The 64,201-nt window shown below is 46.4% G+C and overlaps 1 protein-coding gene across 2 annotated transcripts; it reads left to right on the forward strand.

The window, feature by feature from the left end:
- The first annotated feature begins 4,666 nt into the window (after positions 1–4,666).
- LOC311125241 (asc-type amino acid transporter 1-like) lies at positions 4,667–33,857 on the forward strand. 2 transcript variants are annotated; one of them, XM_084199294.1, is made up of 8 exons: positions 4,667–4,897; positions 15,471–15,624; positions 18,385–18,508; positions 24,492–24,595; positions 24,944–25,040; positions 27,035–27,184; positions 28,925–29,073; positions 29,360–29,438. In XM_084199294.1, the coding sequence occupies exons 1-8, from the start codon at positions 4,870–4,872 to the stop codon at positions 29,361–29,363; spliced, it is 810 nt and encodes a 269-aa protein (XP_084055420.1). In that variant the 5' UTR covers positions 4,667–4,869; the 3' UTR covers positions 29,364–29,438. The 2 variants fall into 2 exon arrangements, with proteins under 2 accessions (XP_084055420.1, XP_084055419.1); XM_084199293.1 differs by lacking the exon at positions 28,925–29,073 and adding an exon at positions 29,740–33,857 and having other exon boundaries at positions 4,669–4,897; positions 29,360–29,537.
- The last annotated feature ends 30,344 nt before the right edge of the window (positions 33,858–64,201 follow it).

Below are 64,201 nucleotides of genomic sequence, written 5' to 3' on the forward strand. Positions count from 1 at the left end.
GAGAGAGAGAGAGAGAGAGAGAGAGAGAGAGAGAGAGAGAGAGAGAGGAGAGAGAGGAGAGGAGAGGAGAGGAGAGGAGAGGAGAGGAGAGGAGAGGAGAGAGAGAGAGAGAGAGAGAGAGAGAGAGAGAGAGAGAGAGAGAGAGAGAGAGGAGAGAAGGAAGGCTCAGTTCACTGTGGCTCTAACTAATTATAATGATCTCCCTCAGGCTTGGATTTAAAACCCAGTCTGAGCTAATCAGTAGTAAAGACTAGTACTGTAGACTACTTTATCACTGACCTCAACCCAGAGTCTCTCAGAGCATTCACAGTCAGCCCACTGACACCCCTATCAGAAAACAGCAAAATCACAGTCTACTTGAACAGAGCAATACTCAATCATGAGGCATCAAAGCCAAAGGAACTGAATAATATTAAGTGTCGAAACCTACCAAAAAACAATTAGGCAACAACAAATTCAATCCCTTTTAGAAAACTTCCTGGGCAAAATGTTCCACTGTAATAGTGAAGGTGTAAACTTGGCAGTAGAAAACCTAAACAGTATATTTTACCTCTCAGCTTTCCTATCAAATCTAAAAAATCTCAAACAGAAAACCGAAGAAAAGTAACAACAATGACAAATGGTTTGATGAAGAATGCAAAAACCTAAGAAAGAAATTGAGAAACCTGTCCAACCAAAAACATTGAGACCCAGAAAACCTGAGCCTACGCCTTCACTATGGTGAATCACTAAAACAATACAGAAATACACCATGGAAAAAGAAGGAACAGCACATCAGAAATCAGCTCAATGTAATTGAACAATTCATAGACTCTAACCACTTCTGGGAAAATTGGAAAACACTAAACAAACAACAACACGAAGAGCTATCTATCCAAAACGGAGATGTATGGGTAAACCACTTCTCCAATCTTTTTGGCCCTATAACAAAGAACAAACAGCAAGAAAATATACATGATTAAATGCAAATCTTAGAATCAACTATTAAAGACTACCAGAACCCACTGGATTCTCCAATTACATTGAATGAACTACAGGACAAAATACAAACCTTCCAACCCAAAAAAGGATGTTGATGGTATCGTCAATGAAATGATAAAATATACAGACCACAAATTCCAATTGGCAATGGTTAAACATCATCCTTAGCTCTGGCATCTTTCCCAATATTTGGAACCAAGAACTGATCACCCCAATCCACAAAAGTGAAGACAAATTTGACCCCAAAAACCAGCGTGGGATATGCGTCAACAGCAACCTTGGGAAAATCCTCTGCATTATCATTAACAGCAGACTAGTTCATTTCCTCAGTGAAAACAATGTACTGAGCAAATATCAAATTGGCTTTTTACCAAATTACCGTACAACAGACCACGTATTCACCCTGCACACCCTAATTGACAAACAAACAAACCAAAACAAAGGCAAAGTCTTCTCATGCTTTGTTGATTTCAAAAAAGCTTTTGACTCAATTTGGCATGAGGGTCTGCTATACAAATTGATGGAAAGTGGTGTTGGGGGAAAAACATACAACATTATAAAATCCATGTACACAAACAACAAGTGTGCAGTTAAAATTCGCAAAAAACACACACATTTCTTTCCACAGGGATGTGGGGTGAGACAGGGATGCATTTTAAGCACCTACCTCTTCAACATTTATATCAATGAATTGGCGAGGGCACTAGAACAGTCTGCAGCACCCAGCCTCACCCTACTAGAATCTGAAGTCAAATGTCTACTGTTTGCTGATGATCTGGTGCTTCTGTCACCAACCAAGGAGGGCCTACAGCAGCACCTAGATCTTCTGCACAGATTTTGTCAGACCTGGGCCCTGACAGTAAATCTCAGTAAGACAAAAATAATGGTGTTAAAAAAAAAGGTCCAGTTGCCAGGACCACAAATACAAATTCCATCTAGAAACCGTTGCCCTAGAGCACACAAAAAACTATACATACCTCGGCCTAAACATCAGCGCCACAGGTAACTTCCACAAAGCTGTGAACGATCTGCGAGACAAGGCAAGAAGGGCCTTCTACGCCATCAAAAGGAACTTAAACTTTGACATACCAATTAGGATCTGGCTAAATATACTTGAATCAGTTATAGAACCCATTGCCCTTTATGGTTGTGAGGTCTGGGGTCCGCTCACCAACCAATAATTCACAAAATGGGACAAACACCAAATTGAGACTCTGCATGCAGAATTCTGCAAAAATATAATCCGTGTACAACGTTAAACACCAAATAATGCATGCAGAGCAGAATTAGGCCAATACCCGCTAATTATCAAAATCCAGAAAAGAGCCGTTAAATTCTATAACCACTTAAAAGGAAGTGATTCCCAAACCTTCCATAGCAAAGCCATCACCTACAGAGAGATGAACTTGGAGAAGAGTCCCCTAAGTAAGCTGGTCCTGGGGCTCTGTTCACAAACGCAAACAGACCCCACAGAGCCCCAGGACAACAACAACAACACAATTAGACCCAACCAAATCATGAGAAAACAAAAAGAGAATTACTTGACACATTGGAAAGAACAAACAAAAAAACAGAGCAAACTAGAATGCTATTTGGCCCTAAACAGAGAGTACACAGTGGCAGAATACCTGACCACTGTGACTGACCCAAACTTAAGGAAAGCTTTGACTATGTACAGACTCAGTGAGCATAGCCTTGCTATTGAGAAAGGCCGCCGTAGGCAGACCTGGCTCTCAAGAGAAGACAGGCTATGTGCACACTGCCCACAAAATGAGGTGGAAACTGAGCTGCACTTCCTAACCTCATGCCAAATGTATGACCATATTAGAGACACATATTTCCCTCAGATTACAGAGATCCAAAAAGAATTCGGAAACAAACCCAATTTTGATAAACTCCCTTATCTACTGGGTGAAATACCACAGTGTGCCATCACAGCAGCAAGATTTATGACCAGTTGCCACAAGAAAAGGGCAACCAGTGAAGAACAAACACCATTGGAAATACAACCCATATTTATGTTTATTTATTTTCCCATTTGTACATTTGAACTATTTGCACATCGTTACAACACTGTACATAGCCATAATATGTACAGTGTGCAGTGTAGCTCAGTTGGTAGAGCATGGCGCTTGCAACGCGTGGGTTCGTTTCCCACGGGGGGCCAGTATGAAAAATGTATGCGTCCACTGCTGTCTGCTCGCTTCTCAGTGTTGTCCAGTGCTGTCTGCTCGCTTCTCAGTGTTGTCCAGTCGGCCACTCATCTCTGCATTGGCAAAGAAATTGTGTTCTCGTTGAACCACATCGCATTTTGGAGCTGTACCACCCGTTTTTTCAAGTCCATTTGCTCATTTGTCATGACTCTGACGTGCGGTAATGATAAAGTGGTGTAATAGCCTACAGTTTTCTTGACATTTAGTTTGAATTATTGTGATAGGCTCATGTTTTATAATAATAATATGCCATTTAGCAGACGCTTTTATCCAAAGCGACTTACAGTCGTGCGTGCATAAATGTTTTGTGTATGGGTGGTCCCGGGGATCGAACCCACTACCTTGGCGTTACAAGCGCCGTGCTCTACCAGCTGAGCTACAGAGGACCACAGTTTTCTCGGTGCGGTGTACCCTCACTATTTATTTTGCCGGGACTCCGTACCAGACCGTACAGCCTTACTTTCACCCCTGGTTTTCACCTACTTGTAACATTCTGTCAGAAAGAGCACATGTTCAACTTCATAAAAAAACATGTTTTCCTATCTCATGAGGTTCAAAACAAATATGACTATAGTAAGTGCCTATTAAATGCCAAATAAAGTATCAGGGTTGACTGTAACAGGGTTGACTTTAACAGTATTGACTGGTTGACTGTAACAGGGTTGACTTTAATCAGGATTGACTGTAACAGGGTTGCCTGTTACAGGGTTGACTGTAACAGGGTTGACTGTAACAGGGTTGACTTTAACAGGCTTGACGATTTTATCTTAAATCAACCATAAATACCCTTGACAGGTGGAATTGAAGCTTGTTGCGTGCAACAGGGAGAGACAAATTAATGAATGCAATTTTCACACACATTTTTTTATTGTTAAAAAATGTCTAGTCTGTCTGTCTATGGGTAACGGGGGTTGACGTGTTATGTTCGACCCGCTCAATTTTCCACAACAAAACACCTGAACATGGCCAGAAAGAGTAGAACCAGTTCACCTGCTTTTACACTATGATTTGACCATGATTTGATATGATTTGACCCAAAAACGTGTAGCTCTGTTGGTAGAGCATGGCGCTTGCAACGCCAGGGTTGTGGGTTCGATTCCCACGGGGGGCCAGTATGAAAAAACGTATGCACTCACTAACTGTAAGTTGCTCTGGATAAGAGCATTTGCTAAATGACTAAAAAATGTAATTTGACTACGAGATGTTTGTTTTGAATAAAATCTTTTAAAAGAAATAGTTTGACCATATTAAAACGAGAGTTCAGTTCACGTAACAGGGTTGACCTTACAATGAGGGACAGACGTAAATGAATCACTACGAAATCATTAATAATCTTCAGAAATTACTTTGTAAAAGCAACAAAATAACTAAGGCTTTACAATGATGGTGAAACTTGGATAATTTTTTTTTGGGGGGGGTAAGTTGGTTAGAATCTTCATAGAATTCACAGAGGGTGCATGGAGGGTCGCAATGCTGCATTTTGGGCACTTTAGCAAGTCTTTCTTCATATGAAAAAGTGATTTAGGGTTAGAGTGTGCATGTGGACGCTCATCTCTCCCTCTCTCTCTCTGACCCAGTGTTCCTGACGTGGGTGAACTGTTCCAGTGTTCGCTGGGCCACTAGGATCCAGGATGTGTTCACAGTGGGGAAGCTGCTGGCCCTGGGACTCATCATAATGGTGGGACTGGTGCAGATCTGCAGAGGTGAGGAGGGCACACACACGCACGTACACATGCACACGCACACACACGTACACATGCACACACACACGCACGTACACATGCACACGCACACACACACACGCACGTACACACGCACACACACACACACACACGTACACATGCACACACACACGTACACATGCACACACACACACACACACGTACACATGCAAACACACGTACACATGCACACACACACACACGTACACATGCACACACACACACGTACACATGCACACACACACACACGTACACATGCACGCACACACACACACACATACACATGCACACACACACAGGCACACTCGCAGGCAGGCAAACAGTACGCACACGTACACATGCAAGGTAAGGTGCAGACACATCATTCATGCACACAGTTCTGTTGCCATATCACTCACAGTTCCGTTGCCATATCACTCACAGTTCCGTTGCCATATCACTCACAGTTCCGTTGCCATATCACTCACAGTTCCGTTGCCATATCACTCACAGTTCTGTTGCCATATCACTCACAGTTCCGTTGCCATATCACTCACAGTTCCGTTGCCATATCACTCACAGTTCCGTTGCCATATCACTCACATATATGAAGTCATCAGTTATGTTAAACCAGCGTTTCCCCAAACTTTGTCCTGGGGAACCCAAGGGGGGCACGTTTTGGTTTCTGCCCCTAGCACTACACAGCTGATTCAAATGATCAAAGCTTGATGATGAGTTGATTAGTTGAATCAGCTGTGTAGTGTTAGGGGCAAAAAACCAAAACGTGCACCCCTTGGGGTCCCCAGGACCGAGTTTGGGGGAAACTATGTCACCCTCCACTTGCTAAACTCTCACCCTCAATACATTACCTCCCTCTACTCTCACCCTCAATACATTACCTCCCTCTACTCTCACCCTCAATACATTACCTCCCTCTACTCTCACCCTCAATACATTACCTCCCTCTACTCTCACCCTCAATACATTACCTCCCTCTACTCTCACCCTCAATACATTACCTCCCTCTACTCTCACCCTCAATACATTACCTCCCTCTACTCTCACCCTCAATACATTACCTCCCTCTACTCTCACCCTCAATACATTACCTCCCTCTACTCTCACCCTCAATACATTACCTCCCTCTACTCTCACCCTCAATACATTACCTCCCTCTGCTCTCACCCTCAATACATTACCTCCCTCTACTCTCACCCTCAATACATTACCTCCCTCTGCTCTCACCCTCAATACATTACCTCCCTCTGCTCTCACCCAGCTTTAACTCTGAAACCTGAAACCAATACATTACCTCCCTCTGCTCTCACCCTCAATACATTACCTCCCTCTACTCTCACCCTCAATACATTACCTCCCTCTACTCTCACCCTCAATACATTACCTCCCTCTACTCTCACCCTCAATACATTACCTCCCTCTACTCTCACCCTCAATACATTACCTCCCTCTACTCTCACCCTCAATACATTACCTCCCTCTACTCTCACCCTCAATACATTACCTCCCTCTACTCTCACCCTCAATACATTACCTCCCTCTACTCTCACCCTCAATACATTACCTCCCTCTACTCTCACCCTCAATACATTACCTCCCTCTACTCTCACCCTCAATACATTACCTCCCTCTGCTCTCACCCTCAATACATTACCTCCCTCTACTCTCACCCTCAATACATTACCTCCCTCTGCTCTCACCCTCAATACATTACCTCCCTCTGCTCTCACCCAGCTGTAACTCTGAAACCTGAAACCAATACATTACCTCCCTCTACTCTCACACAGCTGTAACTCTGAAACCTGAAACCAATTCATTTCCAATCACTCCTTTAACCTGTCTGACCACCTCAAACAGCCAGTGTCCGACTGTAACCCCTTCCCTATGAGCAAAATACGTTGAAAATACGTATTTTGGGTTGAAAAGGCATGCAAAAGTCATGGAAAATAAGTGTTTTGGGTTGAAAGGTCTTTTGAACGTCTTGTTCTCACTGGATGGGAGGTTTTGTCTGTCCAGCCTGAGGGTTGACAGCCATAAAGAAACTCAGTCACCTTGTGAAGTCAGTCGGTTCACATGGCTGGAGCCAGAGAGAGTAAACAGCTAAAAGCCCTCTTGGAGAGGTCAGAAGACCAGGTCCCGCATCCACAAAGCCTGATCTAGGATCAGGACCCCCACCTGTCCATAGAATCAGAGTAGGAGTGCTGATCTAGGATCAGGACCCCACCTGTCCATAGAATCAGAGTAGTAGTGCTGATCTAGGATCAGGACCCCACCTGTCCATAGAATCAGAGTAGGCTGATCTAGGATCAGGACCCCCACCTGTCCATAGAATCAGAGTAGGCTGATCTAGGATCAGGACCCCACCTGTCCATAGAATCAGAGTAGGCTGATCTAGGATCAGGACCCCACCTGTCCATAGAATCAGAGTAGGCTGATCTAGGATCAGGACCCCACCTGTCCATAGAATCAGAGTAGTAGTGCTGATCTAGGATCAGGACCCCACCTGTCCATAGAATCAGAGTAGTAGTGCTGATCTAGGATCAGGACCCCACCTGTCCATAGAATCAGAGTAGGCTGATCTAGGATCAGGACCCCACCTGTCCATAGAATCAGAGTAGGCTGATCTAGGATCAGGACCCCACCTGTCCATAGAATCAGAGTAGGCTGATCTAGGATCAGGACCCCACCTGTCCATAGAATCAGAGTAGTAGTGCTGATCTAGGATCAGGACCCCACCTGTCCATAGAATCAGAGTAGGAGTGCTGATCTAGGATCAGGACCCCACCTGTCCATAGAATCAGAGTAGGCTGATCTAGGATCAGGACCCCACCTGTCCATAGAATCAGAGTAGGCTGATCTAGGATCAGGACCCCACCTGTCCATAGAATCAGAGTAGGAGTCTTGATCTAGGATCAGGACCCCACCTGTCCATAGAATCAGAGTAGGCTGATCTAGGATCAGGACCCCCACCTGTCCATAGAATCAGAGTAGGCTGATCTAGGATCAGGACCCCACCTGTCCATAGAATCAGAGTAGGCTGATCTAGGATCAGGACCCCCACCTGTCCATAGAATCAGAGTAGGCTGATCTAGGATCAGGACCCCACCTGTCCATAGAATCAGAGTAGTGCTGATCTAGGATCAGGACCCCACCTGTCCATAGAATCAGAGTAGTAGTGCTGATCTAGGATCAGGACCCCACCTGTCCATAGAATCAGAGTAGGAGTCTTGATCTAGGATCAGGACCCCACCTGTCCATAGAATCAGAGTAGTAGTCTTGATCTAGGATCAGGACCCCCACCTGTCCATAGAATCAGAGTAGTAGTGCTGATCTAGGATCAGGACCCCCACCTGTCCATAGAATCAGAGTAGGCTGATCTAGGATCAGGACCCCCACCTGTCCATAGAATCAGAGTAGGCTGATCTAGGATCAGGACCCCCACCTGTCCATAGAATCAGAGTAGGCTGATCTAGGATCAGGACCCCACCTGTCCATAGAATCAGAGTAGGAGTGCTGATCTAGGATCAGGACCCCACCTGTCCATAGAATCAGAGTAGTAGTGCTGATCTAGGATCAGGACCCCACCTGTCCATAGAATCAGAGTAGGAGTGCTGATCTAGGATCAGGACCCCACCTGTCCATAGAATCAGAGTAGGCTGATCTAGGATCAGGACCCCCACCTGTCCATAGAATCAGAGTAGGAGTGCTGATCTAGGATCAGGACCCCACCTGTCCATAGAATCAGAGTAGGAGTGCTGATCTAGGATCAGGACCCCCACCTGTCCATAGAATCAGAGTAGGAGTCTTGATCTAGGATCAGGACCCCACCTGTCCATAGAATCTTATCCATTATGATCTGAAAAGCCAAATTGATCCTAGATCAGCACTCTGAGATGCTTTGTGGTGTTCTATATTTCTCACCTTAATTGGTTAATGAAGCACCTTGAAATGCATTTGTTGGAAGAAATGTGCTCTATAAAGGAAGTTAGATTTGACACCAGCTCCAGTCAGTCAGAGTGATCAGACTGAAGCATTCTCAGAGCCTAGAGCTAACAGCAAGAAGAGCAGACCTTAAACAGGTCACACTGGAAGCACCTGCAACTATAGGGTGTGTGTGTGTGTGTGTGTTTGTGTTTGTGTTTGTGTTTGTGTTTGTGTTTGTGTTTGTGTGTGTGTGTGTGTGTGTGTGTGTGTGTGTGTGTGTGTGTGTGTGTGTGTGTGTGTGTGTGTGTGTGTGTGTGTGTGTGTGTGTGTGTGTGTGTGTAGACCGGCAGCACCTGAAACATGTCAAGACAACAGGTTGACAACTGCTAGAATAAGATTAAGAATTCTGCTTTATGGACACACAGAGAGGTTGGAGACACATGGACACACAGAGAGGTTGGAGACACATGGACACAGAGAGAGGTTGGAGACACATGGACACACAGAGAGAGGTTGGAGACACATGGACAGAGACACATGGACACACAGAGAGGCTGGAGACACATGGACACACAGAGAGGTTGGAGACACATGGACACACAGAGAGGCTGGAGACACATGGACACACAGAGAGGTTGGAGACACATGGACACACAGAGAGGTTGGAGACACATGGACACACAGACAGGTTGGAGACACATGGACACACAGAGAGGCTGGAGACACATGGACACATAGAGAGGTTGGAGACACATGGACACACAGAGAGGTTGGAGACACATGGACACACAGAGAGGTTGGAGACACATGGACACACAGAGAGGCTGGAGACACATGGACACACAGAGAGGCTGGAGACACATGGACACACAGACAGGTTGGAGACACATGGACACACAGAGAGGCTGGAGACACATGGACACACAGAGAGGCTGGAGACACATGGACACACAGACAGGTTGGAGACACATGGACACACAGAGAGGCTGGAGACGTCAGAGCAAAGAGTAACTAGACAGAAGCTTGTAGCTACAGACGTCAAGACTTAAACAGTGAAAATAGAGTTCAACATTACAGTTAAACATTCTTAAAGCCTTTTAACACCTCTGATAAACCAGAGTTAAACACACAGTTAAACATTCTTAAAGCCTTTTAACCCCTCTGATAAACCAGAGTTAAACACACAGTTGAACATTCTTAAAGCCTTTTAACCCCTCTGATCTGATCAACCAAAGGAATCTCGGGTGTCACAAATACAGTCACTTTTGTTCTCATTTGCCAGCTGTCCCTATAATTGTCTATCTCTGAATCACAGTATGAGGAGGTGTCAACTACTTCTATAGCTGCTCCTCAGTATACTGATTACAGTCATTCACTTCTGGTCACATGACAGGAGTGAGGAAATGAATAGCCTCTGCTTCCACCTGGTGGGCATGTCTAGACACTACCACAGATAGAACAATGAGCCATATATTTCACCGGATGAATAAATGTGAAGCATCCTGTTGGTGTTTCCATTCACTACCAAATATGGTGATGAGAGGAAGCCCATTGGCTGGCAGTGGGAAAAGATGGCTTGAGATGTATTTTGGCCGACGTTCTGCAGATTTTCTCATCGATGAAACATTTGATCTCAATACAGTTTTCTATTTTCCAAAACTCTAATCTATTACGAACAGTGGACTAAGTTTAGTAGACTTTGCCCTTTGCCAAAGTTTTAAAAAATTGTGTTCTTTAGAAAGAGTGCAAGAGCGAATTGAGTTATTTCACACGCGCAGAGTAGGCGTTCCCTAACAGAAATATGCAAATACATGCTAGAATGCGCCAATAGGATCTCGCTAGCTCGTGCTTGGCCCTGCCCACCTCCTTGCTTGTTCTGCCCACTATGATTAATTTGCTCCCGTTGGAAACGACAGGCTGTGGTCTATCTTGGGTTAGTTACAAACATCTTTGACGCTACTGTTACAAATGCCTCAATCACAGAGACTCTTACTAACCCCTTGTGTAGATGAAGGAGAGTACTTACCAGAGTCCAGGGGAGACTCCGTATTGGGCCAGCCCAAGCAGCTCATCAACAGCTGAGACTCCGTATTGGGCCAGCCCAAGCAGCTCATCAACAGCTGAGACTCCGTATTGGGCCAGCCCAAGCAGCTCATCAACAGCTGAGACTCCGTATTGGGCCAGCCCAAGCAGCTTATCAACAGCTGAGACTCCGTATTGGGCCAGCCCAAGCAGCTTATCAACAGCTGAGACTCCGTATTGGGCCAGCCCAAGCAGCTTATCAACAGCTGAGACTCCGTATTGGGCCAGCCCAAGCAGCTTATGAACAGCTGAGACTCCGTATTGGGCCAGCCCAAGCAGCTCATGAACAGCTGAGACTCCGTATTGGGCCAGCCCAAGCAGCTCATCAACAGCTGAGACTCCGTATTGGGCCAGCCCAAGCAGCTCATCAACAGCTGAGACTCCGTATTGGGCCAGCCCAAGCAGCTCATCAATGTTCAGATGGTGACAAAACAGTATTATACAACAGGCAGGTCTGATCCTGTCCAGAAGAAAACAAAAAGACATGCCAAATGAAAATGATTCAAAATGATTCAAAATGATTCAGATATGAACCCTGCTGCGTCAGGAGGCTCCCCTCAATCAGCTTCAGATCACTAATCACCTGTGAGTAATCACTCCCTTATCAACACTTCTTGTGCTCCCTGCTGCTCCTGGCCTGGCGGCTGCTGCCCCCTAGAGGTGGGATATGAAAAGGGGAAATTGACTGTCTAACTGTCTTGCTAACCCTATCCCTAACACTATCATACAGTCACTGGGCCCTGTCCAGTTTGGGGAGGGTTATAGGCAGGCAGAGAGACAGGCAGAGAGGCAGGCAGAGAGGCAGGGAGAGAGGCAGACAGAGAGACAGGGAGAGAGGCAGACAGAGAGGCAGGCAGAGAGGCAGGCGGAGAGGCAGACGGAGAGACAGACGGAGAGGCAGACGGAGAGGCAGACGGAGAGGCAGACGGAGAGGCAGACGGAGAGGCAGACGGAGAGGCAGACGGAGAGGCAGGCGGAGAGGCAGACGGAGAGGCAGACGGAGAGGCAGGCGGAGAGGCAGGCGGAGAGGCAGGCGGAGAGGCAGGCGGAGAGGCAGGCGGAGAGACAGACGGAGAGGCAGACGGAGAGGCAGACGGAGAGGCAGGCGGAGAGGCAGACGGAGAGACAGACGGAGAGGCAGACGGAGAGGCAGACGGAGAGGCAGACGGAGAGGCAGACAGAGAGGCAGACAGAGAGGCAGACGGAGAGGCAGGCGGAGAGGCAGACGGAGAGGCAGACGGAGAGGCAGGCGGAGAGGCAGGCGGAGAGGCAGGCGGAGAGGCAGGCGGAGAGGCAGGCGGAGAGACAGACGGAGAGGCAGACGGAGAGGCAGACGGAGAGGCAGACAGAGAGGCAGACAGAGAGACAGACAGAGAGAGACAGAGAGACAGACAGAGAGGCAGACAGAGAGGCAGACGGAGAGGCAGACAGAGAGGCAGGCAGAGAGGCAGGCGGAGAGGCAGACGGAGAGGCAGACAGAGAGGCAGACAGAGAGGCAGACAGAGAGGCAGACGGCGAGGCAGACGGAGAGGCAGGCAGAGAGGCAGGCAGAGAGGCAGACAGAGAGGCAGGCAGAGAGGCAGACAGAGAGGCAGGCAGAGAGGCAGGCAGAGAGGCAGACAGAGAGGCAGGCAGAGAGGCAGACAGAGAGGCAGACAGAGGCAGTTTTGCCTTGTTCACACAGCAGTTTGAAGTGACTCAAATCTTATTCGTTTGCATATCCAATTCAAATCGTATCTTTTCCCTGCAGTCTGAACAGCCAAAAAGCACATGGAATCAGATTTTTCAAGCCACATTTCAAACCACCTTCATAGTGGTTTGAAATCAGATTCAAATCAGATTCCTGGCCATGCGACTTTTGTCTGAACGGTCAAATCTGGTTTGTTAGCCCTCAAGTGGTTTTTAGTTTTGGCCATATTTTGTCAATTGCTAGTTACTCTGTTGACAGTTTGAACAGAACATGTGGTAGCTAACTAGCTTGTTCATTATTTACGAACAAATGAGTGAATGTGTGCTAGCAAACTAAACAGCTAGCTAGATAGCTAGTTTAATGTTGTGGTTAGCCAAAAGGGACTTGTTTTGAAAGTTGAATCATCTTATCCTTTGAGGCTTTAAAAGTGTTCTTTCACTGTGATTTTGAACATGCAAAGCAACTGGGAAACGTTACGCACACAGACGATCGTTACGCACACAGGCGTAAAACAACAGTAATCACAAAATGCGCACAAAACGTGTGAAAACCCTCTCCAAACACAGAGGAGGAAAAACGAAGCACAGACTAACGACAGTAGGTTCAATCATACACAACACATGACAACCACAACGAGAACTTATAGGACACAATAATGAACACTAAACGATAACAGGTGTACAACAAACAGACAAAACCAAACGAACAACGAAACATACAACGGTGGCAGCTAGTACTCCGGGGACGACGACCGCCGAAGCCTGCCCGAGCAAGGAAGAGAGGCAGCCTCGGCCGAAACCGTGACAGCTACACAACAACTTCTGAGTGACAGGAAGCACCACCACCACCAATCAGCCAACACCACTGCACACACACCCGCCATTACCATGACAACAAGCGTAACCACGTCAGCAAATGACTGTTGTCTGAACACACACAAATCTGATTTGGTCACTTGTAACTTGTTGTTTGGACAGTCAGGATTCCAAAACGGATTTGAAAAACCAAACTGATTTGAGCATTAAGGCCTTAGAGAGGCAGCGTTCATGACCTGAATCAAACATACAGACATTGGAGGAGCACCAGGTTCAAATGACTTAAAGTGGCCCTATCGTACAGTCAGTGGACCTCATCCAGTTTGGGCTGGATTTTAGGCAGCCAGAGATGCAGCGTTCGTGACCTGACTGTGTATCCCAGTAGCAGTACTGTTGTCTGAGCTAATCGTGACCTGACTGTGTATCCCAGTAGCAGGACTGTTGTCTGAGCTAATCGTGACCTGACTGTGGATCCCAGTAGCAGTACTGTTGTCTGAGCTAATCGTGACCTGACTGTGGATCCCAGTAGCAGTACTGTTGTCTGAGCTAATCGTGACCTGACTGTGTATCCCAGTAGCAGTACTGTTGTCTGAGCTAATCGTGACCTGACTGTGTATCCCAGTAGCAGTGCTGTTGTCTGAGCTAATCGTGACCTGACTGTGTATCCCAGTAGCAGGACTGTTGTCTGAGCTAATCGTGACCTGACTGTGTATCCCAGTAGCAGTACTGTTGTCTGAGCTAATCGTGACCTGACTGTGTATCCCAGTAGCAGTACTGTTGTCTGAGCTAATCGTGACCTGACTGTGTATCCCAGTAGCAGTACTGTTGTCTGAGCTAATCGTGACCTGACTGTGTATCCCAGTAGCAGGACTGTTGTCTGAGCTAATCATGACCTGACTGTGTATCCCAGTAGCAGGACTGTTGTCTGAGCTAATCGTGACCTGACTGTGTATCCCAGTAGCAGTGCTGTTGTCTGAGCTAATCGTGACCTGACTGTGGATCCCAGTAGCAGGACTGTTGTCTGAGCTAATCGTGACCTGACTGTGTATCCCAGTAGCAGTGCTGTTGTCTGAGCTAATCGTGACCTGACTGTGTATCCCAGTAGCAGTACTGTTGTCTGAGCTAATCTTGACCTGACTGTGTATCCCAGTAGCAGTGCTGTTGTCTGAGCTAATCGTGACCTGACTGTGTATCCCAGTAGCAGGACTGTTGTCTGAGCTAATCGTGACCTGACGGTGTATCCCAGTAGCAGGACTGTTGTCTGAGCTAATCGTGACCTGACTGTGTATCCCAGTAGCAGTACTGTTGTCTGAGCTAATCGTGACCTGACTGTGTATCCCAGTAGCAGGACTGTTGTCTGAGCTAATCTTCCAGACTGACATAGGAAGGAATCGTAGAAACCAGAGAGAGAGAGAGAGAGAGGCACAGTGTGAGCCGAGCACGGCTCCCTTTTAAATATCACATCAGTCCTACTGTCGGCTCTGTCTCACAACCCATGACCTCTTCAAATGGCAAGGCAGAGTCAGGGAACAGTCTTTTCTGGAATAATGGCTAACGAGCTCCATCCATTACGTGTGTCCAAATCTTCTCAGAGCTGAAGTGATGCTGAATACGTGATACGGCCAGATCTGCCATCAGCCCTACTGTGTGATTTCTCTGTCAGGAACTAGTCTGTCTGGATAAGGAATAATGTCCCAGATTCTAACAAGCAGCACCGTCAGTTACTGGAGGTCTGTTCTCTCGGTCTGGCCACATGTTGAATCACTACTGTAGTAGTTGCTGTCACAACTCTTCCGTCCTGTTGGAATGAGAAGAAGAAGGGGGGAAAAACACTGAGAATGACCAGATTAAACTGTCCTGATGACTGAGGGCTGGTGACAATGGTATGTACGAGTGTGTGTGTGTGTGTGTGTGTGTGTGTGTGTGTGTGTGTGTGTGTGTGTGTGTGTGTGGAGTATCCTGTGCGTGTTATTTCATCAGTAAATTCACAACTCTCCCTCCCTCCCTCCCTCCCTCCCTCCCTCCCTCCCTCCCTCCCTTACACCAGGTCACTATGATGCTCTGAGACCCAGCCGGGCGTTTGAGTTCACACGGGACCCGTCTGTGGGGCAGATAGCTCTGGCTTTCCTCCAGGCCTCCTTTGCCTTCAGCGGCTGGAACTTCCTGAACTACGTCACTGAGGAGGTGGTCGAGCCACGCAAGTAAGGATAGTCCTCTGGACCTCTAGATATAGGCTACGTCCCAATTTAATCAGGGTAGTCCTCTGGACCTCTAGATGTAGGCTACGTCCCAATTTAATCAGGATAGTCCTCTGGACCTCTAGATGTAGGCTACGTCCCAATTTAATCAGGATAGTCCTCTGGACCTCTAGATGTAGGCTACGTCCCAATTTAATCAGGATAGTCCTCTGGACCTCTAGATGTAGGCTACGTCCCAATTTAATCAGGATAGTCCTCTGGACCTCTAGATGTAGGCTACGTCCCAATTTAATCAGGATAGTCCTCTGGACCTCTAGATGTAGGCTACGTCCCAATTTAATCAGGGTAGTCCTCTAGACCTCTAGATGTAGGCTACGTCCCAATTTAATCAGGATAGTCCTCTGGACCTCTAGATGTAGGCTACGTCCCAATTTAATCAGGGTAGTCCTCTAGACCTCTAGATGTAGGCTACGTCCCAATTTAATCAGGATAGACCCATTTTTTACCCTTCTACCAAGGTGTGCACTTGCACACTACCTGTCATGGATTTCAAAGCAAGTGCACACGAACTGTAGATACACAGATGGCCAATAGCACCACCTGGTGGTGGAGAGTGAAAGAGCACCTGGTGTCATACAGTAATATATTGACTTTACGTGTGGTCATGTTGCATCAGTTTCCTTATTGCCTCCAATGCTCAAATTACGTTCAGTAACTTTACTGTGTCACTGCTGTCTGATCTGTGTCACTGCTGTCTGATGAGTTTACTGTGTCACTGCTGTCTGATGGGTTTACTGTGTCACTGCTGTCTGATGGGTTTACTGTGTCACTGCTGTCTGATGAGTTTACTGTGTCACTGCTGTCTGGTGAGTTTACTGTGTCACTGCTGTCTGATGAGTTTACTGTGTCACTGCTGTCTGGTGAGTTTACTGTGTCACTGCTGTCTGATGAGTTTACTGTGTCACTGCTGTCTGATGGGTTTACTGTGTCACTGCTGTCTGATGAGTTTACTGTGTCACTGCTGTCTGATGAGTTTACTGTGTCACTGCTGTCTGATGAGTTTACTGTGTCACTGCTGTCTGATGGGTTTACTGTGTCACTGCTGTCTGATGGGTTTACTGTGTCACTGCTGTCTGATGGGTTTACTGTGTCACTGCTGTCTGATGAGTTTACTGTGTCACTGCTGTCTGATGGGTTTACTGTGTCACTGCTGTCTGATGGGTTTACTGTGTCACTGCTGTCTGATGGGTTTACTGTGTCACTGCTGTCTGATGGGTTTACTGTGTCACTGCTGTCTGATACTGTGTCACTGCTGTCTGATGAGTTTACTGTGTCACTGCTGTCTGATGAGTTTACTGTGTCACTGCTGTCTGATGGGTTTACTGTGTCACTGCTGTCTGATGGGTTTACTGTGTCACTGCTGTCTGATGAGTTTACTGTGTCACTGCTGTCTGATGAGTTTACTGTGTCACTGCTGTCTGATGGGTTTACTGTGTCACTGCTGTCTGATGAGTTTACTGTGTCACTGCTGTCTGATGGGTTTACTGTGTCACTGCTGTCTGATGGGTTTACTGTGTCACTGCTGTCTGATGAGTTTACTGTGTCACTGCTGTCTGGTGAGTTTACTGTGTCACTGCTGTCTGATGAGTTTACTGTGTCACTGCTGTCTGGTGAGTTTACTGTGTCACTGCTGTCTGATGAGTTTACTGTGTCACTGCTGTCTGATGGGTTTACTGTGTCACTGCTGTCTGATGAGTTTACTGTGTCACTGCTGTCTGATGAGTTTACTGTGTCACTGCTGTCTGATGAGTTTACTGTGTCACTGCTGTCTGATGGGTTTACTGTGTCACTGCTGTCTGATGGGTTTACTGTGTCACTGCTGTCTGATGGGTTTACTGTGTCACTGCTGTCTGATGAGTTTACTGTGTCACTGCTGTCTGATGGGTTTACTGTGTCACTGCTGTCTGATGAGTTTACTGTGTCACTGCTGTCTGATGAGTTTACTGTGTCTGATGAGTTTACTGTTACAAGTCATTGCTATTTCCATCAGCATTTTAATATGTGACATGCTACTGTGATATGTTACCTGTGGTCTCTTTAGGAACCTGCCCCCAGCCGTCTACATATTACTGTGATATACTGTTATAGTACGATATTACTGTAATATAATGTACTGTTTCACAGGAACCTGGTATATTACTGTAAAATATGTATCTTATCTCAGGAACCTTCCCCGGGCTATCTACAGTAATAATATATATCTCTATAGGAACCTGCCCTGGGCTATCTACAGTAATAATATCTATCTCTATAGGAACCTGCCCCGGGCTATCTACAGTAATAATATCTATCTCTATAGGAACCTGCCCCGGGCTATCTACAGTAATAATATCTATCTCTATAGGAACCTGCCCCGGGCTATCTACAGTAATAATATCTATCTCTATAGGACCTGCCCCGGGCTATCTACAGTAATAATATCTATCTCTATAGGAACCTGCCCCGGGCTATCTACAGTAATAATATCTATCTCTATAGGAACCTGCCCCGGGCTATCTACAGTAATAATATCTATCTCTACAGGAACCTGCCCCGGGCTATCTACAGTAATAATATCTATCTCTATAGGAACCTGCCCCGGGCTATCTACAGTAATAATATCTATCTCTATAGGAACCTGCCCCGGGCTATCTACAGTAATAATATCTATCTCTATAGGAACCTGCCCCGGGCTATCTACAGTAATAATATCTATCTCTACAGGAACCTGCCCCGGGCTATCTACATATCCATTCCCCTGGTGACGTTAGTCTATACTCTGACCAACATCGCATACTTCTCCTCCATGACCCCCGAAGAGCTGCTGGCATCCAACGCCGTGGCTGTGGTGAGAATGCATGCATCTATAACCCTAACCCTAACTAATGCCGTGGCTGTGGTGAGAATGCATGCATCTATAACCCTAACCCTAACTAATGCTGTGGCTGTAGTGAGAATGCATGCATCTATAACCCTAACCCTAACTAATGCTGTGGCTGTGGTGAGAATGCATGCATCTATAACCCTAACCCTAACTAATGCCGTGGCTGTGGTGAGAATGCATGCATCTATAACCCTAACCCTAACTAATGCCGTGGCTGTGGTGAGAATGCATGCATCTATAACCCTAACCCTAACTAATGCCGTGGCTGTGGTGGGAATGCATGCATCTATAACCCTAACCCTAACTAATGCTGTGGCTGTGGTGAGAATGCATGCATCTATAACCCTAACCCTAACTAATGCCGTGGCTGTGGTGAGAATGCATGCATCTATAACCCTAACCCTAACTAATGCCGTGGCTGTGGTGAGAATGCATGCATCTATAACCCTAACCCTAACTAATGCCGTGGCTGTGGTGAGAATGCATGCATCTATAACCCTAACCCTAACTAATGCCGTGGCTGTGGTGAGAATGCATGCATCTATAACCCTAACCCTAACTAATGCCGTGGCTGTGGTGAGAATGCATGCATCTATAACCCTAACCCTAACTAATGCCGTGGCTGTGGTGAGAATGCATGCATCTATAACCCTAACCCTAACTAATGCTGTGGCTGTGATGAGAATTAATTCATCTATAAATAAAATAAAATACAATGTTATTCGTCACGTGCTTCGTAAACAACAGGTGTAGACTAACAGTGAAATGCTTACTGACGGGCCCTTACCCACAATGCAGAGAGAAAGAGAGAAAAATTATAGAAAAAATAATAACACAAGTAACATATACACAATGAGTAACGATAACTTGGCTATATACACTGGGTACCAGTACTGAGTCGATGTGCAGGGATACGAGGTAATAACATGGCTATATACAGGAGGTACCAGTACTGAGTCAATGATAACATGGCTTTATACAGGAGGTACCAGTACTGAGTCAATGATAACATGGCTTTATACAGGGGGTACCAGTACTGAGTCAATGATAACATGGCTTTATACAGGGGGTACCAGTACTGAGTCAATGACAACATGACTATATACAGGATGTACCAGTACTGAGTCAATGTGCAGGGATATGAGGTAATAACATGGCTTTATACAGGAGGTACCAGTACTGAGTCGATGTGCAGGGATACGAGGTAATAACATGGCTATATACACGAGGTACCAGTACCGAGTTGATGTGCAGGGATACGAGGTAATTGAGGTAGATATGTACATATAACTAGGAATAAAGTGACAAGGCAACAGGATAGATAACAAACAGTAGCAGCAGCGTATGTGATGATGATGCAACCAGTCAGGATGCTCTCGATGGTGCAGCTGTATAACTTTTTGAGGATCTGAGGACCCATGCTAAATCTTTTCAGTCTCCTGAGGGGGAATAGCTTTGTCGTGCCCTCTTCACGACTGTCTTGGTGTGTTTGGACCATGATAGTTTGTTGGTGATGTGGACACCAAGGAACTTCAAGCTCTCAACCTGCTTCACTACAGCCCCGTCGATGTGAATTGGGGCGTGTTCGGCCCTCCTTTTCCTGTAGTCCACGATCAGCTCCTTTGTCTTGATCACGTTGAGGGAGAGGTTGTTGTCCTGGCACCACACAGCCAGGTCTCTGACCTCCTCCCTATAGGCTGTCTCATCGTTGTTGGTGATCAGGCCTACCACCGTTGTGTCGTCGGAAAACTTAATGATGGTGTTGGAGTCGTGCCTGGTCATGCAATCATGGGTGAACAGGGAGTGCAGGAGGATCAGCATGGCAGATGTGTTGTTGCCTACCCTTACCAGCTGGGGGGCGGCCCGTCAGGAAGTCCAGGATCCAGTTGCAGAGGGAGGTGTTTAGTCCCAGGGTCCTTAGCTTAGTGATGAGCTTTGAGGGCGCTATGGTGTTGAACACAGAGCTGTAGTCAATGAACAGCATTCTCACGTAGGTGTTCCTTTTGTCCAGGTGGGAAAGGGCAGTGTGGAGTGCAATAGAGATTGCACCATCTGTGGATCTATTGGGGCGGTATGCAAATTGGAGTGGGTCTAGGGTTTCTGGGATGATGGTGTTGATGTGAGCCATGAACAGCCTTTCAGAGCACTTCATGGCTACAGACGTGAGTGCTAAGGGTCGGTAGTCATTTAGGCAGGTTACCTTGGTGTTCTTGGGCACAGGGACTATGGTGGTCTGCTTGAAACATGTAGGTATTACAGACTCGGCCAGGGACAGGTTGAAAATGTCAGTGAAGACACTTGCCAGGTGGTCAGCGCATGCTCGGAGTACACGTCCTGGTAATCCGTCTGGCCCTGCAGCCTTGTGAATGTTGACCTGCTTAAAAGGCCTTACTCACATCGGCTACGGCATGCGTGATCACACAGTCGTCAGGAACATCTGGTGCTCTCATGCATGCTTCAGTGTTGCTTGCCTCGAAGCGCGCATATAAGTAATTTAGCTCGTCTGGTAGGCTCGTGTCACTGGGCAGATCGCGGCTGGGCTTCCCTTTGTAGTCCGTAATAGTTTGCAAACCCTGCCACATCCGACGAGCGTCGGAGCCGGTGTAGTACTTTTTCAATTTTAGTCCTGTATTGACTCTTTGCCTGTTTGATGGTTCGTCGGAGGGCATTTCTTATAGGCGTCCGGGTTAGAGTCCCGCTCCTTGAAAGGGGCAGCTCTACCCTTTAGCTCAGTGCAGATGTTGCCTGTAATCCATGGCTTCTGGTTGGGGTATGTACGTACGGTCATCATCGATGCACTTATTAATGAAGCCGGTGACTGATGTGGTGTACTCCTCAATGCTATCTGAAGAATCCCGGAACATATTCCAGTCTGTGCTAGCAAAACAGTCCTGTAGTTTAGAGTCTGGTCCTTTAGAGTCTGGTCCTTTAGAGTCTGGTCCTTTAGAGTCTGGTCCTTTAGAGCCTGGTCCTTTAGAGTCTGGTCCTGGTCCTTTAGAGCCTGGTCCTTTAGAGTCTGGTCCTTTAGAGTCTGGTCCTTTAGAGTCTGGTCCTGGTCCTTTAGAGCCTGGTCCTTTAGAGTCTGGTCCTTTAGAGCCTGGTCCTTTAGAGTCTGGTCCTTTAGAGTCTGGTCCTTTAGAGTCTGGTCCTGGTCCTTTAGAGTCTGGTCCTGGTCCTTTAGAGCCTGGTCCTTTAGAGTCTGGTCCTTTAGAGTCTGGTCCTTTAGAGTCTGGTCCTTTAGAGTCTGGTCCTTTAGAGCCTGGTCCTTTAGAGTCTGGTCCTTTAGAGTCTGGTCCTGGTCCTTTAGAGTCTGGTCCTGGTCCTTTAGAGCCTGGTCCTTTAGAGTCTGGTCCTTTAGAGCCTGGTCCTTTAGAGTCTGGTCCTTTAGAGTCTGGTCCTTTAGAGTCTGGTCCTTTAGAGCCTGGTCCTTTAGAGTCTGGTCCTTTAGAGTCTGGTCCTTTAGAGTCTGGTCCTGGTCCTTTAGAGTCTGGTCCTTTAGAGTCTGGTCCTTTAGAGTCTGGTCCTTTAGAGTCTGGTCCTTTAGAGCCTGGTCCTTTAGAGTCTGGTCCTTTAGAGCCTGGTCCTTTAGAGTCTGGTCCTTTAGAGTCTGGTCCGTTAGAGTCTGGTCCGTTAGAGTCTGGTCCTTTAGAGCCTGGTCCTTTAGAGCCTGGTCCTTTAGAGTCTGGTCCTTTAGAGTCTGGTCCGTTAGAGTCTGGTCCTTTAGAGTCTGGTCCTGGTCCTTTAGAGTCTGGTCCTTTAGAGTCTGGTCCTTTAGAGCCTGGTCCTTTAGAGTCTGGTCCTTTAGAGTCTGGTCCTTTAGAGTCTGGTCCTTTAGAGCCTGGTCCTTTAGAGTCTGGTCCTTTAGAGTCTGGTCCTTTAGAGTCTGGTCCTTTAGAGTCTGGTCCTTTAGAGTCTGGTCCTTTAGAGCCTGGTCCTTTAGAGTCTGGTCCTTTAGAGTCTGGTCCTTTAGAGTCTGGTCCTTTAGAGTCTGGTCCTTTAGAGTCTGGTCCTTTAGAGTCTGGTCCTGGTCCTTTAGAGTCTGGTCCTTTAGAGTCTGGTCCTTTAGAGCCTGGTCCTTTAGAGCCTGGTCCTTTAGAGTCTGGTCCTTTAGAGTCTGGTCCTTTAGAGTCTGGTCCTTTAGAGCCTGGTCCTTTAGAGCCTGGTCCGTTAGAGTCTGGTCCTTTAGAGTCTGCTCTAAAGGACTCTATTTGCATTTTGAAAGTCCATGTGCCTTTTACTGTGAGCTGTTCAGCACCCTTTTGCAAAGTGATTCCATTTTCTGCATTTAGTACACTGTTTGCCATTAGCTGGGCAATTATCCTGTTCACCATGCACTTTGTATCCACAATATCCACATGTTTTTGAGTCTGTGTCACTCTGTTTTGGAGTTCTGTCTCTCTCTGTTCTGAAGCGCGATCTCTGAGCACCGGCGGTGTGCTTTAATGTTTGCCTGACTGCGTGCACTGCTTGTTCATGTGATGCGCTCGTGCTGCCACTCAAAATGGTTTTGATGAGCCTGTGCTAGCTGGTGGGATCTGGCCATGTCGATAGCTTAGTACCTAGCTTCCTGTACTTTCTCATGGAATTAGTCAAATCAAATTGTATTTGTCACATGCACCGAATACAACAGGTGTAGACCTTACTGTGAAATGCTTACTGACAAGCCCTTAACCAACAATGCAGTTCAAGAAATAGAGATAAGAAAATATTTACTAAATAAACTAAAGTAAAAAAATCTAATCAAATCAATGTAAATAGTCCGGGTGGCCATTTGATGAATTGTTCAGCAGTCTTATGGCTTGGGGGTAGAAGCTGTTAAGGAGCCTTTTGGTCCTAGACTTGGCGCTCTGGTACCGCTTGCCGTGTGGTAGCAGAGAGAACAGTCTATGACTTGGGTGACTGGAGTCTTTGACCATTTTTTGGGCCTTCCTCTGACACCGCCTAGTATAGCGGTCCTGGATGGCAGGAAGCTTGGCCCCAGTGATGTACTGGGCCGTACGTACTACCCTCTGTAGTGCCTTACGGTCGGAAGCCAAGCATTTGCCATTCCAGGTGGTGATGCAACTGGTCAGGATGCTCTCGATGGTGCAGCTGTATAACTTTTTGAGGATCTGGGGACCAATACAAAATCTTTTCAGTCTCCTGATGGAGAAAATGTGTTGTCGTGCCCTCTTCACAACTGTCTTGGTGTGTTTGGACCATGATAGTTCGTTGGTGATGTGGACACCAAGGAACTTGAAGCTCTCGACCCGCTCCACTACAGCCCCGTCGATGTGAATTGGGGCGTGTTCGGCCCTCCTTTTCCTGTAGTCCACGATCAGCTCCTTTGTCTTGATCACGTTGAGGGAGAGGTTGTTGTCCTGGCACCACACAGCCAGGTCTCTGACCTCCTCCCTATAGGCTGTCTCATCGTTGAGGGAGAGGTTGTTGTCCTGGCACCACACAGCCAGGTCTCTGACCTCCTCCCTATAGGCTGTCTCATCGTTGTCGGTGATGGTGTTGGAGTTGTGTTTGGCCACGCAGTCATGGGTGAACAGGGAGTACAGGAGGGGGCTGAGCACGCACCCCTGAGGGGCCCCCGTGTTGAGGATCAGCGTGGCAGATGTGTTGTTGCCTACCCTTACCACCTGGGGGCGGCCCGTCAGGAAGTCCAGGATCCAGTTGCAGAGGGAGGTGTTTAGTCCCAGGGTCCTTAGCTTAGTGATGAGCTTTGTGGGCACTATGGTGTTGAACGCTTACTTGTTTTGTTTTGTGTATTTTGTGGACCACAGGAAGAGTAGCTGCTGCTTCTGCAAAAGCTTATGGGGATCCTAATAAACAAATAAATGTGGTTATGTGATTTTGTTTCTTTAACAGTTAGCCATCTGTGGTTGTTATTTTTTGTTTTTTTTAAAGGTTGTTTAATGATTGTTGAATGGTTTTCTACACCTGCCCCTCTGTCACCCAGACATTTGGTGAGAAGTTGCTGGGTGTGTTCTCCTGGGTGATGCCTATCTCCGTGGCTCTGTCTACATTCGGAGGAATCAACGGCTATCTCTTCACTTCTTCCAGGTACTAAGAGTCTCAAACCTGTCCTCAGGGACCCCCCCAGACCTTTCATGTTACAGTCCAGTACCAGCAGACCTGATTCACCTGATCAAGGGCTTGATGATTAGTTGAAATCAAGTTCAATCAAGTGCTCTAGTTCTGGAAATAGATGAAATACATGGAGCGGCTGGGGAGGTTTAAGCATCACAGAGACACTGTAACCCCAAAGCAATATTCAGGACAATTAATTCATACAGTATCTGTGGTGTAGCCATGCAGGAATCCAACCCACAACCCTGGTGTTGCTAGCATCATGCTCCAACCAACTGCTCACACACCTAAACACCTGAACTATTCTCCTTTTCTCCACAGGTTGTGTTTCTCTGGAGCCAGAGAGGGTCACCTGCCCCACCTGTTGGCCATGATCCACCTGAAAAACTGCACCCCTATTCCAGCCCTGCTCGTCTGTGTAAGTTACTGTTCCCTGGTGCACCCCTATTCCAGCCCTGCTCGTCTGTGTAAGTTACTGTTCCCTGGTGCACCCCTATTCCAGCCCTGCTCGTCTGTGTAAGTTACTGTTCCCTGGTGCACCCCTATTCCAGCCCTGCTAGTCTGTGTAAATTACTGTTCCCTCGTGCTCCTCATTCCAGCCCTGCATTAGTCTGTGTCAGTTACTGTTCCCTGGTGCACCCCTATTCCAGCCCTGCATTAGTCTGTGTCGGTTACTGTTCCCTGGTGCACCCCTATTCCAGCCCTGTATTAGTCTGTGTCAGTTACTGTTCCCTGGTGCACCCCTATTCCAGCCCTGCTAGTCTGTGTAAATTACTGTTCCCTCGTGCTCCTCATTCCAGCCCTGCATTAGTCTGTGTCAGTTACTGTTCCCTGGTGCACCCCTATTCCAGCCCTGTATTAGTCTGTGTCAGTTACTGTTCCCTGGTGCTCCTCATTCTGGCCTGCATTAGTCTGTGTCAGTTACTGTTCCCTGGTGCTCCTCATTCTGGCCTGCATTAGTCTGTGTCGGTTACTGTTCCCTGGTGCACCCCTATTCCAGCCCTGCATTAGTCTGTGTCAGTTACTGTTCCCTGGTGCTCCTCATTCTGGCCTGTATTAGTCTGTGTCGGTTACTGTTCCCTGGTGCACCCCTATTCCAGCCCTGCATTAGTCTGTGTCGGTTACTGTTCCCTGGTGCTCCTCATTCTGGCCTGCATTAGTCTGTGTCAGTTACTGTTCCCTGGTGCTCCTCATTCTGGCCTGCATTAGTCTGTGTCGGTTACTGTTCCCTGGTGCTCCTCATTCCAGCCCTGCATTAGTCTGTGTCAGTTACTGTTCCCTGGTGCTCCCCTATTCCAGCCCTGCATTAGTCTGTGTCGGTTACTGTTCCCTGGTGCACCCCTATTCCAGCCCTGCATTAGTCTGTGTCGGTTACTGTTCCCTGGTGCACCCCTATTCCAGCCCTGCATTAGTCTGTGTCAGTTACTGTTCCCTGGTGCTCCCCTATTCCAGCCCTGCATTAGTCTGTGTCGGTTACTGTTCCCTGGTGCACCCCTATTCCAGCCCTGCATTAGTCTGTGTCAGTTACTGTTCCCTGGTGCACCCCTATTCCAGCCCTGCATTAGTCTGTGTCAGTTACTGTTCCCTGGTGCACCCCTATTCCAGCCCTGCTTTAGTCTGTGTCGGTTACTGTTCCCTGGTGCACCCCTATTCCAGCCCTGCATTAGTCTGTGTCGGTTACTGTTCCCTGGTGCACCCCTATTCCAGCCCTGCATTAGTCTGTGTCGGTTACTGTTCCCTGGTGCTCCTCATTCTGGCCTGCATTAGTCTGTGTCAGTTACTGTTCCCTGGTGCTCCTCATTCTGGCCTGCATTAGTCTGTGTCAGTTACTGTTCCCTGGTGCTCCTCATTCTGGCCTGTATTAGTCTGTGTCAGTTACTGTTCCCTGGTGCTCCTCATTCTGGCCTGTATTAGTCTGTGTCGGTTACTGTTCCCTGGTGCACCCCTATTCCAGCCCTGCATTAGTCTGTGTCAGTTACTGTTCCCTGGTGCTCCTCATTCTGGCCTGTATTAGTCTGTGTCGGTTACTGTTCCCTGGTGCACCCCTATTCCAGCCCTGCATTAGTCTGTGTCGGTTACTGTTCCCTGGTGCTCCCCTATTCCAGCCCTGCATTAGTCTGTGTCAGTTACTGTTCCCTGGTGCACCCCTATTCCAGCCCTGCATTAGTCTGTGTCAGTTACTGTTCCCTGGTGCTCCTCATTCTGACCCACAGTTCCTACAGCCCCTAACCCCAGGGCTGTGCTATATGGCTTTAGTGTATAATGTTATCTGGCCTGCAGTTCCTACAGCCCCTAACCCCAGGGCTGTGCTATTTGGCTTTACTGTATAATGTTATAGTACGTTACATCCATGTACAGTATATGACAGTTTATTGTGCACTAATTGACCTCTGCTTCCCTCCTCCTCCACAGTGTGGCGCCACCATATTGATCCTGTGTATCGGAGAGACTCACAACCTGATCAACTATGTCTCCTTCATTAACTTCCTGTCCTACGGAGTGACCATCGCCGGCCTGCTGTACTATCGCTGGAAGAGACCCAACCTGCTACGACCCATCAAGGTAGAGCAGACCTATATCTGGTGCTAATATATCTGGGAACTATTCACTAGTGCACACCTTAGCAAACCGTAGCAAATGAACTGTCATTATATTACTGAGTGGGGGAAACCAGGAAATGAACTGTTATTATATTACTGAGTGGGGAACCAGGAAATGAACTGTTATTATATTACTGAGTGGGGGAAACCAGGAAATGAACTGTCATTATATTACTGAGTGGGGGAAACCAGGAAATGAACTGTCATTCTATTACTGAGTGGGGGAAACCAGGAAATGAACTGTCATTATATTACTGAGTGGGGGAAACCAGGAAATGAACTGTCATTCTATTACTGAGTGGGGAAACCAGGAAATGAACTGTCATTATATTACTGAGTGGGGGAAACCAGGAAATGAACTGTCATTATATTACTGAGTGGGGGAAACCAGGAAATGAACTGTCATTCTATTACTGAGTGGGGAAACCAGGAAATGAACTGTCATTCTATTACTGAGTGGGGGAACCAGGAAATGAACTGTCATTCTATTACTGAGTGGGAAACCAGGAAATGAACTGTCATTCTATTACTGAGTGGGGGAAACCAGGAAATGAACTGTCATTCTATTACTGAGTGGGGAACCAGGAAATGAACTGTCATTCTATTACTGAGTGGGGGAACCAGGAAATGAACTGTCATTCTATTACTGAGTGGGGGAAACCAGGAAATGAACTGTCATTCTATTACTGAGTGGGAAACCAGGAAATGAACTGTCATTCTATTACTGAGTGGGAAACCAGGAAATGAACTGTCATTCTATTACTGAGTGGGGGAACCAGGAAATGAACTGTCATTCTATTACTGAGTGGGGGAAACCAGGAAATGAACTGTCATTCTATTACTGAGCGGGAAACCAGGAAATGAACTGTCATTCTATTACTGAGTGGGAAACCAGGAAATGAACTGTCATTCTATTACTGAGTGGGGAAACCAGGAAATGAACTGTCATTCTATTACTGAGTGGGAAACCAGGAAATGAACTGTCATTCTATTACTGAGTGGGGAAACCAGGAAATGAACTGTCATTCTATTACTGAGTGGGTAAACCAGGAAATGAACTGTCATTCTATTACTGAGTGGGAAACCAGGAAATGAACTGTCATTCTATTACTGAGTGGGAAACCAGGAAATGAACTGTCATTCTATTACTGAGTGGGGGAAACCAGGAAATGAACTGTCATTCTATTACTGAGTGGGGGAACCAGGAAATGAACTGTCATTCTATTACTGAGTGGGAAACCAGGAACTGTCATTCTATTACTGAGTGGGAAACCGGACGTTGTGCTATGGCAGGACTGCCCAACCCTGTTCCTGGAGAGCTACCGTCCTGTAGGTTTTTGCTCCAACCCTAATCTAGCACACCTGATTCTAATAATTAGCAGGTTGATAAGATGAATCAGGTTAGTAACACCTGGGGTTGGAGCGTAAACCTACAGGAGGGTGGCTCTCCAGGAACAGGGTTGGGCAGCCCTGTGCTCTGGTGTATTACAATTTCATTTTTATCTCTTCCTCCCCCGTCCTCTCCGGCCCTCCCGTCCCCCTCCCTCTCCCCTCCCCCGTCCCCCTCCCTCTCCCCTCCCCCGCCCTCCCCGCCCCTCCCTCTCCACTCCCCCATCCTCCCCGGACCTCCCCCTTATCCTATCTGTACATATATATTTTTTAACTCAATCAATCTTCCCCCCTCCCCTCCTCCTCTCCCCAGGTGAGTGTGTTGGTCCCTATCAGTTACCTGGTGTTCTGGGCAGGTGCTGCTGGGGTTCAATCAGTACTCGGAGCATCAGTTCTAACTCTGTGTCCCTCTTCCCTCTCTCCCCCCTCCCTCTATCCTCTCCCCCCTCCCCCTCTCCCCAGGTGAGTGTGTTGGTCCCTATCAGTTACCAGGTGTTCTGGGCAGGTGCTGCTGGGGTTCAATCAGTACTCGGAGCATCAGTTCTAACTCTGTGTCCCTCCTCCCTCTCTCCCCCCTCCGTCTATCCTCTCCCCCCTCCCTTCAGGTGAGTGTGTTGGTCCCTATCAGTTACCTGGTGTTCTGGGCAGGTGCTGCTGGGGTTCAATCAGTACTCGGAGCATCAGTTCTAACTCTGTGTCCCTCCTCCCTCTCTCCCCCCTCCGTCTATCCTCTCCCCCCTCCCTTCAGGTGAGTGTGTTGGTCCCTATCAGTTACCTGGTGTTCTGGGCGGTGCTGCTGGGGTTCAGTCTGTACTCGGAGCCCGTGGTGTGTGGCATGGGGATCGTCATCATGCTCACCGGGGTACCCGTCTACTTCGTTGGGGTGCACTGGAAGAAGAAGCCCAGATGTGTCTACAGGGTCGTGGGTGAGTGACTCCTACAGCCCTTGTATTACATTTAGGTCATTTACCCAGACGCTCTTACTCAGAGCAACTTACAGTCAGTGCATTCAACTAAGGTGGGTGAGACAACCACACATGCTGCCATCTCTGTATTGACGCTGATAAGACAGTCAGTGTCTGTCCTGTCTATGTCTCTGACCCCCGCTGCCTGTCTCTTGTGTTCCAGAGTGTGTGACCTACGTGGGTCAGAAGCTGTGTTTCGTGGTGTTCCCCCAAGAAGACCTGTCAGAGATCACCCCCCTCACAGCCTACGATAAACACAACGACTGAACGTGCCCCTCACAGCCTACGATCAACACAACGACTGAACGTGTCCCTCACAGCCTACGATAAACACAACGACTGAACACCTCTCTCCCTCCGTCCATCTAACAGAACGGCCTGATCCTGATCCGGCTGCCTGCCTGCCAGGGACTTTTTAAACCTCTTTCTTGTTCGTTGCCTTCTACTCCCTGGATGCGTCCCAAATGGAACCCTATTCCCTATATAGTGCACTACTTTTTTTGACCAAAGCACCATGGGCCCTGGTCTAAAGTAGTGCACAAAATAGGGAAATGGGTGGCATTTGGGACGCACAGCGTCTCTCCTCAATAGTAAAGAGATGGTTTCCACCCTGGTGCTTCTGAGAGGCTGTCTCAGGCTCTGTTTAGTGGGTTGGGGAGCATCAGGGATCATCCCAGGTTGTGTTGGTCTATACCCTCTCCCCTTCTCCTCACTAGACAGATAACGCCAAGACGCCATACTCAAGGAACTTCTGTTTTCTGAGATATTAGTTTTATTTTTTTTATTAGTATTTGTTTTTGAAATGGGTCTAATCTTTGTCAGCTCTATTGTGCCTTACCATTTAGTTTTTTTTTAATTATATTTTTTATTTGACTCGGCTTATTCCTTTTGTGGTGATAAATACGTTTTAACTGTGTAGTATTCCCTGAGGTACGGTAGTAGTTGCAGTGGTTTTTCTTTGGCTGTAATTCCCACAACTTCCTATGACTTCCGCTGAGCTGTTTGACCTGTGGTAACTTCTACAGTTTGGTGGTGATGGGATACGGGTCTGACCTGTGGTAACTTCTACAGTTTGGTGGTGATGGGATACGGTCCTGACCTGTGGTAACTTCTACAGTTTGGTGGTGATGGGATACGGTCCTGACCTGTGGTAACTTCTACAGTTTGGTGGTGATGGGATACGGTCTGACCTGTGGTAACTTCTACAGTTTGGTGGTGATGGGATACGGTCCTGACCTGTGGTAACTTCTACAGTTTGGTGGTGATGGGATACGGTCCTGACCTGTGGTAACTTCTACAGTTTGGTGGTGATGGGATACGGGTCTGACCTGTGGTAACTTCTACAGTTTGGTGGTGATGGGATACGGGTCTGACCTGTGGTAACTTCTACAGTTTGGTGGTGATGGGATACGGTCTGACCTGTGGTAACTTCTTTCGGGAAATCTCTTCCTAGAAGACGGATGTGCTTCAGTTAAGCCCTAAAGCATTCAGCAGGGAAAGGATCCAAACTAAACCCAGCAGCACTAACTCAACTTGCTTCAAACAACTTGCTTCAACAAGGCAATATAAGATGTAAAGTTAACTATGTGTTTATACCACAAGCCAAGTATACATAGAGAAAATAGTACTTTGTCACTGACTCACAAGTGCAATGTCCACAACGAGTGAAACGCCTGAAAAGACAGACAGAGAGGAGATTGGAAAAACGAGTGAAAACTCTCTGGAACTCATCTTAATCTATGCAAACAGTGTTTGGGATTCCAGACTAGAGGTGCGCCTCAAATGGTCCCCTATTCCCTATGTAGTGCACTACTTTAGACCAGAGAATGGCACCCTATTCCCTATGTAGTGCACTACTTTAGACCCAGGGCCCACACGGCTCAGCTCAAAAGCAGTGCACTACATAGGGAATAGAGGGTACCGTTAGGAACAGAAGTCTAGGAATGTTACTGTTTTGTTTTTTATTGCCTGTTATAGCCTACAACACCAGATAGTGAGGACTTGAGGTTTTGCACTAGAATCTCTCTGCAGGGTTTTTAATGCAGAGGGGTAAGTAACTATGGTAACTATGCCACTAATATCAAGGGAAGCTTCCTGCGCATCCGTCTATAAAGAGCACTGCCAATCATTATGGGATTATGAGTTTATTCACTGTGTCCCAGACAGCACTTTAGAATGGTTTCACTTCCTCATCTCATTTCCCTTCCATGACCATTGAGAGTAGAAAGGAATGTGTGCTTGAATAAGCTTGGAGTTTGCACTTTTAGTATATTCCATTGGTTCCATTGATGGATAGGGTTTCCGCAATTTAACAGACTAGCTGAGTCATCAAGGGAAGGAGATGAGGAAAGGAACTAAGGAAGCTTGTAAAGGCTGTAGGTATACTGACCTTCTCTCTGAGGCTGGGATTCAGTCAGAGACGACTTATCAACAAGAGCATTGATTGCACTACTGACAATGCGCCTTTTAAAGGTCATTTCATTCACGGTAAATGCTGCAGATGTCGGCTCAAGCAGAAACGAGCTTTAAATGTCAAGCGTTTGTCGACAACATGCATTTCATTGAATCCTGGCCTAAAGGTGTTTGACCAATGGAGACTGACTGTTAATAGATCATGATCTTTAACTGAACTGGACTCACACCACATATTACACACACACTCTGGAACATATTACACACACACTCTGGAACATATTACACACACACTCTGGAACATATTACACACACACTCTGGAACATATTACACACACACTCTGGAACATATTACACACACACTCTGGAACATATTACACACACACTCTGGAACATATTACACACACACTCTGGAACATATTACACACACACTCTGGAACATATTACACACACACTCTGGAACATATTACACACACACTCTGGAACATATTACACACACACTCTGGCGAAACCTCTCCAGGCGATGTGACTCGGAACGCACCCACACCCTCAATGCTAATACTGTAAACATGTCTGTGTTTCCTGCAGTTTCCTTCCTCAATGCTAATACTGTAAACATGTCTGTGTTTCCTGCAGTTTCCTTCCTCAATGCTAATACTGTAAACATGTCTGTGTTTCCTGCAGTTTCCTTCCTCAATGCTAATACTGTAAACATGTCTGTGTTTCCTGCAGTTTCCTTCCTCAATGCTAATACTGTAAACATGTCGGTATGTTTCCTGCAGTTTCCTTCCTCAATGCTAATACTGTAAACATGTCTGTGTTTCCTGCAGTTTCCTTCCTCAATGCTAATCCTGTAAACATGTCTGTATGTTTCCTGCAGTTTCCTTCCTCAATGCTAATACTGTAAACATGTCTGTGTTTCCTGCAGTTTCCTTCCTCAATGCTAATACTGTAAACATGTCGGTATGTTTCCTGCAGTTTCCTTCCTCAATGCTAATACTGTAAACATGTCTGTGTTTCCTGCAGTTTCCTTCCTCAATGCTAATCCTGTAAACATGTCTGTATGTTTCCTGCAGTTTCCTTCCTCAATGCTAATACTGTAAACATGTCTGTGTTTTCAGCAGTTTCCTTCCTCAATGCTAATACTGTAAACATGTCGGTATGTTTCCTGCAGTTTCCTTCCTCAATGCTAATACTGTAAACATGTCTGTGTTTCCTGCAGTTTCCTTCCTCAATGCTAATCCTGTAAACATGTCTGTATGTTTCCTGCAGTTTCCTTCCTCAATGCTAATACTGTAAACATGTCTGTGTTTCCTGCAGTTTCCTTCCTCAATGCTAATACTGTAAACATGTCGGTATGTTTCCTGCAGTTTCCTTCCTCAATGCTAATACTGTAAACATGTCTGTGTTTTCAGCAGTTTCCTTCCTCAATGCTAATACTGTAAACATGTCTGTGTTTCCTGCAGTTTCCTTCCTCAATGCTAATACTGTAAACATGTCTGTATGTTTCCTGCAGTTTCCTTCCTCAATGCTAATACTGTAAACATGTCTGTATGTTTCCTGCAGTTTCCTTCCTCAATGCTAATCCTGTAAACATGTCTGTATGTTTCCTGCAGTTTTCTACCAGCCCCCCACAGTGAGGCAAATTGTTAGCTCAACACAACAATGTAAATATTGTGTAAAGTAAAAGTGTCAGGGATTCACGGCAAACATCGCATTCCTCCGACGTATTGTGATACGTGCTATACATACATACTGTACCTGTATCTTCTGTTTTGTGAAATAGTTGTAAAATGTATGAGGATAACAACAATAGCTTATTAAATATAATTCTGAGAAACTAAAGAGACAAATATCTTTTATAAATTATGAGTGTGTGTTTATGTGCGCTTAGAGGTACCTCTACTATCATCAGTGGTACCTCTACTATCATCAGGTAGGTACCTCTACTATCATCAGTGGTACCTCTTCTATCATCAGTGGTAGGTACCTCTACTATCATCAGTGGTACCTCTACTATCATCAGTGGTACCTCTACTATCATCAGTGGTACCTCTACTATCATCAGTGGTACCACTACTATCATCAGGTAGGTACCGCTCAAGGCCCGCTCATTTTCTGAGCTAAACTGGCCAATACGTACCTCCATCAACAACACATAAAACCTCACAGAATTCTGCCCCAAAACAAAGACAATTTCTCTCAACCAGTGGCATATTGGCTTTTCAGGTGAGCGCTGATGCCACTCTGTGATAAGCAGTGTCCACATTGTCAAAGGCAGGGCGCAAAATATTTTGCTTGTCCATATCCCGGCGCGCCTCTCCAGGGTGCTGTTGGAGAGACGCGTCGCTGCCGCGCTCCACCAACGTTCCGTAATTTTTTAAAAATCTAACATAAATCATGTAGCAGATATAGGATACGGTAGAAAGAGTATGTGGGCTTTTCTGTAGCCTACAGGCTGGAGATAAAAATGTATGACAATGTAATGAGACGGACACTTTTGACATCATGCAGGTTTCTCTGATCAAATAGCCTAAGCTAAATGGCGCTCAATCAAACAAAACATGTGCTGTCATGTTAACAAACAACGTATCCTAAAAACAGGACAGGTCAAAGTAAAATGGACAACATGGAATGGGGCAATCAGGCTACTCACAACTGCTGTCGAGGAGTTTCGCCCCGTGAGCTAAGTTGTCATGATCAGTGGTTTCAAGTTTGTATCTGTATATTTTTGACGAGCTGATCATAGCGAAAAAGAAAATACTTCTGCATTTCTCGCTGTGTAAACACATTGCAAATAATAAGCCATTTAGCAGACGCTTTTATCCAAAGCGACTTACAGTCATGCGTGCATACAGTTTTACGTATGGGTGGTCCCGGGGATCGAACCCACTACCCTGGCGTTACAAGCGCCGTGCTCTACCAGCTGAGCTACAGAGGACCAGATAGGTTCAGGATAACTCCTAATAAAGTTGGGTAGCTGATGTTCAGAGCATAAATAGTCAAATTGATTAGTCACAGGAATCAGGATAAACAAAGCCAAAGCAACGGCCTGTTTTACCAACGGTGGGCCTAACACATGGATTGGCATTCATAACATTCCATTGCAGGCCGACACTGTAGGCTGCACCCCAGTAAGCGCGGACCAACGCCGACGTCTTTTGGATGTCTTTTCTTGGTGTAGTCCAGACCGACCTTGATTTCCACATTCACAGACGTTGGTTTTTGGTCCGGTCTGGACCAGCCTTGATTTGGCCCAAACATAGACGTTTATGTTTGGTTCAGATTTGGTCCGGTCTGGACCAGCCTTGATTCGGTTCAAACATAGCCGTCTATAAATGATGTCTTTTCAACTTTCATTCAGAAGTGAAAATTAACCTGATTTCAACATCTGGAAAATGCGTATTTTCAACCTCCAAAAAATACATATTTTCAACTTCCATTCAGAACAGAAAATGAACCTGATTTCAACGTCCAGAAATTAAGGATTTTCACCTTTTATTCAGAACCTAAATTGATTACTGGGACAGTTCTAGATTTTTGGTTTGGTGTGTATTCTAGAATGAGTTAGATAGACAGAGGTGTGTATGTAATGTTTCACTATTGATATATTTATGAAATTCACTGAGGGGGATGGCCCTCCCCTTCCTCCTCTGAGGAGCCTCCACTGAGTGGTATGTATCTCTACTACCATCACTGGTACCTCTACTATCATCAGTGGTAGGTATCTCTACTATCATCAGTGGTACCTCTACTATCATCAGTGGTAGGTATCTCTACTATCATCAGTGGTACCTCTACTATCATCAGTGGTAGGTATCTCTACTATCATCAGTGGTACCTCTACTATTATCAGTGGTACCTCTACTATCATCAGTGGTACCTCTACTATCATCAGTGGTACCTCTACTATCATCCGTGGTACCTCTACTATCATCAGTGGTACCTCTACTATCATCAGTGGTATGTACAGTGGTGTGAAAAAGTGTTTGCCCCTGTCACTAGTGTCAGTGTAATGCGGTGGATCGAAGTCAGGCGCAGGACACAGAACTCTATGAAACGTACTTTACTGAATAAGTAAAGAAATCAATACAAGATACCTCCACACAGGGAGGAACAAACCCGCTCACCAACGACACACAAAATGAAAAAACAAACACGCACAACACATATTGGGAGCCACCGGGTTAAATAGGGAAGGAGTAATCACATAATGGGAAACAGGTGTGAGACAATCAGACAACAACAGGTAGAACATAGAAACATATAACATAGATCGGCAGTAGCTATTACTCCGGTGACGACGAACGCCGAAACCTGCCCGAGCAAGGAGGAGGGGCAGCCTCGGCAGAATCCGTGACAGCCCCCTTCCTGATTTCCTGGTCCTCTGTAGCTCAGCTGGTAGAGCACGGCGCTTGGAACGCCAAGGTAGTGGGTTCGATCACCGGGACCACCCATACACAAAAAAAAAAATTGTATGCACGCATGACTGTAAGTCGCTTTGGATAAAAGCGTCTGCTAAATGGCATATTATTATTATTATTATTTCTTATTTTGTCACACTTAAATGTTTCAGATCAAACAAATGTAAATATTAGTCAAAGATAACACAAGGAAACACAAAATGCAGTTTTGAAATGAAGGTTGTTGTTATTATTAAGGGAAAACAAAATCCAAACCCACTGGCCCTGTGTGAAAAAGTGATTGCCCCCTACAACCTAATAACTGGTTGGGCCACCCTTAGCAGCAACAACTGCAATCAAGCGTTTGCGATAACTTGCAATGAGTCTTTTACAGCGCTGTGGAGGAATTTTTGCCCACTCATCTCTGCCGAATTGTTGTAATTCAGCCACATTGGAGGGTTTTCAAGCATCAACTGCCTTTTTAAGGTCATGCCATAGCATCTCAATAGGATTTAGGTCAGGACTTTGACTAGGCCACTCCAAAGTCTTCATTTTGTTTTTCTTCAGCCATTCAGAGGTGGACTTGCTGGTGTGTTTTGGATTATTGTCCTGCTGCAGAACCCAAGTTCCCTTCAGCTTGAGGTCACGAACAGATGGCCGGACATTCTCCTTCAGGATTTTTTGGTAGACAGCAGAATTCATGCTTCCATTTATCACAGCAAGTCTTCCAGGTCCTGAAGCAGCAAAACAGCCCCAGACCATCACACTACCACCACCATATTTTACTGTTGGTATGATGTTCTTTTTCTGAAATGCGGTGTTACTTTTACGCCAGATGTAATGGGGGACACACCTTCCAAAAAGTTCAACTTTTGTCTCGTCAGTCCACAGAGTATTTTCCCAAAGGTCTTGGGGATCATCAAGATGAGTGGTAGGTACTTCTACTATCATCAGTGGTATGTACCTCTACTATCATCAGTGGTACCTATATTATCGTCAGTGGTAGGTAACTCTACTGTCATCAGTGGTAACTTTACTATAATCAGTGGTAGGTTCCTCTACTATCATCAGTGGTACCTTTACTATCATCAGTGGTAGGTACTTCTATTATCATCAGTGGTATGTACCTCTACTATCATCAGTGGTACCTATATTATCGTCAGTGGTAGGTACTTCTACTATCATCAGTGGTAACTTTACTATAATCAGTGGTAGGTACCTCTATTATCATCAGTGGTATGTACCTCTACTATCATCAGTGGTACCTCTACTATCATCAGTGGCATGTACCTCTACTATCATCAGTGGTAGGTACCTCTACTATCATCAGTGGTAGGTACTTTTACTATCATCAGTGGTAGGTACCTCTACTGTCATCAGTGGTAGGTACTTTTACTATCATCAGTGGTAGGTACCTCTACTACCATCAGTGGTAGGTACCTCTACTGTCATCAGTGGTAGGTACCTCTACTATTATCAGTGGTAGGTAACTCTACTATCAACAGTGGTAGGTACCTCTACTATCGTCAGTGGTGCCTCTACTATCATCAGTGGTAGGAACCTCTACTATCATCAGTGGTGCCTCTACTATCATCAGTGGTAGGTACCTCTACTATCATCAGTGGTACCTCTGCTATCATCAGTGGTAGGTACCTCTACTATCATCAGTGGTACCTCTACTATCATCAGTGGCAGGTACCTCTACTATCATCAGTGGTACCTCTACTATCATCAGTTGTACCTCTACTATCATCAGTGGTACCTCTACTATCATCAGTGGCAGGTACCTCTACTATCATCAGTGGTACCTCTACTATCATCAGTTGTACCTCTACTATCATCACTGGTAGGTACCTCTACTATCATCAGTGGTAGTTACCTCTACTATCATCAGTTGTACCTGTACTATCATCAGTGGTACCTCTACTATCATCAGTGGCAGGTACCTCTACTATTATATGTGGTACCTCTACTATCATCAGTGGTAGGTATCTCTACTATCATCAGTGTTAGAAACCTCTACATTCATCAGTGGTAGTTACCTCTACTATCATCAGTGGTAGTTACCTCTACTATCATCAGTGGTGCCTCTACTATCATCAGTTGTACCTCTACTATCATCAGTGGCAGGTACCTCTACTATTATCGGTGGTACCTCTACTATCATCAGTGGTACCTGTACTGTCATCAGTGGCAGGTACCTCTACTATTATCGGTGGTACCTCTACTATCATCAGTGGTAGGTATCTCTACTATCATCAGTGGTACCTGTACTGTCATCAGTGGTAGGTACCTCTACTATCATCAGTGGTACCTCTACTATTATCGGTGGTACCTCTACTATCATCAGTGGTAGGTATCTCTACTATCATCAGTGGTACCTGTACTGTCATCAGTGGTAGGTACCTCTACTATCATCAGTGGTACCTCTACTATCATCAGTGGTACCTCTACTATCATCAGTGGTAGGTACCTCTACTATCATCAGTGGTAGGTACCTCTACTATCATCAGTGGTAGGTACCTCTACTATCATCAGTGGTAGGTACCTCTACTATCATCAGTGGTAGGTACCTCTACTATCATCAGTGGTACCACTACTATCATCAGGTAGGTACCGCTCAAGGCCCGCTCATTAGGCATTTTCTGAGCTAAACTGGCCAATACGTACCTCCATCAACAACACATAAAACCTCACAGAATTCTGCCCCAAAACAAAGACAATTTCTCTCAACCAGTGGCATATTGGCTTTTCAGGTGAGCGCTGATGCCACTCTGTGATAAGCAGTGTCCACATTGTCAAAGGCAGGGCGCAAAATATTTTGCTTGTCCATATCCCGGCGCGCCTCTCCAGGGTGCTGTTGGAGAGACGCGTCGCTGCCGCGCTCCACCTACGTTCCGTAATTTTTTAAAAATCTAACATAAATCATGTAGCAGATATAGGATACGGTAGAAAGAGTATGTGGGCTTTTTCTGTAGCCTACAGGCTGGAGATAAAAATGTATGACAATGTAATGAGACGGACACTTTTGACATCATGCAGGTTTCTCTGATCAAATAGCCTAAGCTAAATGGCGCTCAATCAAACAAAACATGTGCTGTCATGTTAACAAACAACGTATCCTAAAAACAGGACAGGTCAAAGTAAAATGGACAACATGGAATGGGGCAATCAGGCTACTCACAACTGCTGTCGAGGAGTTTCGCCCCGTGAGCTAAGTTGTCATGATCAGTGGTTTCAAGTTTGTATCTGTATATTTTTGACGAGCTGATCATAGCGAAAAAGAAAATACTTCTGCATTTCTCGCTGTGTAAACACATTGCAAATAATAAGCCATTTAGCAGACGCTTTTATCCAAAGCGACTTACGGTCATGTGTGCATACATTTGTACGTAAGGGTGGTCCCGGGGATCGAACCCACTACCCTGGCGTTACAAACGCCATGCTCTACCAATTGAGCTACAGAGGACCAAATAGGTTCAGGATAACGCCTAATAAAGTTGGGTAGCTGATGTTCAGAGCATAAATAGTCAAATTGATTAGTCACAGGAATCAGGATAAACAAAGCCAAAGCAACGGCCTGTTTTACCAACGGTGGGCCTAACACATGGATTGGCATTCATAACATTCCATTGCAGGCCGACACTGTAGGCTGCACCCCAGTAAGCGCGGACCAACGCCGACGTCTTTTGGATGTCTTTTCTTGGTGTAGTCCAGACCGACCTTGATTTCCACGTTCACAGACGTTGGTTTTTGGTCCTGTCTGGACCAGCCTTGATTTGGCCCAAACATAGACGTTTATGTTTGGTTCAGATTTGGTCCGGTCTGGACCAGCCTTGATTCGGTTCAAACATAGCCGTCTATAAATGATGTCTTTTCAACTTTCATTCAGAAGTGAAAATTTACCTGATTTCAACCCCCGAAAAATACATATTTTCAACTTTCATTCAGAACAGAAAATGAACCTGATTTCAACGTCCGGAAATTAAGGATTTTCACCTTTTATTCATAACCTACATTTATTACTGGGACAATTCTAGATTTTGGGGGGGGGGGGGGGGTATTTTTGGTTTGGTGTGTATTCTAGATTGAGATAGACAGAGGGGTGGTGTGTATTGTAGATTGAGATAGACAGAGGGGTGGTGTGTATTGTAGATTGAGATAGACAGAGGGGTGGTGTGTATTCTAGATTGAGATAGACAGAGGGGTGGTGTGTATTGTAGATTGAGATAGACAGAGGGGTGGTGTGTATTGTAGATTGAGTTAGAGACAGAGGGGTGGTGTGTATTGTAGATTGAGTTAGAGACAGAGGGTTGGTGTGTATTGTAGATTGAGATAGAGACAGAGGGTTGGTGTGTATTGTAGATTGAGATAGACAGAGGGGTGGTGTGTATTGTAGATTGAGTTAGAGACAGAGGGGTGGTGTGTATTGTAGATTGAGATAGACAGAGGGGTGGTGTGTATTGTAGATTGAGATAGACAGAGGGGTGGTGTGTATTGTAGATTGAGATAGAGACAGAGGGGTGGTGTGTATTGTAGATTGAGTTAGAGACAGAGGGGTGGTGTGTATTGTAGATTGAGATAGAGACAGAGGGGTGGTGTGTATTGTAGATTGAGTTAGAGACAGAGGGGTGGTGTGTATTGTAGATTGAGATAGAGACAGAGGGTTGGTGTGTATTGTAGATTGAGTTAGAGACAGAGGGGTGGTGTGTATTGTAGATTGAGATAGAGACAGAGGGGTGGTGTGTATTGTAGATTGAGTTAGAGACAGAGGGGTGGTGTGTATTGTAGATTGAGTTAGAGACAGAGGGGTGTATGTAATGTTTCACTATTGATATATTTATGAAATTCACTGAGGGGGATGGTCCTCCCCTTCCTCCTCTGAGGAGCCTCCACTGAGTGGTATGTATCTCTACTACCATCACTGGTACCTCTACTATCATCAGTGGTAGGTATCTCTACTATCATCACTGGTACCTCTACTATCATCAGTGGTAGGTATCTCTACTATCATCAGTGGTACCTCTACTATCATCAGTGGTACCTCTACTATCATCGGTGGTACCTCTATTATCATCAGTGGTACCTCTACTATCATCAGTGGTACCTCTATTATCATCAGTGATACCTCTACTATCATCAGTGGTACCTCTACTATCATCAGTGGTATCTCTACTATCATCAGTGGTACCCCTACTATCATCAGTGGTACCTCTACTATCATCAGCGGTACCTCTACTATCATCAGTGGTACCTCTACTATCATCAGTGGTACCTCTACTATCATCAGTGGTACCTCTACTATCATCAGTGGTACCTCTACTATCATCAGTGGTACCTCTACTATCATCAGTGGTAGGTACCTCTACTATCATCAGTGGTATGTACAATGATGTGAAAAAGTGTTTGCCCCTGTCACGAAGTCAGGCGCAGGACACAGAACTCTATGAAACGTACTTTACTGAATAAGTAAAGAAATCAATACAAGATACCTCCACACAGGGAGGAACAAACCCGCTCACCAACGACACACAAAAATGAAAAAACAAACACGCACAACACACATTGGGAGCCACCGGGTTAAATAGGGAAGGAGTAATCACATAATGGGAAACAGGTGTGTGACAATCAGACAACAACAGGTAGAACATAGAAACATATAACATAGATCGGCAGTAGCTAGTACTCCGGTGACGACGAACGCCGAAGCCTGCCCGAGCAAGGAGGAGGGGCAGCCTCGGCAGAATCCGTGACAGCCCCCTTCCTGATTTCTTATTTTGTCACACTTAAATGTTTCAGATCAAACAAATGTAAATATTAGTCAAAGATAACACAAGGAAACACAAAATGCAGTTTTGAAATGAAGGTTGTTGTTATTATTAAGGGAAAACTAAATCCAAACCCACATGGCCCTGTGTGAAAAAGTGATTGCCCCCTACAACCTAATAACTGGTTGGGCCATCCTTAGCAGCAACAACTGCAATCAAGCGTTTGCGATAACTTGCAATGAGTCTTTTACAGCGCTGTGGAGGAATTTTTGCCCACTCATCTCTGCCGAATTGTTGTAATTCAGCCACATTGGAGGGTTTTCGAGCATCAACTGCCTTTTTAAGGTCATGCCATAGCATCTCAATAGGATTTAGGTCAGGACTTTGACTAGGCCACTCCAAAGTCTTCATTTTGTTTTTCTTCAGCCATTCAGAGGTGGACTTGCTGGTGTGTTTTGGATCATTGTCCTGGTGCAGAACCCAAGTTCGCTTCAGCTTGAGGTCACGAACAGATGGCCGGACATTCTCCTTCAGGATTTTTTGGTAGACAGCAGAATTCATGGTTCCATTTATCACAGCAAGTCTTCCAGGTCCTGAAGCAGCAAAACAGGCCCAGACCATCACACTACCACCACCATATTTTACTGTTGGTATGATGTTCTTTTTCTGAAATGCGGTGTTACTTTTACGCCAGATGTAATGGGGGACACACCTTCCAAAAAGTTCAACTTTTGTCTCGTCAGTCCACAGAGTATTTTCCCAAAGGTCTTGGGGATCATCAAGATGTTTTTTGGCAAAAATGAGACGAGCCTTAATGTTCTTTTTGCTCAGCAGTGGTTTTCGTCTTGGAACTCTGCCATGCAGGCCATTTTTGCCCAGTCTCTTTCTTATGGTGGAGTCATGAACACTGACCTTAACTGAGCAAAGTGAGGCCTGCAGCTCTTTTGATGTTGTTGTGGGGTCTTTTGTGACCTCTTGGATGAGTCGTCGCTGCGCTCTTGGGGTAATTTTGGTCGGCCGGCCACTCCTGGGAAGATTCACCACTGTTCCATGTTTTCGCCATTTGTGGATAATGGCTCTCACTGTGGTTTGCTGGAGACCCAAAGCTTTAGAAATGGCTTTATAATATTTTCCAGACCTGAATTTCTTTGGATCTCGGCATGATGTCTAGCTTGTGAGGATCTTTTGGTCTACTTCACTTTGTCAGGTCCTATTTAAGTGATTCCTTGATTGAGAACAGGTGTGGCAGTGATCAGGCCTGGGTGTGGCTACCCACACACCACTTTATCTCTACTATCATCAGTGGTACCTCTACTATCATCAGTGGTAGGTACCTCTACTATCATCAGTGGTAGGTACCTCTACTATCATCAGTGATAGGTACCTCTACTGTCATCAATGGTACATTTACTATCATCAGTGGTAGGTACTTCTATTATCATCAGTGGTAGGTACCTCTACTATCATCAGTGGTAGGTACCTCTACTGTCATCAGTGGTACCTCTACTATCATCAGTGGTACCTCTACTATCATCAGTGGTATCTCTACTATCATCAGTGGTTGAACCTCTACTATCATCAGTGGTACCTCTACTATTATCAGTGGTAGGTAACTCTACTATCATCAGTGGTACCTCTACTATCATCAGTGGTACCTCTACTATCATCAGTGGTACCTCTACTATCATCAGTGGTACCTCCACTATCATCAGTGGTATGTATCTCTACTATCATCAGTGGTACCTCTACTATCATCAGTGGTACCTCTACTATCATCAGTGGTACCTCTACTATCATCAGTGGTACCTCTACTATCATCAGTGGTAGGTACCTCTACTATCATCAGTGGTAGGTAGCAGGGTGTAAAAGGCGAGCTGCTACCTGCAGTGGGAGTTTAATATCAGCAACAATGTGAAAGCAGTAGACGTTTTCTGTTGACTAGAGAGACGTTACCACAAGTCTTATCAAAGTCTGTTTTATTAAAGGCAGGCACGAGAAGACACTTGGGCTGCATCTCAAATGGACCCTGGTCAAAAGTAGTGCACTATATAGGGAATAGGGTGACATTTGGGATGCAGCCTTAGAGCCAATCAAAGGCTGTACAGTGTTGCTGTGGCAACAGCTCACCACTAACTGACTGACTGCCTGACTGACTGCAATCTTTCTAACTCTCTCATGGCAACTTTCAAGTCTGGTTTATAGCACAAATATACAAATAGTTTTAAAAAATGAGCTCATTTATACAACATGTACACTCTCTTTCATCAGAGGGGGAAACACATTTTTATATATACTGTATATAAATATACATATTAGTGCTGTCAAAGTTAACATGTTCATGTTGACATGATTATCGGCATACATTTTTTGGACACCATTAATCAATTTCTTTACCGCAAGGAACCTTTTAAGCGCACGTTTCCGCAAGGACCCTTTTAAGGGCAGAACACAACATGGAACACAGCTACAGTCAATGCTTGTGGCTTTACATGAAACTCCTTTACATATCTTTCTGCCATGGATGGGTGAGCCTTTCGCAGGCCGCTTTAAACTACCCGCGAGCAACAATGTTTTGGTTTGATAACAAACTACATTTTTTAGCTAGCTAGTCATGTTACCTAGCTAGCTAGCTAGCTAGCTATCAACCTGATAACTTGACCACTGACTAGGCAACGCACAAATTTGGATGGAACAGGAAGAACTGAAAAGGAATGGGCTAATCAAAGAGACGCGTCAAAGTTAGGCTGCATATGCAAGAGTGGGGTGTGTATGTGAGAGAGGATGTGTGTGAGAGCGGGAGTTTGTTTTGCATGGCCCAGTGCCCCGGTGGTTGGAGATTTCACTTAACCCTTAGCCTACAATTTCCGCAACCCCGCAGAAATTTTATTAACTTAATAACAAAATCCCCATCAAAATCTGCCTGTTTAAGCTAGAGATATCTGTTTTTTTTTGCATGGGCTGCGTCTCAATCAACCGCATCCGCCGATATTACCCTTCCGCATCTGCGGTGAAAGGTGGCAGAGCTAGAGCGGTGTTTGTCAGACCATGAGACGTCACGAAAACGGTTTGGTCTACAATCAATGATGATCCCTCCATTGAAAGACGAGACTCTCACGAACACGATGGTGTTCTCCGTTTTGCTCTACGGCCCCCACATGCCTCACGAGACCCGTCTGAAGTTGGTACAGCCTCTTCTGCCAACGTCTGTCTGTAGCGTCCCACCGGTTGGGGCTACACACTAATATGACCCCTCTGTGGAAAGGTGAGATTCGCACGATGGTGTTCTCCAGGTCCCTGGTATCAGTTTAAAGACATTATGGAAGTACAGTGCATTCGGAAAGTATTCAGACCCCTTGACTTTTTCCACATTTTGTTACGTTACAGCCTTATTCTAAAATGGATTAAATTGTTTGTTTTTTTCATCAATCTACTCACAATAGCCCATAATGACAAAGCAAAAACAGGTTTTTAGATATTGTGGCAAATGTATTAAAAATAAAAAAAACTTAAATATCACATTTATATAAGTATTCAGACCCTTTACTCAGTACTTTGTTGAAGCACCTTTGGCAGCGATTACAACCTCGAGTCTTCTTGGGTATGACGCTACAAGCTCGGCACACCTGTATTTGGGGAGTTTCTCCCATTCTTCTCTGCAGATCCTCTCAAGCTCTGTCAGGCTGGATGGGGAGCGTCGCTGCACAGCTATTTTCAGGTCTCTCCAGAGATGTTCGATCGGGTTCAAGTCTGGGCTCTGGCTGGGCCACTCAAGGACATTCAGAGACTTGTCCCGAAGCCACTCCTGCGTTGTCTTGGCTGTGTGCTTAGAGTTGTTGTTCTGTTGGAAGGTGAACCTTCGCCCCAGTCTGAGGTCCTGAGCGCTCTGGAGCAGGTTTTCATGAAAGATCTCTCTGTACTTTGCTCCGTTCCTCTTTACCTCGATCCTGACTAGTGTCCCAGTGCCTGCAGCTGAAAAACATCCCCACAGCATGATACTGCCACCACCATGCTTCACCTTAGGGATGGTGCCAGGTTTCCTCCAGACGTGACGGTTGGCATTCAGGCCAAAGAGTTCAATCTTGGTTTCATCAGACCAGAGAATCTTGTTTCTTATGGTCTGAGAGTCTTTGGTGCCTTTTGGCAAACTCCAAGTGGGCTGTCATGTGCCTTTTACTGAGGAGTGGCTTCCCTCTGGCCACTCTACCATAAAGGCCTGATTGGTGGAGTGCAGCAGAGATGGTTGTCTTTCTGGAAGGTTCTCCCATCTCTACAGAGGAACTCTGTCAGAGTGACCATCGGGTTCTTGGTCACCTCCCTGACCAAGGCCCTTCTCCCCCGATTGCTCAGTTTGGCCGGGTGGCCAGCTCTAGGAAGAGTCTTGGTGGATCCAAACTTCTTCCATTTAAGAATGATGGAGGCCACTGTGTTCTTGGGGACCTTCAATGCTGCAGAAATGTTTTGGTACCCTTCCCCAGATCTGTGCCTCGACACAATCCTGTCTCGGAGCTCTACGGAAAATTCCTTCGACCTCATGGCTTGGTTTTTGCTCTGACATGCACTGTCAACTGTGGGACCTTATATAGACAGGTGTGTGCCTTTCCAAATCATGTCCAATCAATTGAATTTACCACAGGTGGACTCCAATCAAGTTGTAGAAACATCTCAAGGATGATCAATGGATGCACCTAAGCTCGAGTCTCATAGCAAAGGTTTTGAATACTTATGTAAATATGTTTTTTTTATACATTTGCAAACATTTCTAGAAACTTATTTTCGCTTTGTCATTATGGGGTTTTGTGTGTTAATTGATGAGGGAAAAAAATAATGTAATCAATTTTTGAATGAGGCTGTAACGTAACAAAATGTGGAAAAAAGGAAGGGGTCTGAATACTTTCTGAATGCACTGTATATATTGAGATAGTTTAGTTCCTAAAATAAGGGGATAAATACATGTAGAAAAATACATAATAATAAATATAATAAATATATATAGAATGTTTCCAGATCTTTCTTATATCTCTCAGATATAGGATAGACACTTCAGAACAAACTTCCTTTCTATTTCTGGGGGGACTATCTGTTGTTCCATGTAATAAATATGTTATTCAATGCATTTCTATTGGCTAATAGCAGTAATGCCATATTCAATGTTTCATCAAATAATGTTTTTATTTAAAAAATATATATACCTTAAAGGGTCTTAAAAATCCAAATAAAATAGCTAAATGTTCCTAGTTATGACCATCTTAAAACAATTCCATATGTTAGCTTAGAAAAAGCTTTCTTTGGGGTCAAATTGGAGCAAATTCTAAAATGTATTAACTAACGCTATTAACTCGATAAATTATTTTAATCGTTTGACAGCCCTAATATATAGTGGCTTCAGAAAGAATTCATACCCCTCCACTTATTCCACATTTTGTTGTTGTGTTACAACCTGAATTCAAAATGGATGAAATATATTGTTTTCTCACCCATCTACATACAATACGCCATAGTGACGAAGTGAAAACATTATACGGGTGATATTCTCCTGGCCATAAGGTTCATGAGGTATTAAAACACCTCAACTGGACACAGACCATTCAGCCAGGGAAGAGTCTGATACATTACCAGTACTGATAGTTATTTTCCTGGAGGTTATAATGGGCGTTTCAGTCCCTACACCCAAACGAGGGCACTACGTTCATCCACCTCTGGCCTGCTATGCCCCCCCCCTACCTCTACGGAAGCATAGTTCCCGCTCAGCCCAGTCAAAGCTATTCGCTGCTCTGGCACCCCAATGGTGGAACAAGCTCCCCCACGACGCCAGGACAGCGGAGTCACTCACCACCTTCCGGAGACACTTGAAACCCCACCTCTTTAAGGAATACCTGGAATAGTATAAAGTTATCCTTCTACCCCCTATAAAAAATTTAAAAAAGTGGTTGTCCCACTGGCTATCATAAGTTGAATGCACCAATTTGTAAGTGGCTCTGCTAAATGATGTAAATGTGTAACCATTAGCCTGGTGTGACTGCTAGCCAGCCAGACAGACGGACGGACGGACGGAGTGGAGGGGAGATGGTTCTCTAATGGCACATCATTAAGTCTGTAATACAATTAATTACAATTAAATTAAAGTGGAACTGACAGTGTTTTAACTACTTTGCAGATATGAAACAAACAGACAATCATAATATCAGTCAAAAAATTTATAATTCCCAGTTTACGCTATAAAACCAACTTTATAACGTTCCATGACATACACTAAGGCATTGTTGGCAGAATAGATGGATGCAGTTCAATGCATGACTCATATAATTCACCAATACATTTCTTGGTAGTCCAATAAATATTGCTATCAGGCTGTAAATCACAGCTGGTCTGGTACATTGTTTGCTGCCTCCATTCGGGATGCACTGTTTCAGTTTCAATGACTCAATATTTTGGACAAAAACGGACGAATGTAATTAAGGCTGGGAATGTCAATACAATCAAACTAGCAAGGGCAAAGATCACAAGTCAGTCATAACGTGGCTAATAGGCTAGCGTATCTATTTATGTAGCAAGCTAAAAACACGGAGCCTAACGTTAGCTAGATGGCTAGCTTTTAGGTGGACGTCATGTCATTGGAGGAGTGGGTGAGTGACTGACTTTTTCCCCTCATATCATTTATCGGTGGCTATACAGCTAAGAGATACAGGTGTCATTTGGTTAGCTAGCAAGAAATGTGAATCACTTTGCTAGGTAGCTAGCTATGCTGAACTTGATCGACTGTAATCCAGTTAGCATATTGCAATCTCAGATTTCAGACCACTCTCGTCTGAGTGTGCCAGAGCGCAGAATAACTGATGAATTTACGAACGCGCCAACATCCGCTGAATATGACCGGTGTCAGTAAACGTAGGCAAAAAAGTAATAGTTAGTCACGAATGCTCTAGATAACATGTAAACAGCCTAACCAGGTCTGCTAAGTTGAGTAAAATGGTCAGTGAGGTGTTCTCTTATTTGTGTCTGGAAGTAGATAGCTAGCAAGCTAGCCAACTCTAGCCAGTTAGCTTTGGGTGCTTGGTTGGGACAAGCGTGCATTGTTGGCAGGCAAGCTGCAGAAGGACGAGCAGGCTAGTATTCCCCTTTATTTATCAGTGCAATTTTGACAGCCAACTAGCTGAAAAAGTTTGAGAGGGTTTATCTAATGTTCCTTCGTTAGATTTTAGCTAATCTTTCTCTGGCTAGCATTAGTTGTTGATCTTGTTGTTGTTGATGTGCATAACTGAGGAAGAGAGAGCCTACCTTGTCATGGTTGTTTGATCAATAGGACTGTAAAGTTCTCAAATGTAAGAGGACTCCCGTGGTATTTACATATTTGCTGAAATCCATTCAGGTGTATTTTGTGACTTTTGCCAAATGTGTTCTAATGTCGCGCTGTTGCAACTACCTGTAAACACACAGTCAAGTGGATGATGGCAGGCCCGTGTGGCAAATGGCTTGTTTGCATAAAGGCCTACTGTAGCTCTGATTGGCTATAGCGCACCGGTCTGTGTAGACTCCGGTCCTGGACGAGAAATATGTTTTTATTAGGTTTTATTTACTGCAGTGTCTATTAATTGTCCAAATGCACGGCCGCTTTCCCACTCTATATTGCTATAGAATTTGACAAATGCCTTAGTATACGTAATTCCCAAGTTCTAAGTGCTCACTTGTCAGAAAATGTAAAAAGAAAAGTGTCATATTCTTCCTGGGGGTGTATATGAACAGATTTTAATAAGATTTCATGATGCTAAAATTCTGTCAGTTCCCCTTTAACAACATGACCTTTATTACACACCAGAGGACTTCCTGGTCTCTGTCCCAAATCTCTCCCTATTCCCTATGTAGTGCACTCATTTTGACAAGAGCCATACGGGGTGAGCCTTAGACCAGGGCTCATAGGGCTCTGCTCAAAAGTAGTGCGCTATATAGGGAATAGGGTGCCATTCTCTGGTCTAAAGTAGTGCGCTATATAGGGAATAGGGTGCCATTCTCTGGTCTAAAGTAGAGCGCTATATAGGGAATAGGGTGCCATTCTCTGGTCTAAAGTAGTGCGCTATATAGGGAATAGGGTGCCATTCTCTGGTCTAAAGTAGTGCGCTATATAGGGAATAGGGTGCCATTTGAGACGCATCCCAGAAGCCTTTCAGTAACAATAGATGGGAAAGATATGGCTGATTTCTCTACCATCTCTGTGCTGTCTCCACAGCACCACACCACTACAGAGAACAATCCACCAGTCTGAATTCAAGTCATCTGACATGTCTTTCACCTGAGAATCAAACAAACCACTATCACAACCGAGACTGGTTGTCTCAAATGGTACCCTACTGGTACTTAGGGCTCTGTTCCCTAACCATACCCTATTGCCTACCCATAGAGCGCTGGCCAAAAGTAGTGCACTATATAGGGAATAGGGTGCCATTCTCTGGTCTAAAGTAGTGCACTATATAGGGAATAGGGTGTCATTATCTGGTCTAAAGTAGTGCACTATATAGGGAATAGGGTGCCATTCTCTGGTCTAAAGTAGTGCACTATATAGGGAATAGGGTGCCATTCACTGGTCTAAAGTAGTACACTATATAGGGAATAGGGTGTCATTCTCTGGTCTAAAGTAGTGCACTATATAGGGAATAGGGTGCCATTTGTGACTGAGTAGACACCCCTTCCACTGCCTGTGGTCCAACCATCGTCTAGGGAGGGTACAAAGATAGGCCACTGTGGGCCTCCCGAGTGGCGCAGCGGTCTAAGGCACTGCATCGCAGTGCTAGAGGCGTCACTACAGACCCGGGTTCGATCCCGGGCTGTATCACAATCGGCCGTGAGCGGGAGTCCCATAGGGCGGCGCACAATTGGCCCAGCATCGTCCGGGTTAGGGGAGGGTTTGGCCGGGGGGGCTTTACTTGGCTCATCGCGCTCTAGCGACTCCTTGTGGCGGGCCGGGCGCCTGCAGGCTGACCTCGGTCGTCAGGTGAACGGTGTTTCCTCAGACACATTGGTGCGGCTGGCTTGCGGGTTAAGTGGGCGGGTGTTAAGAAGCGTGGTTTGGCGGGTCATGTTTCGGAGGACGCATGACTCGACCTTCGCCTCCGGAGCCCGTTGGGGAGTTGCAGTGATTAGACAAGATCGAAATTGGGGAGAAAATACAAAAACAAAAAGTTGGCAACTGCATAAAAATTATTGTTAAAGTCAAGATATCACACTCATAATAACACTCCATTTCACGACTTCCTCACAACATCCTCTTCTTGTGTTACATCCTCTTCACCACCTCAGTGTTCCAGCCGGTGATGTCATTTGCCGGTTTTACCTCAACGTTTACAGAAACAGACGATGATGATATGGAGTCAGTGTCAGTAGGCCTACTGCCCTCAGCTGTAGATCTCTGGTAAGGCAGGGAGGAGTGGATGGAGGGGTGGAGGGAGGAGTGGATGGAGGGGTGGAGGGAGGAGTGGATGGAGGGGTGGAGGGAGGAGTGGATGGAGGGGTAGAGGGAGGAGTGGATGGAGGGGTAGAGGGAGGAGTGGATGGAGGGGTAGAGGGAGGGGTGGAGGGAGGAGTGGAGGGAGGGGTGGAGGGAGGAGTGGATGGAGGGGTGGATGGAGGGGTAGAGGGAGGAGTGGAGGGAGGAGTGGATGGAGGAGTGGATGGAGGGGTGGAGGGAGGAGTGGATGGAGGGGTGGAGGGAGGAGTGGATGGAGGGGTGGAGGGAGGAGTGGATGGAGGGGTAGAGGGAGGAGTGGATGGAGGGGTAGAGGGAGGAGTGGATGGAGGGGTAGAGGGAGGAGTGGATGGAGGAGTGAAGTCATTGTGCTGCTCTGGGATCTGTGCCGTTATTCCATTATTCTCCAGCTCTCTGTGTTTCAGCCAGAGGGACAGAGTGTTTTCAGCTATGCCAGGCTACAGTCCAGTAACTGGATAGGACCACTAGTACAGTCTGCAGCCACGAGCAGTACTGTCTGTCTGTCTGTCTGTCTGTCTGTCTGTCTGTCTGTCTGTCTGTCTGTCTGTCTGTCTATTGCCACCTGGTCAAGGCAGCTCCCTCATACTAGCAGATCAGTAGAGTCTCATCTCCATCCTCCTCCTCCTCACTGCTGCTGGTGTTCAGTCTTTGACACCTCTCCCGGGATGGCACGTCCAGGGCATGGAACCTCTCACTGTCGTCTGAAGCCCCCGAGGGGGACGACGTCTGGGGGGAGGTCAGGGGGGGGTGGCAGGGCGGCTGGGAGTCTGGAGGGGGAAGGACAGGGGGGGTAACGGGGGAGGTGAGCCCCAGGGGGGAGTAGCGTCGTAGGGCCACCCCTCTCAGGTTGGCAGCCAGCCCCAGGACAAGCTTCCTGGAGGCCCGGCGGGTGTAATGACCTGTGCTGCCCTCTTGGGGGCGCTCCTGGGTCAGTCTGCTTTGGGCAGACGTTAATGAGTCACTCTGCTGCCCAGGGGTGGAGGGCTCGCTGAGGGGGAACCTAACCCTGCTGCTCCGGCTCTCTGGGGAACATGGAGACCCCATGGATGGTTCACTGTCAGAGGGGGAGAGTGGGGAGGGGTGAGACTCCAAGGAGGGGTGGGAGGACTGGGACTGTGACAGGGCCTGGGTGTGGGCGTGCAGGGCGAGGCCTAGCGCTGCCGTAGAGCAGGGGGACGGGGTCGTTGCTGGTCCCATGCCCGCCATTCCCCCCACCATGCCACCCCCACCACCTCCATCCCCAGCCCTGGCTCCAGGCCCCTCCGAGGTGTGGTAGGAGTGCAGGCCCAGAGCCACCTGGGACCCGGGGGGTGTGAGGAGGGGGATCTGGCCGCGGACACGGGTCCCTCGGTGGAACAGACGGCTCCAGAGCCGCCCCAGGCGACGGTGAGACGTGGCTCGGCGGGAGGAGTGTCTTCTGATCTGCCTCCGCATCGCTGTACGGATGTTCTGGAGCATGGAGGCCTGGAGGAGGGAGGAATGGAGGGAGGGAGGGAGGGAGGGAGAGGAGGTAGAGAGGGAGGGAGAGGAGGTAGGGAGAGGAGGTAGAGGAGGTAGGGAGAGGAGGTAGAGAGGGAGGGAGAGGAGGTAGGGAGAGGAGGTAGAGGGAGAGGGAGGGAGGGAGAGAGGAGGTAGGGGGGGAGGGAAAGCTGTCAATCATTTGTTAACCCGTTGCCATGGCAACACTCAGATCTCTCACATCAGAATTAGATCCTAGCTAAGAGAATAGATACAGTATTAGATGTTCATTCCATCTCAGAACACAGGCAGACAGACAGAGCCCAGTTGCTACGGGAGCTGTTTAAAAAAAAATAAAGCTACAGTCTGTGGTTTACACTTTATAACAGGGACATCGACCCATATCTGTCCCATGCCTCTAATAGAGGCGCTGGCTTGCCTCTTCTCTTCTTCTCCCTGTCTCCTCCTGTGTCCTTTCTGCTATGCAGGCCAACCCAGGTGGACGTACAGCGCTGAATATCAAGTAGCCATGCGTGGTGCTTCAGGCGTGTGATGCTTCAGAACAGAGTTAGCACGGTGGGTGGTGCTTCAGAAAAGAGTTACCACGGCGGGTGGTGCTTCAGGCGGGTGGTGCTTCAGAACAGAGTTACCACGGTGGGTGGTGCTTCAGAACAGAGTTAGCACGGCGGGTGGTGCTTCAGAACAGAGTTACCACGGTGGGTGGTGCTTCAGAACAGAGTTAGCACGGCGGGTGGTTCTTCAGAACAGAGTTAGCACGGCGGGTGGTGCTTCAGGCGGGTGGTGCTTCAGAACAGAGTTACCACGGTGGGTGGTGCTTCAGAACAGAGTTAGCACGGTGGGTGGTGCTTCAGAACAGAGTTACCACGGTGGGTGGTGCTTCAGAACAGAGTTAGCACGGCGGGTGGTGCTTCAGAACAGAGTTAGCACGGCGGGTGGTGCTTCAGAACAGAGTTAGCACGGCGGGTGGTGCTTCAGAACAGAGTTAGCACGGTGGGTGGTGCTTCAGAACAGAGTTACCACGGTGGGTGGTGCTTCAGAACAGAGTTACCACGGTGGGTGGTGCTTCAGAACAGAGTTACCACGGTGGGTGGTGCTTCAGAACAGAGTTACCACGGTGGGTGGTGCTTCAGAACAGAGTTAGCACGGCGGGTGGTGCTTCAGAACAGAGTTACCACGGTGGGTGGTGCTTCAGAACAGAGTTACCACGGTGGGTGGTGCTTCAGAACAGAGTTACCACGGTGGGTGGTGCTTCAGAACAGAGTTAGCACGGCGGGTGGTGCTTCAGAACAGAGTTACCACGGTGGGTGGTGCTTCAGAACAGAGTTAGCACGGCGGGTGGTGCTTCAGAACAGAGTTAGCACGGCGGGTGGTGCTTCAGAACAGAGTTACCACGGTGGGTGGTGCTTCAGAACAGAGTTAGCACGGCGGGTGGTGCTTCAGGCGGGTGGTTCTTCAGAACAGAGTTACCACGGTGGGTGGTGCTTCAGGCGGGTGGTGCTTCAGAACAGAGTTACCACGGCGGGTGGTGCTTCAGAACAGAGTTACCACGGTGGGTGGTGCTTCAGAACAGAGTTACCACGGTGGGTGGTGCTTCAGAACAGAGTTAGCACGGCGGGTGGTGCTTCAGAACAGAGTTACCACGGTGGGTGGTGCTTCAGAACAGAGTTACCACGGTGGGTGGTGCTTCAGAACAGAGTTACCACGGTGGGTGGTGCTTCAGAACAGAGTTAGCACGGCGGGTGGTGCTTCAGAACAGAGTTACCACGGTGGGTGGTGCTTCAGAACAGAGTTAGCACGGCGGGTGGTGCTTCAGAACAGAGTTAGCACGGCGGGTGGTGCTTCAGAACAGAGTTACCACGGTGGGTGGTGCTTCAGAACAGAGTTAGCACGGCGGGTGGTGCTTCAGGCGGGTGGTTCTTCAGAACAGAGTTACCACGGTGGGTGGTGCTTCAGGCGGGTGGTGCTTCAGAACAGAGTTACCACGGCGGGTGGTGCTTCAGAACAGAGTTACCACGGTGGGTGGTGCTTCAGAACAGAGTTACCACGGTGGGTGGTGCTTCAGAACAGAGTTAGCACGGCGGGTGGTGCTTCAGAACAGAGTTACCACGGTGGGTGGTGCTTCAGAACAGAGTTAGCACGGCGGGTGGTGCTTCAGAACAGAGTTAGCACGGCGGGTGGTGCTTCAGAACAGAGTTACCACGGTGGGTGGTGCTTCAGAACAGAGTTAGCACGGCGGGTGGTGCTTCAGGCGGGTGGTTCTTCAGAACAGAGTTACCACGGTGGGTGGTGCTTCAGGCGGGTGGTGCTTCAGAACAGAGTTACCACGGCGGGTGGTGCTTCAGAACAGAGTTACCACGGCGGGTGGTGCTTCAGAACAGAGTTAGCACGGCGGGTGGTTCTTCAGCTGTGTTGTGGTTTTACGCTGGCTTCGCTACTTCCCAAGGACGAACATGCAAGGCCGGTGTGTGTGTGAGGGGCCGGGGGGGGGGGGGGGGGAGAGAGCTGCAATGCTGCACTCAGCCTAATGAGAGCCCAGCGTGCTGCAGAGGATCAGGCCCAAATGGCAACCTATTCACTATATAGGGCACTACTTGGACCAAAGCCCTGCACTCTTAGAAAAAAACGTTCCAAAAGGGTTCTTCGGCTGGGTGGCATCCAGAGTTTCATATCTTCATACCGCCTTTCTCTCATCCCGGTATTACTGGAATAGCACACAAGGGGGGGCTAAAAACGCAAGGAAAGCCCATCGGGCCTCTATTACCAGAATGCTAAAAGAATTAGCACAAAGTAACAGAAATCATATAGACACTGTTAGCTAAATGCTAACAAGTGAAAATGAACAAACTAATCGCAAAGACAGGCAAATCCAGCTCATAAAGTTAAACAGCCACATACAAATGAATACAAGTATCAAACTATATGACGCTGACAGCCACATACAAATACATCTATGAACACAAGTTTGTGTTAAACAAAAATGTAATGGAAACGTATTCCAGTGGGTGTACCAAGCAAGAAGGTAGTAACTGCCATCTAGGGTCAAAGGTCATGTCAGAGGACAGGGTGAACATGAATACAAAAATAATCTCATAGTAAAACAACAGACTCCAATGATCTGACTACAATTAATTTGGCTGGACAGTCATGTTTCTCAGTTTCACTATGATCAGTTACTGCTCTTTTGCTTGGTAGGGTAGCAGCTATTAGCTAGCAGTGCTGTGATGTAACTTTGTATTTATTATGGATCCCCATTAGTTCCTGCCAAGGCAGCAGCTACTCTTCCTGGGGTTTATTATGGATCCCCATTAGTTCCTGCCAAGGCAGCAGCTACTCTTCCTGGGGTTTATTATGGATCCCCATTAGTTCCTGCCAAGGCAGCAGCTACTCTTCCTGGGGTTTATTATGGATCCCCATTAGTTCCTGCCAAGGCAGCAGCTACTCTTCCTGGGGTTTATTATGGATCCCCATTAGTTCCTGCCAAGGCAGCAGCTACTCTTCCTGGGGTTTATTATGGATCCCCATTAGTTCCTGCCAAGGCAGCAGCTACTCTTCCTGGGGTTTATTATGGATCCCCATTAGTTCCTGCCAAGGCAGCAGCTACTCTTCCTGGGGTTTATTATGGATCCCCATTAGTTCCTGCCAAGGCAGCAGCTACTCTTCTTGGGGTTTATTATGGATCCCCATTAGTTCCTGCCAAGGCAGCGGCTACTCTTCCTGGGGTTTATTATGGATCCCCATTAGTTCCTGCCAAGGCAGCGGCTACTCTTCCTGGGGTTTATTATGGATCCCCATTGGTTCCTGCCAAGGCAGCAGCTACTCTTCCTGGGGTTTATTATGGATCCCCATTAGTTCCTGCCAAGGCAGCAGCTACTCTTCCTGGGGTTTATTATGGATCCCCATTAGTTCCTGCCAAGGCAGCAGCTACTCTTCCTGGGGTTTATTTTGGATCCCCATTAGTTTCTGCCAAGGCAGCAGCTACTCTTCCTGGGGTCCGGCAAAATTAAGGCAGTTATACCATTTTAAAAACATTACAATACATTCATAACAGATTACACAACACATTAAGTGTGTACCCTCAGGCCCCTACTCTACTACCACATATCTACAACACAAAATCCATGTGTACATGTGTGTATAGTGTGTATGTTATCATGTGTGTGTGTATGCATGTGTCTGTGCCTATGTTTGTGTTGCTTCACAGTCCCCGCTGTTCCATAAGGTGGATTTATATCTGTTTTTTAAAATCTGACTTTACTGCTTGCATCAGTTACCTGATGTGGAATAGAGTTCCATGTAGTCATGGCTCTATGTAGTACTGTGCGCCTCCCATAGTCTGTTCTGGACTTGGGGACTGTGAAGAGACCTCTGGTGGCATGTCTTGTGGGGTATGCATGGGTGTCTGAGCTGTGTGCTAGTCATTTAAACAGACAGCTCGGTGCTTTCAACATGTCAATACCGCTCACAAATACAAGTAGTGATGAAGTCAATCTCTCCTTTACTTTGAGCCAGGAGAGATTGACATGTTTGCTCTCTGTGCACATCCAAGGGCGAGCCGTGCTGCCCTGTTCTGAGCCAATTGCAATTTTCCTAAGTCCCTCTTTGTGGCACCTGACCACACGACTGAACAGTAGTCCCCGTGTTAACTGCCCTGGGGAATTCCTGAATCTACCTGGATTATGTTGGAGAGGCTTCCATTAAAGAACACCCTCTGTGTTCTGTTAGACGGGTAACTCTTTATCCACAATATAGCTGGGGGTGTAAAGCCATAACACATACGTTTTTCCAGAAGCAGACTATGATCGATAATGTCAAAAGCCGCAATGAGGTCTAACAAAACAGCCCCCACAATCTTTTTATCATCAGTTTCTCTCAGCCGATCATCAGTCATTTGTGTAAGTGCTGTGCTTGTTGAATGTCCTTCCCTGCTGAAAGTCTGTTGTCAATTTGTTTACTGTAAAATAACATTGAATCTGGTCAAACACAATTTACTTTTCTTTGGTAGCAGAATGACTTTTGCTTCCATTCAGTCCTGAGGGCACACACTTTCTAGTAGGCTTAAATTGAAGATATGGCAAATAGGAGTGGCAATATCGTCCGCTATTATCCTCAGTAATTTTCCATCCAAGTTGTCAGACCCCGTTGGCTTGTCATTGTTGATAGACAACAATAATGTTTTCACCTCTTCCACACTCACTTTACGGAATTCAAAATTACAATTCTTGTCTTTCATAATTTTGTCAGATATACTTGGATGTATAGTGTCAGCGTTTGTTGCTGGCATGTCATACCTAAGTTTGCTAATCTTGCCAATGAAAAAATAATTAAAGTAGTTGGCAATATCAGTCGGTTTTGTAATGAATGAGCCATCTGATTCAATGAATGATGGAGCTGAGTTTGCCTTTTTCCCCAAAATGTAATTGAAGGGGCTCCAAAGCTTTTTACTATCATTCTTCATGTCATTTATCTTTGTTTCATAGTGTAGTTTCTTCATTTCATTCAGATTCATCACATGATTTCTCAATTTGCAGTACGTTTGCCAATCGGTTGTGCAGCCAGACTTATTTGCCATTCCTTTTGCCTCATCCCTCTCAACCATACAATTCTTCTTTTTTTTCTTCTCCATTTTTCAATTTCTCATCAATCCACAGGGATTTAACCGTTTTTACAGTCATGTTCTTAATCGGTGCTTATTAGTAACTGGAATAAGCAATTTCATAAATGTGTCAAGTGCAGCGTCTGTTTGCCCCTCACTACACACCACGGACCAACATATATTCTTTGCATCAACAACACAGGAATCACTACAAAAACGTATTGTATGACCTCTTATACACTATATTAGGCCCAGCCAAGTGTTCAGTCCAGAGAAACTAGCAGGATCAATAAGGGTTAAATAACCAGACTAAAACCACCAATACTGGTGATCTTACAGACACTAAGCGGATGTCAGCTTGATTCTATAACTATGGCTTCATCCCAGTACTGAGTGTCCCTGTGTCTCTGTCTGAGTGTCCCTGTGTCTCTCTGTGTCTCTCTCTGAGTGTCCCTGTGTCTCTCTGTGTCTCTCTCTGAGTGTCCCTGTGTCTCTCTGTGTCTCTCTCTGAGTGTCCCTGTGTCTCTCTCTGAGTGTCCCTGTGTCTCTCTGTGTCTCTCTCTGAGTGTCCCTGTGTCTCTCTGTGTCTCTCTCTGAGTGTCCCTGTGTCTCTCTGTGTCTCTCTCTGAGTGTCCCTGTGTCTCTCTCTGAGTGTCCCTGTGTCTCTCTGTGTCTCTCTCTGAGTGTCCCTGTGTCTCTCTGTGTCTCTCTCTGAGTGTCCCTGTGTCTCTCTGTGTCTCTCTCTGAGTGTCTCTGTGTCTCTCTCTGAGTGTCTCTGTGTCTCTCTGTGTCTCTCTCTGAGTGTCTCTGTGTCTCTCTCTGAGTGTCCCTGTGTCTCTCTCTGAGTGTCCCTGTGTCTCTCTGTGTCTCTCTCTGAGTGTCCCTGTGTCTCTCTGTGTCTCTCTCTGAGTGTCCCTGTGTCTCTCTCTGAGTGTCCCTGTGTCTCTCTGTGTCTCTCTCTGAGTGTCCCTGTGTCTCTCTGTGTCTCTCTCTGAGTGTCCCTGTGTCTCTCTGTGTCTCTCTCTGAGTGTCTCTGTGTCTCTCTGTGTCTCTCTCTGAGTGTCCCTGTGTCTCTCTGTGTCTCTCTCTGAGTGTCCCTGTGTCTCTCTGTGTCTCTCTCTGAGTGTCCCTGTGTCTCTCTGTGTCTCTCTCTGAGTGTCCCTGTGTCTCTCTGTGTCTCTCTCTGAGTGTCCCTGTGTCTCTCTGTGTCTTTCTCTGAGTGTCCCTGTGTCTCTCTGTGTCTCTCTCTGAGTGTCCCTGTGTCTCTCTGTGTCTCTCTCTGAGTGTCCCTGTGTCTCTCTGTGTCTCTCTCTGAGTATCCCTGTGTCTATGTCTGTGTCTCTCTCTGAGTGTCTCTGTGTCTCTCTCTGAGTGTCCCTGTGTCTCTCTCTGTGTCTCTCTCTGAGTGTCCATGTGTCTCTCTGTGTCTCTCTCTGAGTGTCTCTGTGTCTCTCTGTGTCTCTCTCTGAGTGTCCCTGTGTCTCTCTGTGTCTCTCTCTGAGTGTCCCTGTGTCTCTCTGTGTATCTCTCTGAGTGTCCCTGTGTCTATGTCTGTGTCTCTCTCTGAGTGTCCCTGTGTCTCTCTGTGTCTCTCTCTGAGTGTCCCTGTGTCTCTCTCTGTGTCTTTCTCTGAGTGTCCCCGTGTCTCTCTCTGAGTGTCTCTCTCTGAGTGTCTCTGTGTCTCTCTCTGAGTGTCCCTGTGTCTCTCTGTGTCTCTCTCTGAGTGTCCCTGTGTCTCTCTGTGTCTCTCTCTGAGTGTCCCTGTGTCTATGTCTGTGTCTCTCTCTGAGTGTCTCTGTGTCTCTCTCTGAGTGTCCCTGTGTCTCTCTCTGTGTCTCTCTCTGAGTGTCCATGTGTCTCTCTGTGTCTCTCTCTGAGTGTCTCTGTGTCTCTCTGTGTCTCTCTCTGAGTGTCCCTGTGTCTCTCTGTGTCTCTCTCTGAGTGTCCCTGTGTCTCTCTGTGTATCTCTCTGATTGTCCCTGTGTCTATGTCTGTGTCTCTCTCTGAGTGTCCCTGTGTCTCTCTGTGTCTCTCTCTGAGTGTCCCTGTGTCTCTCTCTGTGTCTTTCTCTGAGTGTCCCCGTGTCTCTCTCTGAGTGTCTCTCTCTGAGTGTCTCTGTGTCTCTCTCTGAGTGTCCCTGTGTCTCTCTGTGTCTCTCTCTGAGTGTCCCTGTGTCTCTCTGTGTCTCTCTCTGAGTGTCCCTGTGTCTATGTCTGTGTCTTTCTCTGAGTGTCCCTGTCTCTCTCTGTGTCTCTCTCTGAGTGTCCCTGTGTCTCTCTGTGTCTCTCTCTGAGTGTCCCTGTGTCTCTCTGTGTCTCTCTCTGAGTGTCCCTGTGTCTCTCTGTGTCTCTCTCTGAGTGTCCCTGTGTCTCTCTGTGTCTCTCTCTGAGTGTCCCTGTGTCTCTCTATGTCTCTCTCTGAGTGTCCCTGTGTCTCTCTGTGTCTCTGTCTGAGTGTCCCTGTGTCTCTCTGTGTCTCTCTCTGAGTGTCCCTGTGTCTCTCTGTGTTTCTCTCTGAGTGTCTCTGTGTCTCTCTGTGTCTCTCTCTGAGTGTCCCTGTGTCTATCTGTGTCTCTCTCTGAGTGTCCCTGTGTCTCTCTGTGTCTCTCTCTGAGTGTCCCTGTGTCTCTCTGTGTCTCTCTCTGAGTGTCTCTGTGTCTCTGTCTGTGTCTCTGTCTGAGTGTCTCTGTGTCTCTATCTCTGTGTCTCCGTGTGTGTCTCTGTGTGTCTGTGTGTCTCTCTCTGTGTCTCTGTGTGAGTGTCTCTGTGTCTCTCTCTCTGCCGTTTTTGGACGCAGGCTGGGAGACAGGTGCTCAGACATTTCATTACGGTCTGTCTGGGTATTTCTACAGGTCAGAGAAGTAGTGATCAGAAGATAGGTGTGACTGGAACTTTCTACAGGTCAGAGAAGTAGTGATCAGAAGATAGGTGTGACTGGAACTTTCTACAGGTCAGAGAAGTAGTGATCAGAAGATAGGTGTGACTGGAACTTTCTACAGGTCAGAGAAGTAGTGATCAGAAGATAGGTGTGACTGGAACTTTCTACAGGTCAGAGAAGTAGTGATCAGAAGATAGGTGTGACTGGAACTTTCTACAGGTCAGAGAAGTAGTGATCAGAAGATAGGTGTGACTGGAACTTTCTACAGGTCAGAGAAGCAGTGATCAGAAGATAGGTGTGACTGGAACTTTCTACAGGTCAGAGAAGCAGTGATCAGAAGATAGGTGTGACTGGAACTTTCTACAGGTCAGAGAAGCAGTGATCAGAAGATAGGTGTGACTGGAACTTTCTACAGGTCAGAGAAGTAGTGATCAGAAGATAGGTGTGACTGGAACTTTCTACAGGTCAGAGAAGTAGTGATCAGAAGATAGGTGTGACTGGAACTTTCTACAGGTCAGAGAAGTAGTGATCAGAAGATAGGTGTGACTGGAACTTTCTACAGGTCAGAGAAGCAGTGATCAGAAGATAGGTGTGACTGGAACTTTCTACAGGTCAGAGAAGCAGTGATCAGAAGATAGGTGTGACTGGAACTTTCTACAGGTCAGAGAAGTAGTCATCAGAAGATAGGTGTGACTGGAACTTTCTACAGGTCAGAGAAGTAGTGATCTGAAGATAGGTGTGACTGGAACTTTCTACAGGTCAGAGAAGTAGTGATCAGAAGATAGGTGTGACTGGAACTTTCTACAGGTCAGAGAAGTAGTGATCAGAAGATAGGTGTGACTGGAACTTTCTACAGGTCAGAGAAGCAGTGATCAGAAGATAGATGTGACTGGAACTTTCTACAGGTCAGAGAAGCAGTGATCAGAAGATAGGTGTGACTGGAACTTTCTACAGGTCAGAGAAGCAGTGATCAGAAGATAGGTGTGACTGGAACTTTCTACAGGTCAGAGAAGCAGTGATCAGAAGATAGGTGTGACTGGAACTTTCTACAGGTCAGAGAAGCAGTGATCAGAAGATAGGTGTGACTGGAACTTTCTACAGGTCAGAGAAGCAGTGATCAGAAGATAGGTGTGACTGGAACTTTCTACAGGTCAGAGAAGTAGTGATCAGAAGATAGGTGTGACTGGAACTTTCTACAGGTCAGAGAAGTAGTGATCAGAAGATAGGTGTGACTGGAACTTTCTACAGGTCAGAGAAGTAGTGATCAGAAGATAGGTGTGACTGGAACTTTCTACAGGTCAGAGAAGTAGTGATCAGAAGATAGGTGTGACTGGAACTTTCTACAGGTCAGAGAAGTAATGATCAGAAGATAGGTGTGACTGGAACTTTCTACAGGTCAGAGAAGTAGTGATCAGAAGATAGGTGTGACTGGAACTTTCTACAGGTCAGAGAAGTAGTGATCAGAAGATAGGTGTGACTGGAACTTTCTACAGGTCAGAGAAGTAATGATCAGAAGATAGGTGTGACTGGAACTTTCTACAGGTCAGAGAAGTAGTGATCAGAAGATAGGTGTGACTGGAACTTTCTACAGGTCAGAGAAGTAATGATCAGAAGATAGGTGTGACTGGAACTTTCTACAGGTCAGAGAAGTAGTGATCAGAAGATAGGTGTGACTGGAACTTTCTACAGGTCAGAGAAGTAGTGATCAGAAGATAGGTGTGACTGGAACTTTCTACAGGTCAGAGAAGTAGTGATCAGAAGATAGGTGTGACTGGAACTTTAGAAGGAGACAGCTTTCCTTTCAGTCTGTGAAGTCCCCTCAACCCTCTACTAAACCATCACTCAACCCTCTACTAAACCATCACTCAACCCTCTACTAAACCATCACTCAACCCTCTACTAAACCATCACTCAACCCTCTACTAAACCATCACTCAACCCTCTACTAAACCATCACTCAACCCTCTACTAAACCATCACTCAACCCTCTACTAAACCATCACTCAACCCTCTACTAAACCATCACTCAATCCTCTACTAAACCATCACTCAACCCTCTACTAAACCATCCACAGCAACAGAGGACAGGTCAGAATGTATCTGTCTAAACGCACCACTTTGCATCTTGGGTAGCTCATGAAAGACACTTTGTTCTAAATAGAAGATAACAAATCTTAGAAGAGTTACTTTACTGCCAGCTTTAGTGAGAAATGGAAATGCAATACTCTATGTGTCTCAGCGGTTACAGATGGAGATTGTAACAATGATTGTTAGGTGAAAAATATGTCGATGTGCCCTTGAGCAAGGCACTTAACCCTAATTGCTCCTGTAAGTCGCTATGGATAAGAGCGTCTGCTAAATGACAAAAAAATAAAATAAAATAAATAAAATAAAAATGTGTTACCTGTGGTGTTGCGTCAGAGCGTATTGATATATTTAGATGGGGTAATAATGTACCTTAATATGGAGACTGTAGAAGTAATACCATAAGTTACCTGAGTGGGGTTGTACACAGGGAAGTCCTCCACTGGAGGGATGAGGCCCTGGGCGATCAGCTCACCATAAGAGGGCGGAGCCTCTCTCTGAACAAACTCCGCCTCCAGACGGGTCATCTGGGT

Source organism: Coregonus lavaretus, assembly GCF_964263955.1.
Source record: "Coregonus lavaretus genome assembly, contig: HAP1_SCAFFOLD_3369, whole genome shotgun sequence".
Classification (NCBI taxonomy): Eukaryota; Metazoa; Chordata; class Actinopteri; order Salmoniformes; family Salmonidae; genus Coregonus; species Coregonus lavaretus.

Bases quoted from the DNA above. Each gene is read 5' to 3' on its own strand.
- LOC311125241 (XM_084199293.1), top strand. From the start codon at position 4,870: ATGGTGGGACTGGTGCAGATCTGCAGAG. The intron at 18,509-24,491 runs GTGAGAATGCAT...TCTGTCACCCAG, and splicing joins CATCCAACGCCGTGGCTGTG to ACATTTGGTGAGAAGTTGCT. The intron at 24,596-24,943 runs GTACTAAGAGTC...TTTTCTCCACAG, and splicing joins TATCTCTTCACTTCTTCCAG to GTTGTGTTTCTCTGGAGCCA.